Here is a 72,089-nt window from a genome sequence, read left to right on the forward strand (position 1 = left end):
AGTTACAGAGAAAGTGCACAGCAGGTAGGCAAATAAGGTGCAAGGGCCATGATGAGGTAGATTGGGAGATCAAGAGGTCATCTTTATCGTGTAAGGTCCGTTAAAGCATTGTGGAATTTGTTGTTTTGCAGCAGCAGTACAGTGCAAGACATAAAAATCACTATAAATCACAAAAATAAATAAATAAATAATGCGAAAGAAAAGGAATAACAAAGTAGTGAGTTTTTTACATCTTCTCCCCCTCCCCCATCCACTACCTTCACCCTCTCCCCTGAACTCACCTCTCCCCTGCCAGTGTGTGCTCCTCCCCCTCCCCCCACCTTCTTATTCTGGCTTCTGCCCTCTTCCTTTCCAGTCCTGATGAAGGGTCTCAGCCCGAAAAATCGACCGTTTATTTCCCTCCGTGGATGCTGCCTGACCTGCTGAGTTCATCCAGCACCTTTTGTGTATTGCTCCAGATTCTAACATCTGCAGAATTTCTTGTGTCTCTAACAAAGTACTGTTCACGGGTTCAAGGACCTTTCAGAAATCTGATGGCAGAGGGGAAGAAGCTGTTCCTGAATCATTGAGTGTGGGTCTTCAGGCTCCTGTTCCTCCTCCCCAATGGTAGTAATGAGAAGAGGGCATGTCCTGGATGGTGCAGGTCCTTAGTGAAGGATGCCACCTTCTTGAGGCACCAGCTCTTGAAGATGTCCTCGATGGCGGGGAGGGTTGTGCCTGTGATGGAGCTGGCTGAGTCTACAACCCTCTGCAGCCTCTTTCGATCCTGCGCATTGGAGCCTCCATACAAGGCAGTGATGCAACCAGTCAGAATGCTCTCCACCATACATCTATAGAAACTTGCAAGAGTCTTTGGTGATATACCAAATCTCCTCAAACTCCCAACGAAGTAGAACCACTAGCGTGCCTTCTTCATGATTGCATCAATGTGTTGGGCCCAGGATAGGTCCTCTGAGATGTTGATGCCCAGGAACTTGAAGCTGCTCACCCTTTCCATTCCTTCAATTTCCTTTATTTTCCTTTATTTCACTGTACATTTATTTTTATACTTAACTGACAACATTTTAATGCATTTATAAATAAATATTTTTACTTTATAATTGCTTCACTTATTTAGTTTTATTTAACTGTTTTCATCCAGAACTGTCTAAAGCCAGCATGGTGGTCATAGAGTTATAGAGTTGTACAGCACGGAAACAGGCCCTTCAGCCCAACTGGTCTATCCCTCAGGGCCTGTTTCTGTGCTGTATAACTCGATGACTCCATGACCACGCTGCTGACTTTGGACAGTTCCGGCTGAAAACAGTTAAATAAAATTTAAATTTAAAGTCAAAGTCAAAAGTAAAAGTCGAGTTTATTGTCATGTGCACAAGTACATGTGTGCACAGGTGCTCCATCACGGTCACAACCCTCCCCACTATCAAGGACATCTTCAAGAGGCGATGCCTCAAGATGGCGGCATCCATCACTGAGGACCCTCACTATCTGGGACATACCCTCTTCTCGTTACTACCATCAGGGAGGAGGAACAGGAGCCTGAAGACCCACACTCAATGATTCAGGAACAGCTTCATCCCCTCTGCCATTAGCTTTCTGAATGGTCCATGAACCCATGAACACCACGTCGTCATTCCTCTTTTGCACTATTTATTTATTTTTGTAACTTATAATAATTTTTATATCTTGCACTGTACTGCTGCCACAAAACAACAAATTTCACGATGTATGTCAGTGATAATAAACCTGATTCTGATTCTGATTCTGAGATGCAATGAAAAGCTTACTTGCAGAAGCATTGCAGGCACATAGCATTAGAGATACAACATTTACAAGAAAAACATAAATTAAACATAAATTCTACAAAATTGTAAAATTATTTAACTTAATTCAAATTAAATCCTTCAAATCCACTTGAAGGAAAAGTGAACACCAGCAACCTTTCCCAGACCAACCTACCCAGAAATGGGGAACTCAGTGGGTCAACTGTAATGCAACCAGTTTTATATGTAAAGAAAAAAAGTATTTCACTTCAAGCTATGCCAAGTCAAGCTTATTGTCATGTGCACAGATACGGTGAGGTACAGGTACAATGAAAAACTTTCTTGCAGCAGCATCACAGGCACGTAGATTCAGACAACACACAGAATATAAATCATACATAAATTATACAAGACAGTGAAGAGAAAGACAGTTCAAAACAAGACATTAGTGGAAAAAAAAGCACAGAGACAAGTCCATGGTCGTGCAAGAGGTGGTCAGAAGTGTTCTGTTGTTGAGGTAGGTTGAGGATGGTGCAGGTCAGTTCAAGAACCTGATGGTTGCAGGAAAGTAGCTGGTAATTGGTAATTAGCTTATTATTGTCACATGTACAAAAACACAGTGAAAAGCTTTTGTTTGCGTGCCATCCAGGGAGATCATTCCGTACATAAGTACATGTTTACCAATTTACCAATATCTTTTCACAGGAACTAAGTGCTGCTGTTTGTGAATGTCAAATTCACTCACATGCAATCCAATAACACTGACAGCTGGGGGGAAATGGGATGGGAACCTTACGGACTGTCAAAGCCATCATGCAAGAGCAGCCGGTTGCCTGTGCTGAGACAGCCCACCATTGCACTGGGTTGAAGTGCGTGGAACACTGGGCAGACTGGGGGATAGGTGTGGTGAGGGGCTCATTGGGAGGTACAGGGGTAGGCAGGCAGTGATCACAGAATAACAGAAGGTCTGGCCCATTGTCTTTTTCAAGCTTGTCTCAGTTGCTGTGGGCTAAGGGAGAGATATTTCTGCCAAAGTAAGTAGCTCACATTTTCAAGCCTCTTGGAGTTTGCAAGGCAATTATCAAACTCCATTCTACTGCTGGGTACGCAAACTTTGTCTGTCGTCAATACTATATCAACAACTTCCACTTGAAAAAGCCCTTTAAGGAAACAAAGCATCTCATAGCACTTCACAACACCACCCCACATAAGTACCATAAAAATGACACTGCCCCTTTTGCGACTTCAAGTTTAGGAAAATATCTCTCTTGAATTTAAAATAAATTTAGTCCATAATCTTTGTCAATAATGAAAAAAGGATCAGTCCATGTCCACTTATACCATTGCAATTAATTTGCTTGAAATAATAATGAGCAAAAAGTGCACAAAACTGAAATACACCAGCAATTGTGCTTTGACAAAAAACACTGTTAAGTTCTACTCCAGCTGATTTCATTAGACAAACACCCCCAGTGCAGAACTTTCACTGGTTACAATTCATCCCAAGCACCCCCTGGCAAAAATACTCAAGTGTAGGTTTTTTTTTAGCTTTTCAGTGGCTGTCACAGTGGAGGCTTGGGTCTTCAGGAGGAATGAGAGGCAGGGAGGTACAGAGAGGGGAAACTTGGGAACTCACTGCCCAAACATTTCCATTTGTTATTTTAAAAGTTTGAACAGCGAAAAATACCAACAAGCAGTCTTGGCATAACATGATTCCATCTTAGCAATGTGAAGTTGGTGAACTACTTTTCGAGGACTGATATTAGGCGGAAAATTGATCCAAATTGAAGGGTAGATTTGCACTGTTACTGTGGCGTGCTTTCTGAGTATCCTGTGTGCCTCAGGATTGGCTGGTACCAGCCAGGCATCGCTTGAGGCTACACTTTGACCCTGGGGAGACTGACATAATCGTGCTCTAACAGAATAACCGCTCGAGCATTAAAGGGATAATAAATCGAACCTCCCCAAAATCTGTCTGATGTCTCACTGTTACTCGTTTTGTTGTTTGTCTTCTCCGCTGCAGGAATCCTAACCCAAAATGAATGGTCCTTTCCACTGAGATGATTGAAGAAGGACGATAATTAGATGCAAACAGTCAACTCAAAGATATGACATTACTCAGTCTCTGAAGCACAATGGAGGAGAACAGATGACTTCTTTTTTCATAATGAATGTTAAGATTGTAATAAGGTCTGGAGAAATCTAATTTTCATGAAGGGTTTTCAAGTGAGATTGAAAGAGACTTTTATGGAAAAACAAATGAAACGCAAGGGTACTTGAATGTGTACAGGTTGAAACTCTCTAGACTGACATTCTGTGGTCTCGCAACTCCTGTTTTCCAGAATGTTTTGAATCTGTAGTACAGATTTGTACTAATTAACTCATTCTAACTAAGATCTAACTAATATCTAAAATTAACTAAGATCTGTGTTAATCTGTAACTAATTAACCAACTTGTGCAACTTCTGCAATCTCAGCTGACAGTGTTTCAGACTTACAGAAACTTCAGGCTCCTGGACCTGTGAGTGCCTATATTTAAAAAGAACAGTTGTCCTGCTCAGAGGAAGATAATCAGGGGCAATTTCTTTGGTCTGGATTTTCTGTGGTCTGCTCTAGTGAAGTCCCAAAGGTGCCAGTCTAGAGAATTTCAACCTGTATTATTATTTATGGAAGAAAATATGGCAATAAGCACTTCAACTTGGAGAATGAATTAAAGCAGAAGAGCTTGCCTATGAATGTTGGAAATCAAGGTAGGAGTAGACTATTCAACCCTTCATACCTGCTCCATCATTCCATAAAACATTGGTAAAATTCACAAAGTTGGTAAAATTGGTTTATTGTTGTCACAGGTATCGAGGTACAGTGAAAAACTTTGTTTTGCATGCCATCCATACAGATAATTTCATTACATCAGTGCATTGAGGTAGTACAAGGGAAAACAATAACAGAATGCAGAATACAGTGTTACAGTTACAGAGAAAGTGCAGCGCAGGCAGACAATAAGGTGCAAGGTCATAATGATGTAAATTGTGAGGTCTAGAGTCCATCTTATCGTACTAGGGAACCGTTTAATAGTCTTATAACAGCGGGATGGAAGCTGTTCTATTTTTACCTCAGCATCACTTACTCCACTAATCCCATATCCCTTGATTCACTTAACATTTAAAATCTATCGATCTTTGTCATGAACATACTCAGTGACTCTTGGGTAAAGAATTACAAAGATTCGTCTGAGTGAAGAAATTCCTCTTCATCACTGACTTAAGTGAGTGACTCGTTGAACTAAAACTGTGCTCCTTAGTTCTAGGTTCACTTCTGGTTCTAGAGATCCCAGCCAGGAGAAACAGCATGTCCACATCTACCCTGTCAGTTTTGAAAGAGATCACCCCTCGTTCTTCTAAACTTCAGGGAGAATAGGCCCACTCTGCTTAACCACTCCACAATGGGTAATGCCCCCTGCATCCCAAGAATCAATCAGGCAAACGTGTTGCACTCCCTCTATTGCAAGTATATCCTACCACAGGTTCAGGACAGACTTGCACGTAATATTCCAGGTACAACCAGGACCCTATGCAATTGGAATCAGTTAATAGTAACAATTAGCAATTCACAGAGTTCTGAAATATTAACTCTCTTTCTCTCTCCACAGATGCTGCCTGACCTTCTGAGTGTTTCCTGCATTCTCCATTGAGGAGGGAGAAGGGAGAATGACCAGGCTGGGTGGGGTCCTTGATTATGTTGGTTGCTCTTCTGGGACAGCAGGAAGTGTCAACAGAGTCAATGGAGGGGAGGCTGGTTTGTGTGTCGGACTGGGCTGTGTCCACAACTCTCTGCAATTTCTTGGGGTCCTGGGCAGAGCAGTTGCCGTCCCAAGCCGTGATGTGTCCAGATAGGATGCTTTCTATGGTGCATCTGTAAAAATTGGTGAGGGTTGACGGGGACATTCCAAATTTCCTTATCCTTCTGATATGAGAATCCCTTGGCAAGTCTTGAGTTGTTGATGTTTAAACATTGTTTCCTCAGAGCAAAGCAGAACCAAGCATGCGGTGGCTCAGATCAGAGTTACTCTAGATCCTGCTGATATGGGTTTGTCAATTTCCCTTTGAATTCCAATTAATTTTTGCATTACTTGAAACCTTTTATATTTGGAATAAACTACAAGGAGAGGAGGTGAAGAGCTTATATTTTTTGGGCAAGGGGCAGTGTGAGAAACCAAAATTCTCAGGGAGGTGAGCCCCCCAACATCTGAAAGATATCATGGGTGGATTCGGGGTGATGAATCGGGTGGGACCAGACCAAGACACAAACTGTTTATGGGATCCTGCTGTGCACAACTTTGTCACCACATTTCCGACATTACAATGGCAGCTACTTTTCTAAGTTGGCCTGAAGCACTTTGAGGGAGTCCCTCAAACATTGTGGCAGGTGCTATGTAGAAGTAAGGCTTTATTTCCTTCCAAACAGTTGGCCATGAAATCGCAGTGGTGGGAGTGGGAAGTTGAGTTATTACACAGCGACCAGAGGAAGAACAACTGCTCATGCTTATAGAGGGAGCTTTAATGGGGCAAAATGTTTCAAGTCATGTTCCCAAGCAACATTTGACAGTGAGCCACAAAGGAAGATATTAGGGAAGGTGGCCCATTGTTTGGAGATGTACTAAGTTTTAAGAAGCAGTTGGAAATGGATATACGGAGGAATGGAGGTTTAGGGAGAGAATTTGAATTGAAAGCACGAATGGTAGAGAGAAATGGGAGTGTTCAAGAGGCAACAAGTTTCGGATTTGAGTGCTCTATGAAGGCAGGCCTCTGTTGTGAAGCCCCTCATAGTTGTTTACATTTTTCTTACAGGGTGTAAATGTCCAGACATGTTCTGTTGGTGCAGTTCTCTCCCACAGGGATCTGGTGTGCACACAGCCCCTGATTCCTCATCAATTATGATCTCTGCTTGAGAAGATTGTGTGGGTCATGGGCTGGTGCCTGGAGAGATGTGAACCCTCAGTCAATCTGTGAAGGTTGTCTCCTTCAGTAAAGCAAAAGACGTGCATTTCTGTAGCTCCCTTCACAGCCTCCAAATGTTGCAGAGCATTTCACAGCCAATGAAACAGTGTAATGTCAGCAGTTTGTAACATATTTAGCAATACCATGTTAGTGTGTGTTCAGTAATCTCAAGAGTGGAAGTGAGTCCCTTAACATTTCACTTTTTATTAAAAAGCAGCATTTGTATCCAAGTCATGCCAGAACAAAGCAAACATATTAAAAGCATCGCAACCCAATTCATTGAACAATAGTTGATTGATGACCAGAAAGGATTAGTCAAATGCAGTGTTGAATAATTTGTATAATACCTTTATCAACACAAACAGCAAGACTGAAGTGAAACATCACACTGACTCTTTAACTTTCCATGCTCACCAATACCTAAATGACTTCCCCAAATTGTCACCATGGACTGAGAGTTCACAACCCACTTAGAGCAATAATTATTGTCATGGATTCAGGAGTGCAAGCAGTAGAGGGAACAGACTAAATATGGCAGGTGTACAAATCCCTGTTCGCCTTATAAAGGAAAATGGAAATGGACCTGGGGAGGAGGTACAGGAGCCTGAAGACCCACACTCAAGGATTTAGGAACAGCTTGTTCCCCTCTGCCATCAAGTTCTGAACGGTCCATGAACCCATGAACACTACCTCGTTATTCCTTTTTTTTGCAATATTTATTTATTTTGTATTGTATAGTAATTTTATGTCTTTGCACTGTACTGTTGTCACAAAACAACAGATTTAATGCCATATAAGTCAGTGCTAATAAACCTGATTCTGACTCTAAAAGGTCTCGACCTGAAACGTCGACTGTCTATTTCCCTCCACAGATGCTGCCTGACCCGCTGAGTTTCTCCAGCATCTTGTGTGTTGCTCCAGATTCCAGTATCTGCAGTCTCTTGTGTTTCCATATGGGCAACAATGTGCCATTGTGGCTCTGGGAAAATGTCTCTGACTGTCCACTCGATCTATGCCTCTTATCATCTTGTACACCTCTATCAAGTCACCTCTCATCCTCCTCCTCTCCAAAGAGAAAAGCCCGAGCTCACTTAACCTATGCTTATAAGACATGCTCTCCAATCCAGGCAATATCCTGGTAAATCTCCTCTGCACCCTCTCTAAAGCTTCCGCATCCTTCCTATAATGAGGCGACCAGAGCTAAACACAATACTCCAAGTGTGGTCTAACCAGAGTTCTATAGAGCTGCAACATCACCTCGCGGCTCTTGAACTCAATACCCCGACTAATAAAGGCCAGCACACCATACACCTTCTTAACAACCCTATCGACCTGTGCGGCAACCTTGAGGGATCTATGTTGCCTGGATGGATGGCTTCAGTTACAATAAGAGACTGAATAGGTTAGATCTGGTTTCCTTAGAGCAGAGGAGGCTGAGGGGGTTTCTGACATAGGTACACAAAAGTATGAGGGGCACAGATAGGGTGGATAGTGAGAAATTTTTCCCCATGAGGGAAATATCTAAAACCAGGGGGCAGAGATTTAAGGTGAGGAGCAAGAGAATTTGAGGGATCTCAGGAAGAATTTCTTTTCTCACCCTGAGGGTCGTTGCAATCTGGAATACATTAGCTGAGAAGGTGGCAGAGGCAGGTACTCTCATAATATTTAAAAAGTATCTGTAAAAGCACTTGAATCACCAAGGACAGCTTCTACCCCGCTGTTATAAGGCTATTGAACGGTCCCCTAGTACGATAAGATAGACTCTTGACCTCATAATCAACCTCATTATGACCTTGCATCTTATTGTCTGCCTGCACTGCACTTTCTCTGTAACTGGAACACTTTATTCTGCATTCTGTTATTGTTTTCCCTTGTACAACCTCGACGTACTGATGAAATTATCTGTATGGATGACATGCAAAACAATGTTTTTCACTGAACCTCAGTATATGTGGTTTGCCAAGATGCTGCCTGGATTAGAGGGCATGTGTTATGAGGAGAGGTTGGACAAACTTGGGTTGTTCTCTCTGGAATGGTGGAGGCTGAGGGGAAATCTGATGGAGGTTTATAAGATTACGAGAGGCATAGATAGAGTAGACAGTCACTATCTTTTCCGCAGGGTTGAAATGTCTAATACCAGAGGCCATGCATTTAAGGTGAGAGGGGGTAAGTTCAAAGGAGATGTGCGGGGCAAGTTTTTTTACACAGAGAGTGGTGGGTGCCTGGAATGCGCTGCCTGGGGTGGTGGTGTGGGCAGATACGATAGGGCCGTTCGAGAAGGTCTTAGATAGCTGAAGAAGCTCTGAGGCCCGCATCCATAGATCCCTCAAGGTTGTTGCACAGGTTGATAGGGTTGTTAAGAAGGCGTATGGAGTATTGGTCTTCATTAGTCGGGGTTAGGTAGATCTTAGAGCAGGATAAAATGTCAGCACAACAATGTGGGCCAAAGGGCCTGCACTGTGCTGTAATGTTCTATGTTCTATAGGCACATTAATGTGAGGGAAACAGTAGAATATGGATATTGTGTAGCCAAAAGGGATTAGTTTTGACGAGCATTTTATTACTAATGTAATTGGTTCAGCACAACATTGTGGGCCGAAGGGCCTGTTCCTGTGCTGTACTGTTCTATGTGACAACAATAAACCAATTTACCAATTGACTGATATCCAAGGCAGAGATCAATAGATATGGAGTAAGTGCACAAAAGTGATGTTGCTTAATAGAATAACCATAATCTCATTGAATGATAGACCAGGCACAAGGAAATGAAAGACCTCTTCTAGTTTTCTGTTGACGTCAGTGATTTGCCACTGGGCAACAGCCTGACAAATGTATTCCGTTGTCCAGGTGGTCCAAAGCAGAGTGGAGTGCCAGCGAGATAGTGTCTGCTGTTGACCTGTTGTGGCGATAGGTGGATTGAACCTGGTGCAGGTCCTTACTGAGGCAGGAGTTGATTTGAGCCATTACCAACCTCTCGAAGCACTTCATTACAATAAATGTAAGCGGTACCAGATGGTAGTCATTGAGACAAGTCACCTTGCTCCATCTGAGGGAGTACAAGCAGTTTCCTTCCCTCAATTTGAGAACCTTAGGTGAGAGCTTGATGATTCAAAAGTACTTTAAGGAATGTAATTAGATTAAAAACTCTCTTAAATCTTTCCAGGAATTCTTTTAACATCTCTGATTGACTTGTTAATTTATACTTTTTAAGGGTTTAGATAGGTTTATGTTTTTTTTTAATTTGCAACTTTTATTTTTAGTATGTTCTTCAAATCTCTGAATCTCTCAAAAACATGCAGGGAGTTTTGACAGCTTAGCAGGTTGGGATTTTGGGAGCAGATGTTATAAATACCTATCAGGTCAGATGGCATTTATGGAGAGAGGGAAGAGTTAACATTTAAGGTTCTTCACTTCCAATCGAAGCTTTTCCAACTGAAACATTAATCACAGATGCTGCCTGACCTGCTGAGCATTTGCACCAGGATTAAGTGATCCAGGAAAATGAAGAAATTGCAAATGCTGGAAATCCAAGATTAAAACGGAAAATGCTGGAAAAGTTCAGCACATCAGGCAGTATCGAAGGAAAGAGTTAATGCTTCAGGATGGGATCCTTCACCTTAGAGTCACAGGATCATTCAGTAATCGGCCCAACTCGTCCATGCCAACCATGGCGTCCACCAATCTAGTCCCATTTGCCTACCTTTGGCCCATAATCCCTCTAAATCCCTGCTATCCATGTACTTATCCAAATATCTTTCAAGTATTGTCCCTGCCTCAACCACAAGAAGTTGCCCCTCAGGTCCCTTTAAATCTTTCACCTCCCCTTAAAACTCTGCCCTCAGGTTTTTAGATCCCCATTCCTGGAAAAAAAGAGTATGTGCATTCACACTATCAATACCCCTCATGATTTTATACACCTCTGTACGATCACCCCTCAATTTCCTACATTCCAAGGAATAAAATCCTAGCCTGCCCAACCTCTCCCTCTAGCTCAGGCCTTCGAGTCCTGGCAGCATCCTTGTAAATCTTTTCTTCACCCTTTCCAGTGTAAAGGTGTCTTTCCTATACCAGGGCGATCAAAACTGAACACAATACTCCAAGTGCAGTCTCATCTTGTACAACTGTAACATAACATCCCAACTCCTATACTGAATGTCCTGACTGATGAAGGCCAAATGCATCCTTCACCACCCTGTCTACCGCTGTCAGTGAACTGTGTACTTCCCTTCTCTCCGACTGAACCCTTTCCCAGTTTTAACAAAGAGCTCTTGATCTGAAACATCAATTCTATTTCTCTTTCCACAAGTGCTGCCTGACCTGCTGAGTGTTTCCAGCATTTTCCCCTTTTTTTTTATTAAGACAAAATTGTAGTTCAATGATAATTAAGAAATTGTTTCATGTCTTTGACCCACACCAAAGTTAAACCTTCTAAATATCTATCACTGTTCCTGTTGCTTATTGGGCTGTTGTCACAGAATGCAAGCAACTCTGCATTGTGTGGTTTGACAGGAACACCACAGGTGCAATTACAGTAAAGAATTAAGAGACACTGTCACCTACATTGCATATATCAACTTCCCTTTTTTGGGGACAGACTTATTGATGGGATAAAACCAATTAAGAGAGACCCCTATAAACCACTGAAGCTAAAAAACAGAGAGAGAGAGAGAGAGAGAGAGAGAGAGAGAGAGAGAGAGATTCTACTTTGATAAATCACTAAGGAGCAATAGCAAATGACAGACGAGATTGTTTGGACAATTCATCAAGAGTTTTCTGACAAGAATGAAGAGATTTGGCCAACTGATGATGACAAGATATCTACACATGTGACAGCAGGAAAGGTACATATTTTATCCATGTGAATGATTACTTTTGTTTATAAAATGTGTCCTGCTCATTAAAAAAACCTACAGATATTGTAATACCACAGGAGCAAAACAAAAAGCATTCTGGACTCAATATCAAATTCTCAAACTTATGGTAACTCATTCTTTCTCTCTGTTTGTATGAGAACTAGCCTTAAACTGGCTGTGAGCATGTTGACTCAGTATGTTTGCGCAGTCTGTCTTGCTGGACATGTCCCACATCTTCACCATGTGCAACACAGACAAAAAATCTTAATGTGCTGGCAACTGACGCTATTAAGCCATTTTCCCTCATCTCATCAGAAATATTCTTCGTCATCTTATATGAGAAATATATGGGTGGAGAGCTGGCAGATGGATTTCAAATTAGAAAAGTGTGGAGTGATACACTTTGGAAGATCGAACTTGAAGGCAGAGTATAAGGTTAATGGTAGGATTCTTCGCAGTGTGGAGAAACAGAAGGATCTTGGGGTCCAAATCCACAGATTCCTCAAAGTTGCCATGCAAGTTGATAGGGTAGTTAAGACAGTGTATGGTGTGTTGTCCTTCATTAGTCAGGGGATTGAGTTAAGGACCATGAGGTAATGTTGCAGCTCTATAAAACTCTGCTTAGACCACACAGAGTATTGTGTTCAGTTCTGGTTGCGTCGTTATAGGAAAGATGTGGAAGCTTTAGAAAGGGTGCAGAGGAGACTTACCAGGAAGCTGCCTGGATTAGAGAACATATTTTATCAGGAAAGGTTGAGTGAGCTAGGGCTTTTCTCTTTGGAGTGATGCAGGATGAGAGGCGACTTGATAGCGGTGTATAAGGTTATGAGAGGCATAGATAGAGTGGACAGCCAGCACCTTTTCCGCAGGGCAGCAATGGCCAATACCCGAGGGCATCAGTTTAGGCTTAGAGAAGGAAAGTTTAGGGGAGATGTCAGTTTTTTACGCAGAGAGTGGTGGGTGCCTGGAACGAACTGCTGGGGGTGGTGGTAGAGGCTGATACAACAGGGACATTTAAGGGACTATTGAATAGGCACATAGATGTAAGAAAAATGGAGGGTTATAGACTGTGTCAGAGGGAAGGTTAGATTGAACAGGGAGTAGGTATTAATATAGTTCAGCACAACATCGTGGACCGTAGGGCCTGTACTGTGCTGTACTATTCTGTGTTCTATGTTCTATCTCATTAGAAATGTCAGAAGACAGCCAAGAAAGTTGACCAACGCCTCTACTTCTTCAGGAGGCTAAAGAAATTTGGCATGTCCCCTTTGACCCTTACCAATTTTTATCGATGCACTATAGAAAGCATCCTATCCAGATGCATCACGGCTTGGTACGGCAACTGCTCTGCCTGGGACCACAAGAAACTGCAGAGATTTGTGGACATAGCTCAGCACATCACGGAAACCAGCCTTCCCTCCATGGACTCTGTCTACACTTCCCACTGTCTCATTAAAACAGCCAACATAGTCAAAGCCCTCATGCACTCGGGACATTCTCTCTTCTCCCCCCTCCCATCAGGCAGGGTATACAAAAACCTGAAAACATCAGGCTCAAGGACAGCTTCTATCCCACTGTTATAAGACCCTTGAATGGTCCCCTAGTACAATAAGACGCACTCTCAGCTTCACAATCTACCTCACTGTGGCCTTGCACTTTATTGTCTGCCTGCACTGCACTTTCTCTGTAACTATAACACTTCATTCTGCATTCTGTTATTGTTTTCCCTTGTACTACCTCAATGTACGGTTGAAATGAAATGATCTGTATGGATGACATGCAATACGAAGGTTTTCACTGTATCTCAGCACGTGTGACAATAATAAACCAATTTACCAGTTTGCCAATAGTCCCTTTGCTTGCCCCCACCCTCTGTCCTACTGAAAACTAACTTGTATTTCTTTCTTTCCCAGTTCTAAGGAAAGGTCCCTGATCTAAAATGTTAACTGTTTCTTTCTACGCAGATGCTGCCTGACATGCTGAGTGTTTCCAACATTTTCTGTTTTTTTTATTCAGATTTACAGCTCTGTAGTTTTTTGATTTTCTTTTATATAAAAAAACAATCAACCATAGAACCATAGAACAATACAGCACAATACAGGCCCTTCGGCCCACCATGTTGTGCCGACCTTCAAACCACACCTAAGACTATCTAACCCCTTCCTCCCACATATCCCTCTATAAATTCCTCCATATGCTTATCTAACAATCTCTTGAACTTGACCAACGTATCAGCCTCCACCACCACCCCAGGTAGCGCATTCCATGCAGCAACCACTCTCTGGGTGAAAAACCTCCCTCTGATATCTCCCTTGAACTTCCCACCCATTACCTTAAAGCCATGTCCTCTTGCTTTGAGCATTGGTGCCCTGGGAAAGAGGCGCTGACTGTCCACTCTATCTATTCCTCTTAATATCTTGTATACATCTATCGTGTCTCCCCTCATCCTCCTTCTCTCCAAAGAGTAAAGCCCTAGCTCCCTTAGTCTCTCCTCATAATCCATACTCTCTAATCCAGGCAGCATCCTGGTAAATCTCCTCTGCACCCCTTCCAATGCCTCCACATCCTTCCTATAATGAGGCAACCAGAACTGGACATAGTACTCTAAGTGTGGTCTAACCAGAGTTTTGTAAAGCTGGATCATTACTTCGCGGCTCTTAAACTCGATCCCACGACTTACGAAAGCTAACATCCCATAAGCTTTCTTAACTACCCTATCCACCTGCGAGGCAACTTTCAGTGATCTGTGGATATGAACACCCAGATTGCTCTGCTCCTCCACACTACCCAGAATCCTGCCATTCACCTTGTACTCTGCCTTGGAGTTTGTCCTTCCAAAGTGTACCACCTCACACTTCTCCTGATTGAACTCCATCTGCCACTTGTCAGCCCAGCTTTGCATCCTATCAATATCCCTCTGTAAGCTCCGACAGCCCTCCACACTATCCACAACACCACCAATCTTTGTGTCATCTGCAAACTCGCTAACCCACCCTTCCACCCCCTCACCTAAGTCATTAATAAATATCACAACAAGTAGAGGTCCCAGAACCAATCCCTGTGAGACACCACTAGTCACAGCCCTCCAATCCAAATGCACTCCCTCCACCACAACCCTCTGCTTTCTACAGGCAAGCCAATTCTGAATCCACATTTCCAAGCCTCCCTGGATCCCTTAGCCTCTGACCTTCTGAAGAAGCCTACCATGCGGAATCTTATCAAACGCCTTACTAAAATCCATGTAGACCACATCCACTGCACTACCCTCATCAATCTTCCTGGTCACCTCCTCAAAGAACCCTATCAGGCTTGTGAGGCAAGATCTTCCCTTCACAAAGCCATGCTGGCTGTCCCTAATCAGTCCATGATTCTCTAAATGCTCATAGATCCTATCTCTTAGAATCCTTTCTAACAGCTTACCCACCACAGATGTAAGGCTCACTGGTCTGTAATTCCCTGGACTATCCCTACTACCTTATTTGAATAAGGGGACAACATGCGCCACCCTCCAATCCTCCGGTACCATCCCCGTGGACAACGAGGACTCAAAGATCCTTACCAGTGGTTCAACAATCTCCTCCCTCACCTCATGAAGCAGCCTGGGGAATATTCCGTCAGGTCCCGGGGACTTATCTGTCCTAATATTTTCTAACAACTCCAACACATCCTCTCTCTTGATATCTACATACTCTGGAACATTACCCTTACCAACACTGTCCTCAGCATCATCAAGACCCCTCTCCTTGGTGAATACTGAAGAGAAGTATTCATTGAGAACCTCACCCACTTCCACAGCTTCCAGGCACGTCCTCCCACCTTTGTCTTTAATCGGACCTACCTTTACTCTCGTCATCCTTCTGCTCTTCACGTACAAGAAAAAAGCCTTGGGACTCTCCTTAACCCTACTCGCCAAAACCTTTTCGTGTCCCCTTCTCGCTCTCCTCAGCCCTTTCTTAAGTTCCTTCCTTGCTACTCTATATTCCTCACGAGCCCTGTCTGATCCTTGCTGCTTACACCTTATGTGTGCTGCCTTCTTTTTCCTAACTAGTTGTTCCACTGCTCTCGTCACCCACGGTTCCTTCACCCTGCTATTCCTTCTCTGCCTCACCAGGACAAATTTATCCCCAACATCCTGCAAAAGATCCCTGAACATCAACCACATCTCCACAGTACATTTCCCTTCAAAAATGTCATCCCAATTTACACTCCCAACTTCTCACCTTATAGCCTCATGATTCACCTTTCCCCAATTAAATATCTTCCAGTCCTCTTTGCTCCTATCCCTGTCCATGATAATTCTAAAGGTTATGGAGCAATGGTCACTGTCCCCCAAAGGCTCACCCATCGATAGATCTGTCACCTGTCCCAGTTCATTACCTAAAACTAGATCTAGTATGGCATTCCCTCTAGTCGGCCTGTCAACGTACTGTGTCAGGAATCCATCCTGGACACACCTAACAAACTGCGCCCCGTCTAAACCTTTGGCACTAAGTAGGTGCCAATCAATATTTGGAAAGTTGAAGTCTCCCATTATAATAACCCTCTTATTTTCACATCTTTCTAAAAACTGCCTCCCAATTTGCTCCTCAGTATCCCTACTGCTACCAGGGGGTCTATAGAATACTCCCAGGAGGGTAACTGCTCCTTTCTTGTTCCTAACTTCCACCCATATTGACTCTAGAGAGGATCCTTCTACGTTGTCTACCCTTTCTGCAGCTGTAACAGTGTCCCTGACCAGTATTGCCACCCCTCCTCCTCTTCTCCCCCCCTCCCTATCCCTTTTAAAACACTGAAAACCAGGAATATTCAATATCCATTCCTGCCCCGATGTCAGCCATGTCTCTGTAATAGCCACAATATCATAGTCCCATGTACTTATCCAAGCTCTCAGTTCATCTCCCTTATTCCTGATGCTTCTTGCATTTAAGTAAATGCACTTTAGCCCATCCACCTTACTACTTTTATAGCCTGTACTCCTTCCTCAAAGCCTCCCTGCCTGTCAGATCTGACTTTTCCCCATCCCCTTCTTCCTCTGACCTACTCCTCCGGTTCCCTTCCCCCTCGCAATCTAGTTTAAACCCTCCTGAGCCACTCTAGCAAACCTGGCTGCAAGGATATTGGTCCCCCTCTGGTTCGGGTGTAACCCGCCCTCTCTGTACAGGTCCCACCTTCCCCAGAAGAGATCCCAATGATCCAAAAATCTAAAACCCTCCCTCCTGCACCAACTCCTCAGCCACACATTTATTTGCCATCTCCTCCTATTCCTACCTTCACTATCATGTGGCACTGGCAGCAATCCTGAGATTGCTACCCTTAGGTCCTGTTCTTCAGCCTTCTGCCTAGCTCACTAAACTCACTTTTCAGGACCTCATCCCTCTTCCTACCTATGTCGTTGGTCCCAACATGAACCACGACTTCTGGCTGTTCTCCCTCCCGCTCTAGAATCCTGTGGACCCGATCAGTGACATCCCGGACCCTGGCACCTGGGAGGCAATGTACCATCTGGGATTCATGCTCACTGCCACAGAACCTCCTATCTGTTTCCCTGACTATCGAGTCCCCTATCACTACTGCCCTCCTCTTCCTCCCTTCCCTTCTGAGCAGCAGGACTGGTCCCAGTGCCATAGACCTGGCTACTGCTGCTAGGCCCCGGCAGGTCATCTCCCTCAACAGCCTCCAAAGCAGAAAACCTGTTACTGAGGGGAGCAGCCTCCGGGGTCCTCTGCTCTATCTGCCTGTTCGTTTTCTTTTTCCTTTTCCCTCCCCTGACAGTCACCCTTCTATCTACTTCCTGGACTCCAGAAGTACCTGCTGTAAGGGGGGTGACCGTCTCCTGATGTACAGTATCTACATAACTCTCCCCCTCCTTGATGCTGCGCAGTGTTTGAAGCTGCAACTCCAGCTCATCAATTCTGAGCCAAAGTTCCTCCAGCCTCAAGCACTTACTGCAGATGTGGCCATCGTGGACCACAGCGAGGTCCACGATCTCCCACATCAAGCAGCTGCAGCACACCACCATGTTCTCCATCTGAACTAATTCTCTTTTTCTTCCCCCCTAGTTTTTCCTAATTAAAAATTTATAAACAGATAACAGGTAAAACCTTACCTTTACCTACTTACCAGCTACTCACCTGCCTTGCCCCTTTACGCCGAAGCCCCTTAAGCCAAAGCCCAACCACTCTGCTCCCTCTCACTCAGCTGTCTGCTCCGACACTGCCCGCTGGATATGGCAGTTTGCTTTTTAAACTGCCCGCGCCTTACCTGCTGACGTCACGCACCTGCGCAGTCCAGCCCCCACTATTCCCGATTAAAACTTATATAACAAGTTATAAAAAAGAACCTTATAAAAACTAAACCCTTATAATAAAAACCCTATTAAAAAAAAAGAAAAACTTATCTGCTCCGAAGTCCTGACGTCTACCGAAGCAAAACCCACTGCTGGGAACACTCTGCAGGTCAGGGCAGTATCTGAGGAAAGAGAAGCATGAGTTAATGTTTCATGTCAATGACCTTCAACAGAACTGGGAAAATTTAGAAAACAATTGTGTTCTAAGTTGCGAAGAACAGCGAGACATCAAAAGGAATGTCTATGATCAGGTGGAGAGCAGGAGAAAACAAATGAGGCAGATTGGTATCAAAGTCAGGCTAATGGCAACTCATCTGTCTGAAGCAAGTATAAGTACAGAGAGATAGCAGAAGCTCAAGAAACAGAAAGAAAAAGAACAGTGGAACTTTGAGATACAAAACATTGCAATTGAAATAAAGGTGAATGCTGGAAATACCCAACAGATCTGATAGGATCTGTGCGGAGCAAACTGATGATATATCAGAATAAGCCAGGGATTCAAAAGCAAAAGACTGCAGCTGTTGGAAATATCAAACAAAAACAGAAAATATTGGAAATACTCAGCAGGCTGAGCAGTAACTGTGCCAAGGGATACAGAACTCCTACCACACCAAAAGATGTCAATGTAACCTAACTTTTCAGTTTCTATCTATTTCGTTTGAGTACGGTTTGCTGTATTTTTGTTTTTACTTGAATATTAATTTAACTTTAGCATGTTAGAGGAGTTGTATAAATGCAACATTTTGTGGCTGTAAAGCTACAAATATTGGAAAAAAACAATCCCTACATGAAGATTAGGTATAAGTCTCACATAGAAGAATGTTTGAGTGGGTAAATGTCAGGATTATTCCAAAGAAAGGAAAATCCTGCCTTCAGTCGACTCAACAGGAATTATTTAATTAATATATTCTTTCAGATATCAAAAACCACTAATATTTATCCAGCATCATTTACACACCAGACAATCTGGTGTATAACGGGTGGACAGTCAGAGACATTTTCCCAGGGCGACAATGTCTAACACGAGGGGGGATAATGTTAAGGTGATTGGAGGAAGGTATAAGGGGGATGTCAGAGGTAAAGTTTTCACACAGAGAGTGGTGGATGCGTGGAACGCACTGCCGGCAGAGGTTGTGGAGGCAGATACATTAGGAACATTTAAGAGACTCTTAGATAGACACATGAATGATAGAGAAATGGAGGGCTATACGGGAGGGAAGGGTTAGATAAAACTTAGAGCAGGATAAAATGTCGGCACAACATTGTGGGCCGAAGGGCCTGTACTGTGCTGTAGTGTTCTATGTTCTATGTTCTAAATTATGCTTTCAGATTCCCATTTGGGAGAAGTACACCTCAGCTACCATATTTGCAAATTATGTTAGAAGACAGGATTCAGAACAGGATTAGAAAAAGAAAAAAAAGAAAAATAGGGGGCTATGTGAGAGGGAAGGGTTAGATAGAACTTAGAGCAGGATAAAATGTCGAGACAACATTGTGGGCTGAAGGACCTGTACTGTGCTGTAGTGTTCTATGTTAAAAAAAAAATCTAAATTGGTAAATTGGTTTATTATTGTCACGTGTACCAAGGTACAGTGAAAAAGTTTGTTTTGCATGCCGTTCGTACAGATCTTTCCATCTCATCAGTGCATTGAGGTAGTACAAGGAAAACAATAACAGAATGCAGAATAAAGTGTTACAGTTACAGAGAAAGTGCAGGGCAGGCAGACAATAAGGTGCAAGGGCCAGGACAAGGTAGATTATGAGGTCAAGAGTCCATCTTACTACCACCTTCCAGGTAGGAAGAGAGAATGTCTGGGGTCAGAGGGGTCTTTGATAATGCTGGCTGCTTTTCCGAGGCAGCGGGAAGTGAAGAGCTGCTGTTGCAGTGTAGAAAACACAGCACGAAGTTGATGCACAACAAATTCCCGGGCGCACCAATGTGATAAGACACATCATCTGATTTCAATGATTCTTGGTGTAGATGAATATTGTCCAAGGGAACCCCTTTGCTTTTGATTGATGGATTTTCTATATGGCTCTGGTCTAATGTTGAATCTGAAAGACAACTTAGACTGTGTGGCACCTTTTAGAGTCTGGTATGAGTTTGCCTTTGTTGCACTCCAGTCCAAAATATGCAATCCCAGGAAAGGCTGAAATGCTGAAAAAAAAGTGTTGCCTGCTTGTCTATGCTTTGCACCTTATTGTCCACCTGCGATGCACTTTCTTGTAGCTGTGACACTTTACACTGTATTCTTTATTGCTTTTACCCTGCACTACCTCAATGCGCTGTGTAATGAATTGATCTGTACAAACAGAATGCAAGACAAGTTTTTCACTGTACCTCCATGCAAGTGACAATAATAAACCAATACCAATACCAATAGAATCCATTGAAGTAAATTTACAGGCACAGTTTTCTCCCAATTACCATTCACACATCAGCATGAAAGCTCCAGGTTATTCTACCCATTCATTGCAATGCTTTCAAGAGCTTAGAAGACCTTGATGCTGATACAACATACATTAACGTCCTCCCAGTGACATAGCAGGTGGTACTGCTGCTTCACAGCTCCAATCACAGATACCAGCCTCCCCTCCATTGACTCCGCCTACACTTGCTGCTGCCTCGGGAAAGCAACCAACATCATTAAGGACTCCTCTCACCCCAGTCGTTCTCTCTTCTCCCCCTTCTCATAGGGCAGAAGATACAAAAGCTTGAGAACACATTGCAAGTTACGCCGCATTTAGAGTATTGCGTGCAATTCTGGTCATCTCACTACAGGAAGGATGTCGAAGCTTTAGAGAGGGTGCAGAGGAGGTTTATTAGGATGCTGCCTCGATTAGAGGGCATGTGCTATCAGGAGAGGCTGGACAAACTTGGGCCCTTTTCTCTAGAGCAGCGGAGGCTGAGGGGTGATCTGTTGGAAGTGTATAAAATTATGAGGGGCATAGACAGGGTGGACAAGCAATATCTTTTTCCCATTATTGAGCGATCCAATACCAGAGGGCATGCACTTAAGGTGAAAGGGGGGTAGGTTCAGAACAGACATGAGGGGTAAGTTGATTACTCAGGGATGGTGGATGCCTGGAATGCGTTGCCTGATGGGATGGTGGAGGTAAATTCATTGGGGGGCTTTTAAGAGGGGGTTGGATGGGCACATGAATGAGAGGAAAATGGAGGGATATGGGCGTTCTGTTGATAGGAGGGATTAACTATGTCAGCACAACATTGTTGGCCGAAGGGCCTTTTCTGTGCTGTACACTTTCTATGTTCTATGTTCTTAACACGAACCACCAGACTGAAGGACAGCTTCTATCCCACTGTTATCAGACTCTTGAATGGACCTCTTATACAGTAAAAGATGAACTCTTGATCTCCCAATCTACCTTATTGTGGACCTTGCACTTTATCTGTTTACCTGCACTGCACTTTCTCTGTAACTGTAACACTATATTCTGCATTCTGTTTTCTTCTTACTACCTTGATGTACTGATGTATGGAATGATCTGTCTGGATGGCACACAAACCAAAGTTTTTCACTGTATCTCGGTACACGTGACAGTAATAAGCCAATACCCCCAATACCCACCCGGGTTCAATTCTAACCACCGGTCTATGTAGAATTTCTATGTTCTTCCTGTGACTGCGTGGCTTTCCCCTGGGTGCTCCGGTTTCCTCCCACATCCCAAAGATGTGCAGGTTTGTAGGTTAATTAATTATTGTAAATTGGGGTGGCTGATTGGAGAATCAGTAATTAGTTCATATTTTGTCCCCACATCCTCATCAACTCCCCCATGAATCTACCACTCATCTACACACCAGCCCGTGTTTCTGTAATGATACTGGAACAGAGAACACAGAACAGTACAGCACAGTACAGCACAGCCCTTCGTCCCACAATGTTGCGTCAAACTAATTAAACCAGTGATTAAACGCCTAACTAAACTAATCCCTTCTGCCTATACAATGTCCATATCCCTCACATCCATGTGCCTATCTAAGATCCTCTTAAACGCCTCTATCGTATCTGCCTCCACCACCACACCTGGCAGCCTGTTCCAGCCATCCACCTCTCTCTGTGTAAAAAACATCCCCCGCACATCTCCTTTGAATTTACCCCCTCTCACCTTAAATGCATGCCCACTAGTATTAGACATTTACACCCTGGGAAAAAGATACCAGCTGTTTAATCTGTCTATGCCTCTTATAACCTTGCGAACTATCAGGTCTCCCCTCAGCACCTGCCACTCCAGAGGAAACAATCCTAGTTTGTACAACCTCTCCTTATAGCATGTGCAGGCAGCATCCTGGTGAACTTCTTCTGCAACACTGATAAGGTCCAAGGCATGTGAAATTTACAGAAATGTATAAGATTGTCACATTAATCTTATACTTTTCTGTAAAGTTTTCTTCAAACTCGTGTTAATAAAGTGTGTAGATTGCAGCAAATTTTGAACTCAGAGAGCATGGATTGTTATGACATTGCAGCAGACATAATTCCCATATATTCTAATCCTCACATCATTACATTTTAATAGAATATTGAACAGAAGTGTTCCATTTAATGCAATGCTCTGTGTAATGGTAAAGAGCTATGTAGAGCCTGTCCGCTGGAAGCTATCCATTGGTTACAGAATGATCATCAGAATTCACTGAATTCTGAGGGAAGATTTATTCACAGAAGGATTTTCCAGAACTTATGGAGACACTGAGAGAGTGCCTCATTTAGTTGAAACAATTTGTGTTCAAACTCAGTGCCAACTTCCTCTGACATCAAGAATCTGTTGCTGCAGTTACAAAGAACAAAGGAGAGTACAGCACAGAAACAGGCCCTTCGGCCCGCGATGTCTGTTCCAACCATGATCCTGAATTAAACTAAATCTCTTCTGCCTGCACATGATCTATATCCCTCCATTCTCTGCACATTCATGCACCTATCTGAAATCTTCTTAAACGCCACTATCGTATCTGCTTCCACCCCCACCCCTGGCAGCCTGTTCCAGGCACCCACCACTCTCTATGTAAAAAAATGGCCTTGTGTATCTCATTTTAACTTTCCCCCTCTCACCTTAAATTCATGTCCTCTAGTATTTGACATTTCTACCCTGGAAAAATGATGCTGGCTGTCTACCCTATCTATGCCTTTCATAATTTTATAAACTTCTGTCAGCCTCAAACACTTCAGAGAAAACAACTCAAGTTTGTCCAACCTCTCCTTCTAGCTCATACCCTCTAATCCAGGCAGCATCCTGGTGAACCTCTTCTGCGCCCTGTCCAAAGCCTCCACATCCTTCCTGTAATGGACGATGTGAAGGGCAGGCATGGTAGTATAGCAGTTAGCATAACTTTATTACAGCGCCAGCGACCCGGATTCAATTCCAGCCGCTGTCTGTAAAGAGTTTGTACGTTCTCCCCGTGTCTGCATGGATTTCCTCTGGGTGCTCCGGTTTCCTCCCACATTCCAAAGACATAGGGGTTAGGAAGTTGTGGACGTGCCATGTTGGCGCCGGAAGCGTGGCAACACTTGCGGGCTGCCCCAGAACACTCTACGCAAAGATGCATTTCACTGTGTGTTTCGATGCACATGTGACTAATAAAGGTCTTAATCTAATCTTAATCTAATGGGGCGATCAGAACTGCACACAGAGAGAAAATCAGGGATTGCAAACAGCATCCAATACTTTCACAGGCTTGTTAGCATTGGGCCCGAAAGATGATTTTCGTCCAAAAAATTTCTTTTCAAATAATATACTTTCTTCACATAATATGCAGTTATATAATTGTCTTCATTATTACTTTACTGAGCATATAGAGTAATAGAGTCCTAGAGAAGTACAGCACACTTCTTTGACCCACCAAGTCCGCACTGACATCAACCACCCAATTTTACTCTAATCCCAACCTGTCCTATTCTCCCCACTTTCCCATCAACCCTCCCCACATTCTACCATTCACATGCACACTCGGGCAATTTACAGTAGCCAATTAACTCAACAACCCGCAACGTCTTTGCAATGTGGGAGGAAACTGGAGCACCCAGAGGAATCTAATGCAATATCAGGTAGAACATGCAAACTCCACACAGTCAACACCAGAGGTCAGGATTGAATCCGAGTCCCTGGAGCTGTGAGTCAGCAGCTCTATTAGCTGCCTCATTTGGTTACAATATTTATAATATGTGCTCAAAGGGTTTGATGAGGAAGTTTGCGAAGTACCTTGATTTTCGCTCGATGCTCAAGGAAAGTGCAAAACTGGGGCAATGAATTTATCACAACCAAGTACACAAACTTAATCTCATTGCAGTTACGTTTCCATGGCACATCAATAGTCCTTAGAAGAAAATATTACATTTGGACCCTTTTTTTATTCTACGTTTCCCTGCAAAACATGTAAAACATCTGGCAGCAATCTTCAGAGTCCAGGTGACAGACTGCAGGAGGCCAGATGAAGGGCCTTGACCCGAAATGTTGACTGTCCATTTCCCTCCACAGATGCTGCCTGACCCGCTGAGTTCCCCAGCATTTTGTGTGTTGCAACAGGCTGCAGGAGGCTTAAGTTCCCTCCACTGCCAGTTAACACATCGCAAGTTTAATTATTGAAGCTGTTTTCACTTTTGCATTAACATCTCAATAAAAAATGGAAATGCAGCAACGGTACAGCAGAAGAGTAGATGCAGAATTATACGAACATTGACTGCAGACTCATAACAAACTTCTGTCCATTGCTTTCTACTCAATCAACAGAGAACTTCACCCACCCCTTAACTTTGTGTTGTGTTGTGGCTCTGCAGATATTCAGTGGTGTAACCCAGACAAGGGCTAAATCTCTGCTTTCCATACCACAATGACCATAGCCATGCAGGCATTAATGCTGCAAGTGTAAGATTACTGTGATCAAATTACTTGTTTTTCCAATGGGCCCTTCATTTCCAACTGATGATAAAACTCCCTTAGGGAGTCCCTTGAGGTTAAAGGCGTTATATTAATGCAGTATCTGTTATTCCAGCTGTTCTCTATAGCTCTTTGGAGCACCATCTGCATTAAAATATGGAAAGTCTGCAAAAGTACATTAAATGGAATTTACACGATCATTGATTCATCTGAAGCATTTCCAAAGAGACTTTATCCAAATCAGGGTTGCAAATAATTTCACGTAACACATGAGGCAAAGGAATCCTTCCTGCCTCCTGGCATCCCTGCGCATGATCTCAATGCCACGACAGAGGGTATTTTGTGCAGAGGGCAGAGGGCATTGGGGTTAATGAAGCTCAGGGATCACTACTGGATCTGCTCCTGTTTCGGGGTAGTGTTCAGAGGAAAAACAATCTCAACATTGACTGCAGGGTTTGAAAAACAATGGAAAGGTCTGAAGAAGATTCAGAAAGGCGTGGAAGTTTAATCGCATAGATCGACACGTGGTGAATGTGACATAATGTGAGTGAATGTAAGGTAACACATTCTAGAAGGAAAACAAGGAATTTTTTTGAATGTATTAGACAAAATAAAAGACCCATGGATTGAGAAGAATTGTTCCCTAAAAGGTCAGGTAGAGTAGCTAATCAGAAAAAAAGAGCAGTTACGTTTTAATAAAATATGCATGAAACAACAATAAATAGCATGTAGAGAAATATTGGTTAGGCCACAGTCTGAATACTGCTTTGGGTAGGGAGAAATAAATTGGGCATTAAAACTATAAATATCATTCAGTGTAGGTCACACCAATAAAAGCAGGGATCAGAAACCATAGAGTCACACAGCACGGAAACAGGCCCTTCTGCCCAACCGGTCCATGCTGACCAAGATTCCCAACTAAGCTCATCCCATTTGCCCGCATTTGGCCCATATCCCTCTTACCGTGTTACCGTGCTGTATAAATAAAGTTTTTTTTTAGTTTTTAAAACTTTCCTCTCCAGATACCTGTCCAAGTACCCTTTAAATGTTACTAATTTACCTGCCTCAATCACTTCCCCCAGCAGCTTGTTCCATAAACTGACCACTCACTAGGTGAAAAATTTACCCTCAGGTTCCTTTTAAATCTGTCGCCTCTCATCTTAAACCTACGCCCTCTAGTATGGTATGGAAAGACAGATTATTTCTACACAAAAAGGGAAGACTATTAGGCAATTTAGTAGGGTTATTATTTTAGATTTGAAGTTCACAGACTCTGGTGAAAATTCATCCTTTAGGAATAAGTACTCCAGGTGTGATATTGTTGCAGCTGGATTTTGCTCTCTGTGAACAAGATTTGGCCACATGGAAGTCAATGGAACTGAAATTTGGATATGGAGAACAACACACATGTTGTGTTTTGTACATGTGACTGAGATTTCACTTCTATCACATAGAATCATTAAGGAAGGGATAATATATTCCACTTGGATGATTGAAAATTTAAATTGTAACTCAGCGAGCAAGGAGAGCGCAGAGCAATTTCTTTCCACAAATTATGATTGGTACATGAAAATAATTGAGGCAGAGACCTTGCATGTTTTGAATAATTGGAAAAGCATTTGAAACAGAGAGAGATTAACAGAGAATATATTAGTGTCTGCCCTTCAACATTGACTGATAGGGCACATAATGTGAAAGACTGGATGTTTCGGAGAGGTGAGGGTGATTCTGTGTGGAAACTTGCATATCCTCACTAGCCACCGTAAATGTTCATGTCCAAAATCTCTGCATTTGCGTATGACCATGGAAGTCCCAAACTTGCTAGTGGGGTGACTGTTACTGTCATTTCAGCTACACTCTTCTGCCAGCTCCCTATGGAGCTCAGAAGCAATGTAAGGATCATAGTCAGTACTGCACCTACACTGGGGAATCTAATCGCACAACTTGTGGCAATATAAATGCAAACTCTTGCTTTATGTTTACAAATGTGGTGTGTGGCTTCACTTGGAGCCCCAAAAACTTCCGTGAATGTGAATTAATAACTTACTACAAGAGTGTCCAAATGGAAACCCTAAATGTCCCTCTAACTCACAAAATGGGCTCACCTCTGACAAGGAAGGTTGAGCAGGTTGGACCTATACTTACTGACTATTGAAGAATGAGAGGTGACTTTATTGAAACACATTAGCTTCTGAGGGGGCTTGACAGGGTGGATGCCGAGAAGAAGTTTCCCTTCGTAAGGATATCTAGAACTCGGGGGCATGGTTTCAGAAAATGTGATCGCCAATTTTAGACAAAGGTGGGGTAAGTTTTCCTCTTTCAGGGGGTCGTGACTGGTTGGAACTCTCTACCCTAGAGAGCTGTGGAGGCCAAGCCATTGAATATGTTCAAGGAGGAGACTGACAGACATTTGAACTATAAGAGGGTTAAGGGGAACGGGGAGAGCATGGGGAAGTGGCGTTGTGGCCGTAATCGGATTAGCCATTACTGCAATGGTGGAAAAGCCTTGGGAAGCTGATTTGCCTCTTCCTGCTCCTATGGCAGATACATTAGGTACATTTAAGAGACTCTTAGACACATGAATGATAGAGAAATGGAGGGCTATGTGGGAGTTAAGGGTTAGATAGATCTTAGAGCAGGATAAAATGTCGGCTCAACATTGTGGGCCGAAGGGCCTGCACTGTGCTGTAGTGTTCTATGTTCTATGTTCTATAAGGCAGGGGTGCACTCAGCTAGCCAAGGGAAGGAAATGAGGTCGAGGGGACCAAAAACCGAAAGTCCAGTGTTGCTGGTGAGGTTCAATCTTGTTGGAGATAGTCATTGCTTGACGCCCATCCAGAACAAACATGACCTGTCACTTACCAGCCTATGCCTTAATGTTGTCAAAGTCTTGTAGCATGCAAGTGTGGACTGCTTCATTATCTGAGGAGAAGCTTAAAGTGGGACTCTATCCATTGTAGTTCAGATGCCCAGGCAATGTGACATGCTTCAAATGGGGTCTTTGAAATTAGCCGGGGGGGAATTAAATCAGGGATGAGGTCAACTCTAACTGAGGTCAACTCTAACCCTAACTGCTGAGATATAGAACCAGGTGAGAGGTGTCCATTGGTGCAAATATTATTTCCATTATACCAAAAACTAGGAGAAATGGCAGAAGACTTATAAAGAATATCTGTAAGATAAACTCCCTTGATCATCCCCCTTAAATCAATTTTGGTTCAGTCACACTCCATTTCTCAGTTTAGTGGGTAAAATAGACCATTTGTCTTTTTAATTTTTTTAATTTCAGGTTCTCTGGTTAGTTCTAAGAGGTGGCGAACACAGTAATTTTAGGATTGGTCAAAATTTACAACACCAGTTTAGTCATAGCAAGAAATAAGTAGGTTCTATCTTTGGGTAGGGAGGTGTAATTGTACACAACCTCTTTGATGCATGCAGTATATTTAGAGCAAATAGAAATAATGCATGTCAGTTCACTAAAAACACTATCAGAGTTCATTTATTTTAAAGAACAGTTAATTGGATATATCTATGCATTGATCACAATCTCTCTCCCACTCGCATATCTATATACATACGTGTAACTTTTTGTAACCATGTTTCTATCTGTTTGCATCTCTCTGCATATATATTGGAAACCACAGCAAATCTTTCCACCGTTCTCACATCACAATACACTTATCTTGCAAATTAACAACGTAACACAGCATCTGTGCGATAAATAAATTATTACCTACTTATACTGAGAGAGAAACACTAATAATTCATTGCTCAACCAATATAACACAGTTCAACTGACTTCATAGATCAATGAGTATCGGTGTTTCCAGTCCTAAAGTAATTCAGCTCTCCAGATAATAACATTTCTTCATTGCACATTTATAGACAGTTCATTTTCTTCACAGTACATGTGTTTTGCTGGTAATGGCTGCATTTGCTTCCCATCCCTAATTGCCCTCGAGAAGGTGGTAGTGAGATGCCTTCTGGAACTGCTGCATTCTCTCTGGTGAAGGTGCTCCCGCAGTGCCTTTGGGAGGGAGTTCCAAGATTTAAACCTGGCCACAATGAAGGACCAGCGATATATTCCCAAGTCAGGGCATTGTGTGACTCGGAGGGGAATCTGCAGGCAGTGGTGTTTTCATGCATCTGCAGGAGATAGAGGTTGTGGGTTCAGGAGGTGCTGTTGGAGTAGCCTAGGTAAGATAAGATTTATTTATTAGTCACATGTACATCGAAGCACACAGTGAAATGCATCTTTTGCCTAGAGTGTTCTGGGGGCAGCCCGCAAGTGTCGCCAAGCTTCAAGTGCCAACATAGCATGCCCACAACTTCCTAACCCATACGTCTTTGGAATGTGGGAGGAAACCGGAGCACCCAGAGGAAACCCACGCAGATATGGGGAGAACGTACAAACTCCTTACAGACAGTGGCTGGAATTGAACCTGGGTCACTGGCACCGTAATAGCGTTACTCTAACCGCTACACTACCGCGCCTGCCTGCCCGTGTTAGGCAAATAACTGCAGTGCACCTTGTGGATGATGCACATTGCAGCTACTGTGCACTAGTGCTGGAGGGACTTAACGTTTAGGGTGGTTAATCAAGCAGGCTGCTCTGTCCTGGATGGTGTCAAGCTTCAGAAGTTTCATTGGAATTGTACTCATCCAGATAAGTGGAGAGTAATGAGTAATTCTATCTGAGCATGGTGAATGGCTAAAGTTCTCGGAATGAATTTTGTTGATTTGCAAAATAACTTGGAGTTAATGACAGGAGCATGAGGCACAGAATAAAATGCTGAAGTCGCTGGAATCCCAAAACAAAAAGCAGCAAAATCCTCAGCAAGCCAAGCAGCATCTGTCAACCAGGGAACAGAGATGTCACTTCAGGTGCAGACACTATTTCAAGATAGAAAACTAAGTTATAGCAAGGCGAATAAGAAAGTGGGGGACATCGAAAAACAGGGAAGTAAGAAATCCGGCCAAATGAAAAAAAATGGGGAACAATGGATACCTCGACAGATGTAACAATCTCATTGGCTGCGGTGTGTTTTGGGACATCCTGAAAGGGAAGCAAAAGTGCTCCTGAAGTATATTATTTTCCACTGTGGGTTCCTTTACCCATTCAGGTAACCATCCGTTGTAACTTCAGAGAGACGTGGGACTTGTGTTGTAAGGGGAGGAGGGACAAAGAGAGATTGGGCTGGTCCACATTCCCAATGCTCCCCCTTTCTCCATGGAAGTATAATCGGGATGGTTCAGCTTTTAAAATGATGTGAATCCTGCCTTGTGATATCTTAAATAGAACATAGAACATTACAGCACGGTACAGGCCCTTTGGCCTACAAGGTTGTGCCGACATTTTATCCTGCTCTAATGTCTATCTAACACTTCCCTCCCATATAGCTCCCCATTTCTCTATCATTCATGTGTCTAAGAGTCTCTTAAATGTCCCTAATGTATCTGCCCCCACAACCTCTGCTGGCAGTGCGTTCCACACACCCACCACTCTCTGTGTAAAAAACTTACCCCTGACATCCCCCTTATATCTTCCTCCATTCATCTTAAAATTATGCCCCCTTGTGTTAGCCATTGTCGCTGTGGGAAAAAGTCTCTGACTGTCCACTCGATTTATGCCTCTTATCATCTTGTACACCTCTATCAATTCACCTCTCAATGCCGACCAGAATTGAATCCTCAGAGTCCTTGTTCTTTGTAATTACAGGTTGTCCCTGGGTTAGGAACACCTGACTTATGAACATCCCTACATACAAACGAGCTCCCATAATATTAATAAATTCAGAAGTCCAACGTACATACACACGATCGTTCCTACAAATAACAGAACTAGTTTCCTCTCCACTTTTAATAATTGTTCTTACTTATCAGTCTGATGTGCGCTTGCTGCAATTCATTACAATGCTGTGGAGATATACTTACCATATCGGGTGATTTTTGTGTACTTACTGACTTATGGACATAATCGACTTTTAGATGCCTGCAGAAACGGAACCTGTTTGTTACCCCGGGACAGCCTGTACACAGGAGGGCAGCCAATGCTGCGAGTGGATAAGGTAAATCAAATTAAAATATCTGGATAGGTAAAGTACAGAATGCTCTCAGCAGCACCAGCCAATAAAGCTCTAAAAGCTCCCATTGTTTTTAATTGCTTTTGAGAGCTGAACTTTGACCTTTTATCTGCTGCATAATCAATCTTTTCGACTTGTTAAAATGCCCACTTTTGTTTTTTTTTATCTGTTAAATGGACAATAATGTTTTTTCATAAGCTAGTGTTTCCTCCATACAAGAAGTTTGGCTTCGAGCTATAGTGCTACTGTATTTAATAAATTGAGCACTTTGAGCATTATTTAATGTGAACAGTGTGTATTTAAGCAAAGTGGTTCTGGGTTTTTGAAGGGGGAAGTCTAAATTGCAATAAGAATCACCAGTAGAGGTCAGTCTACCAACTAAAGGCAAAATGAATTAAATTAGCTGATGGAGCACAGTGTATTTTAATGCCCTCCACTTGTTCGATAGAAAGAACACCATAATCAACTAAATTTCAAAGGTAACTTTACTATATCCACAACAAAACACGAAACCAAAAACTAAATTGGAGATTGCAATCAAAATCAAAGTCAAAATCGAGTTTACTGTCATATGCACAAGTACAGCTCTTACTGTACAGATGGTGGACAGCTTCAAGTTCCTTGGCATCCATATCACCAGGAACCTCTCCTGGTTCCTCCACACTGATGCGGTGATCAAGAAAGCACGTCAGCATAGAAAACATGTACTTTCTTAGGCATCAGACAAGATACAGCTTGTCCATGAGGATTCTCTCGAATTTCTACGGATGCGCTATAGAAGGTATCCTGACAGGTTGCATCTCAGCCTGGTATGGCAAATGCTCTGCTCTAGATCGATTGAACCTGCAGAAGGTGGTCAACATTGCCCACTCCGTCACAGGGTCCTCACTTCCTTTAATCCAGTCCATCTTCACCGTGCGTTGCATCAGGATGTCTGCACCCTGGCCATTCCCTTTTCTCTCTTCTACCTTCTGGGAGAAGATACAGGAGCTTGAAAGCCCAGATGATCAGAATCAGGAACAGCTTCTTCCCCACTTCTGTCGGACTTCTGAACCAACCATCCTTCCTGGTGGTGCTGCCAAATTATTAATTCTCCCTCTCTCAGTTATTCCGTCATTGTCACTATAGCATTTTTTTGCACTACTTCACGTTGCACTAAAATACCTTACACCATTCTGTTGTTTTGTGCTCGTCACTGTATTTATTTTTGTATTTATTATTACCATGTACTCTGTTCAAGTTCCTAGGAGTGAACATCACCAGTAGCATCCTGGTCAAACCGCGTAGATGTCAAGGCCAAGAAAGCTCACCAGTGCCTCTACTTCCTCAGGAGGCTAAAGAAATTTGGCATGTCCCCTTTGACACTCACCAACTTTTATCGATGCACCATAGAAAGCATCCTATCTGGATGCATCACAGCTTGGTACAGCAACTGCTCTGCCCAGGATGGCAAAAAACTGCAGAGAGTTGTGGACACAGCTCAGCACATCATGGAAACCAGCCTCCCCTCCATGGACTCTGTCTACACTTCTCACTGCATTGGTGAAGCAGCCAGCTTAATCAAAGACCCCACCCGCCTGGGTCATTCTCTCTTCTCTCCTCTCCCATCAGGCAGAAGCTACAGGAGCCTGAGGGCACGTACCACCAGGCTCAAGGACAGCTTCTATCCCACTGTGATAAGACTATTGAATGGTTCCCTTTTACAATGAGATGGACTCTTGACCTCACAATCTACCTTGTTATGACCTTGCAGCTTATTGTCTACCTGCAATGCACTTTCCTGTAGCTGTGACACTTTACTCTGTACTATTGTTTTTACCTGTCCTACCTCAATGCACTCTGTACTAACTCAATGTAACTGTACTGCGTATTGAATTGATTTGTACGAATGGTATACAAGACAAGTTTTTCGCTGTACCTCGGTACAGGTGACAATAATAAACCAATACCAATACCAGTACTCTGTGAGCTTCACATGAGCAAGGAATTTCATTGCATCCTGTTGTATGTGACAATAAGCTAACCTGAATCTGAATCTGGCTGGCAGGATTATTCAATGCTGGCATTAATGTTGTATTTAATGTGTCACATCCTACTTTTGTCTTCCCACATCCATCTATCAGGCATGCAATCATGAGATAGCCTCAGCAAGATCATCGAACATATGGTCTGCCTTTCACCAAAGTCTAAGGTCTTGGTATTGCAACATAACTCCATGACACCCACATCAACACTTGACAAGTCAGCTTGGGCACGGGGGTAGATGATGGTTCAAGGAGGTCCATCTCTCCTTTGTCCTCACAATAAGTTGCTCATTCATCTCATGATGGTTCTGCTTACCCCACTGTTGCTCTCTCCATGTTACTGCAGTGCCTGGTGAGGATGGTCCACAATCCACAGAGAAGAGGAAGAATTGGACAGGCTTGGTTTGTATCCACTGGAGTTAGAAGAGTAAATGGGCGCTTGACTAAAACATTCAATGTCCTGAGGGGACCTGACAACCATGGACATGTTGGATCCGGTTATTTTCGAATCTGCAGGTTCTTTCAGGAGTCCAAGGATGCATTGAAAACAACTTGGTGCTTCACAAGGTTTTATTGGAAAAGTTTAAAACAAAGAAACAGTCACAGAGCACATGGCACGAACTTTACTACTAGGAGATGAGTCGAGACAAAGGAACTAAAATGAGCTAGGGGGAAGGGGAAGAGAGCAAGAGAAGCAAGGGGGAGATTAACAAAAAAATGACACCTTTTACAGCTGAGATAAGAGGTACTCCATAGCTAACAATAGTCCAATCAGAAAACCTATTAGATACCTGTGGCAAAACCAACCAATGATAAAACACGCATTCACCTGATGGACAAACCAATAAGCTAAGAGGCGGTTATACCTTGTGCAGCCACTTGAGGTGTATTAAACACTTTACATGTTAAAAAACTACTGAAAACGGTCGAATCCAACAGACATGAAGAGGAGAGTTCCTCGTTGTAGAGCTATTTAAAAATAAAGGGTCACGCACTTGAGAGAGAGATGAGGAGAAATATGTTTTCTGAGAGTTGTGTGACTCATCCAAAGGGCGAGAATGGAAGCAGAATCTTTGAATATTTTTAAGGCAGGGTTAGATGGGCAAGGGGTGAAAGGTTACTGTGGGCATTTGGGAATGCAGCATTGAGGTTACAATCAGGTTACCAGTGATCTTATTGAATGGGGGAGCAGGTTTGAGGGGGCTGAATGGCCTACACCTGATTTATAAAGTCATATGGAGCAATAGATGTCTATCTATCTATTTATTTATTTACTTATTAGTCACATGTACATCGAAACACACAGTGAAATGCGTCCTTTTGCGTTACTGAGAATGTTCTGGGGGCAGCCCGCAATTGTCGCCACGCTTCCGGCGCCAACATAGCATGCGCACAAATTCCTAACCTGTATGTCTTTGGAATGTGGGAGGAAACCGGAGCACCCGGAGGAAACCCACGCAGACACGGGGAGAACGTACAAACTCCTTACAGACAGCAGCCGGAATTGAACCCGGGTCGCTGGCACTGTAATAGCCTTACGCTAACTGCTACACGACTTCACCGCCCAACAACAAACTGCTGGAGGAGCCCAACAGGTCGAGCAGCATCTGTGGAGGCAAAGGGATGGTCGACGTTTCTGGTGGAGACCCTGTGTCAGGACTGAGAGTGTAGAGGGAAGATAGCTGGTATAAAGAGGTGAGAGGGAGGGGTGAGGCAGGGGCTGGTAAGCAATTGGTGGATCCAGGTGAGGAGGGGATGATTGGCTGATGGATCCAGATGGGGGAGGGAAGGGCGGAGTTAACGACAGATGCCGGGATGTGATTGGTGGAGGCAACAAAGGCCTGCAGGTGATGGAAGATGATGAGTGGTATCAGACAAAGGAGGGATGGTGGGCAAATGGGAACAGTCAGGATCGGGGACGATGAGAGGAGGGATGGGTGATTGGCGGATGGAACCATGTAGGGGAGGGGAAAGAAACTGGGTTTACAGGGGGCTTGAGCAGGGGTGGGGGGAAGAAGTGGGGGGGGGGTGACGGGACCTGGGTAGATCAGAAGGAGGGATAGAGGGGACGCAGGTTACCTGAAACGGGTGAAATCAATGTTGATGCCATTGGGTTGTAGACTATGAGGTGCCGTTCCACTAGTTTGTGCTTGGCCTCAGCTTGGCAGTGGAGGAGGCCGAGGACAGACAGGTCGGTGTGGGGATGCAGAGGGGAATTAAAATGGCTTGCAACCAGGAGTAAAAGACTTCAGATTCCAAAATCTGCATATTCTCTTGTGACTTCATAAATTCACATGTGGTACATCATCTCCGCTTTCTTACAAAGGAATAAAAAGCCTCCATTGAACAAGAGACAACCATTCTGTTCCGCCAGTCAGTAAGATCAGCAATAGGGATGTGCCCGCTTCTCGTTACCACCATCGGCGAGGAGGTACAGGAGCCTGAAGACCTACACTCAATGATTCAGGAACAGCTTCTTCCCCTCCGCCATCAGATTTCTGAACGGTCCATGAACCCATGAACACTACCTCGTTATTCCTTCTTTTTGCACTATTTATTTATCTTTGTAACTTATAGTAATTTTATGCCTTTTCACCGTACTGCTGCTGCAAAATAACAAATTTCACGTCATATGTCAGTGATAATAAATCTGATTCTGATTCGTTGAATTGTGATCTAATCCCAGACATCCAACTCCTTGAATGCCTCAGGTTTACAAGAAACAATCGCTGACTTAAAACTACCAATTGGCCCGGCAGCAGTTGCTGCTTGGAGCAGGAAGCTGAGCACAGGGAAACTATCCACATGAACCATATTTGTTTTCATATTTGCATGTGATAACTTGTTTACAATTATACAGAAAGCATTGTGTTCGCCACTCTCTGTATAATTACTGCAGGTGGCACACATTGCTGAATATAACGTGTGCTTCCCCACAATGAGAAGCCACTCCTGCTCAGGTATAATGTAGTACAGTTAGAAACAAAGTCTTTGTAAAATTCACCAGAAAAACTGAAAAGGCACCAATTTCCCCTTTGATAGACATATTTACAAAGATTGGAATAAATTTGTATTTATGTGGTTCCCTTTGTTATCTCAAGAGGGCCCAAAGAACTTTGCAGATAATGCAGTGCAGTTATTGTATCACAGGAAACACTGCAACTAATTTGTGCACAGCAAGATCCCACAGAGACCAATGCGACAATAACCAAATTATCTGCATTTAGTGAATGAATGTTGATCGTAAAATTTTGAAATAGTGCTGTTGAAGCTTTTGCATCCTCCTCAGAGATCAGAGGGAGTGGCCTCAGTCATGTAGAGTCACAGAGAGTAATACAGCATGGAAACAGACCCTTCAGCCCAGATTGTCCATGCCCACCAAGATGCCCATTGAAGCTACTCCCCTTTGTCCCTCTAAAACTTTCCTATTCATGTACCTGTCCAAGAGTCTTTTAAACATTCTTATTGTACTGACCTCAACCACTTCCTCTGGCAGCTCGATCCATCTTTGGACCACCCTCTGTGTGAAGAAGTTGTCCCTCTGGTCCCTTTTAAATCTTTCCCCTCTCACCTTCAGCCTATGCCCTCTAGTCTTTGATTGCCTTTCCCTGGGAAAAAGACTGTGTGCATTTATCCTATCTGTGCCCCTCATAGTTTTATACACCTCCATAAGGTCACCCCTCAGTCTCCTACGCTCAAAGGAATAAAGTCCTAGCCTGTCCAATCTCTCCCTATACCTCAGGCCCTTGAGTCCTGGCACTCCTTTTTGCACTCTTTCCAGCTTAATGGTTTCTTTCCTATAACAGGGTGACCACAATTGTACACAATACTCTAATGTAGTGGTCAGTGCCAGCGACCCGGGGTCAATTCTGGCCACCGTCTGTAAGGAGTTTGTATGTTTTCCCCGTGTCTGCATCGGTTTCTTCTGGGTGCTCCGGTTCCCTCCCACATTCCAAAGGCGTAGGGGTTAGGAAGTTGTGGGCATGCTATGTTGGCACTGGAAGTGTGGTGACACTTGCGGGCTGCCCCCAGAACACTCTACACAAAAGATGCATTTCACTGTGTGTTTCGATGTACATGTGACTAATAAAGAAATCTTGTATCTTATCTTATGTGCAGCCTGACCAACATCTTGCACAACTGAAACATACTCAATGCCCTGACCGATGAAGGTCAATGTGCCAAACACCTTCTTCATCACCCTGTGACGCCACTTTCAGGGAACTATGTACTTATACTCCTAGGTCTCTCTTTTCCATGTTAAATCCAAAAAGCTGTCACCCACACAGTAGTGAGATTAGCTTGGTTTTGAACTGGTAGGACATTTTCTATCATTTCACGCTACTTAGACTGAAACACTTGTTGTGTGCTGGCCTGTTTGTGATTAAAGTCAAAGTCAAGTTTATTGCCATATGCACAAGTACATGTGTGCACAGATGCAATGAAAAACTTGCAACAGCATCGCAGGTACTCAATATTCACAAGAAAAACATAAATTATTCATAAATCATGCAAAAATTGTACAAGAAAGAACACAATTAGTACCAAAAAAATCAAAAACCATTGGTCAAAGTGGTCATAGTGTTGCTATGCTGAGGTAGTGATTAGGGTTGTGCTGGTTGGTTCAAGAACTGAATGGTTGAAGGGAAGTAGCTGTTCCTGAACCTGGTGGTGTGGGACTTCAGGCTTCTGTACCTCCTGCCTGATGGTAGCTGCGAGAAGATGGCATGGCCCGGATGGTGGGGATCTTTGATGATGGAAGTTGCCTTCCTGAGGCAGCGCCTCCTGTAGATAATCCCGATGGTGGGGAGGGATGTGCCTTGATGTATTGGGCTGAGTCCACTATTCCCTGAAGCTATTATGATTATGAACAATTAGAGTAAACAGAGAGGTAATGCTTGCCTCAATTACTTTCACACATCAATGTAAAAGGCTCATCTAACTTTAGCAGCGCACTGCAACACTCTGAAGGAATTGGAACACCATAATGCCACTCCTGTTGTGTCCTCAAGCTAACGTATCCATTCTTCCACAGACTAAAGCATCAATGTCAAGGGCACTGTTTATTTCCACCTGCACGCGCAACCCCCCCCCCCCCCCCACCCCTGCCAACCCCATGATTTCCCTGAACTCAGGGTCTGCTTGATGTCAGTTAAGAGTCAACCCCAATGCTCAACACCAGATGAGGTTTCATGACAATCAAAACAAAAACCTGAAATGAAAGAGAAAATGTTGGAAACACTCAGCAGGTCAGTTTATTGTTCAAGTTTATTGTCATGAGCCTCCATACCCAGGGTATAAGTGCCATAAACATTAGCTTTCTGCAGCAGCAGCACTGTACATTACAAATATGATACACATAAGTTACATAAACTTAAGTTATCTATAATTTATACATAACTTACATGACAGAATAAACAAGAAGTAACATAACGACGTTACTGCAAGTTGAGGGAAATATAGTTCGAGGTAGAATTAGGGTCTTTCAGGTCAATTCAAGAACCTGATGTCAGCAGGAAAGGAGCTGTTGTTAAACCTTGAGGTGCGGGTCTTCAGGCTTCTGTACCTCCTGCCTCATGGCAGCATCGAGAAGAGGGCACGGCCAGGATGGTGGGGGTCCCTGGTGGTGGATGTCGCCTTCCTGAGACATCACTTATTGTAGATGTCCTCGACGGGCGGAGGGGAAGGGGGGATGTGGGAGAGCTGTACCCATGAGGGAACTGGCTGAGTCCGATCATTCTCTGTGGCCTCTTGCGTTCCTGTGCATTGGAGTTCCCACACCAGGCTGTGAATCAACCAGTTTCTACTGTTAGCGTAACGCTTTACAGCGCCAGTGACGCAGGTTCAATTCCGGCTGCTGTCTGTAAGGAGTTTGTACATTCTCCCCGTGTCTGCGTGGGTTTCCTCCGGCTGCTCCGGTTTCCTCCCACATTCCAAAGACATACGGGCTAGGAGGTTGTGGGCATGCTATGTTGACGCCGGAAGCGTGGCGACACTTGTGGGCTGCCCCCAGAATGCTCTACGCAAAAAAGCTGCATTTCACTGTGTGTTTCGATGTACATGTGACTGATAAAGATATCTGATCTGATCTGATCTGATCTGATCTGTAGAAGTTTGTCAGAGTTTTCTCTGACATGCCAAATCTCCTTAAACTTCTAAGAAAGTAGAGATGCTGGCACGCCTTTTTCATCTATGTGCTGAGCCCAGGATAGATCCTCCGAGATGGTGACACCCAGGAACTTAAAGCTTCTCACCCTTTCTACTGCAGACCCCTCAATGAAGACCGGTGTGTGCTTGACTGACTTCCCTTTCCTAAAGTCCACAATCAGTTCCTTGATTTTGCTGACACATAATTACCACACCAATCAATCAGCCGACCTCTCTGTGGAAGAGAAACAGAATTAATGTTTAGGTCCAAGACCCTTCTGACAACTCTCTCTACAGATGCTGACTGACCTGCTGAGAGTTTCCAACATTCTTATTTCCGATTTTATGACCATGATCACCACTTCTAATTCTAGCTCTTTCTTCCAAACGTATTTAATTAACTGAATTGTAACGGCCCATCTTCCATGGCTGGAGTTGCAGGTATAGCCGATATCCACCATCCATCATGTCCTCTGCCCTCCTTTACTTGTCACACAGAGGACAGAAGATAAGATAAGATTTCTTTATTAGTCACATGTACATTGAAACACACAGTGAAATGCATCTTTTGTGTAGAGTGTTCTGGGGGCAGCCCGCAAGTGTTGCCGCGCTTCCGGTGCCAACATAGCGTGCCCACAACTTCCTAACCCGTACGTCTTTGGAATGTGGGAGGAAATCGGAACACCCGGAGGAAACCCATGCAGTCACGGGGAGAACGTACAAACTCCTTACTGACAACAGCCAGAATTGAACCCAGTTTTGCTGGCACTGTAAAGCGTTACCCTAATTGCTACACTACCGTGCCTGCCCTGCAAGACATGTCTCTGTCTTGGCCTTACTGTGGCTGTCAGACAATGATCTGTACAAGAATGTAAAGGTTTGCACTGTTTTGTAATTGTATATCATTTGTCTTTTATTATGAACGAAGTTTATTTTGAATTTTAAAAAATTTTCCCCTGCTGATAGCCAGTGTTAATGAAAGGACATCTTCCACACAGCCTGGCAAACTAATCTGTGCAGCCTTTTAAATGGTTACACTCTGACATATTTATTAAAGAAACTTATTGTCAGTGGCGACGACACTTGCAATGTACAGAACAATAGACAGTTGGAGTCAGCAAACAGGCTGTAATTCACTCAATGAGTATATTGGTATTGGTTTATAGGTGACATCATGAACCACATCATAAGCCATAGACTTGCAGTCAGAGTATCACCACACTCAAATGAGTCGATTGCTCATTCCTTGACACTGTTGTTTATTATGTAAACTGTAGGTTCAATAAAATGAAAACGACTCCAGTGACAATAAACATCACTGCACTGAATGAGAACAGGGACTTGTACGTGTAATGATACAAGAAACTGCAGAGAGTTGTGGACACAACCCAGTCCATCACACAAACCAGCCTCCCCTCTATTGACTCTGTCTACACTTCTCGTTGGCTCAGGAAAGCAGCCAACATAATCAAGTACTCCTCCCACCCCGGACATTCTCTCTTGTCCCCTCTCCCATCGGGCAGAAGATATGAAAGTTTAAGAGCACGTACCACCAGGCTCAAGGACAGCTTCTATCCCGCTGTTATCAGACTCTTGAAAGGACCTCTCATACGCTGAAAACTGAACTCTTAATCTCCCAATCTACCTCGTCATGGTCCTTGCACCTTATTGTCTGCCTGCACTGCACTTCCTCTGTAACTGTAACACTATATTCTGCATTCCTTTTAACTACCTCGATGTACTTATGCATGGAGTGATCTCTCTGTATGGCATGCAAACAAAAACTTTTCACTGTACCTCATGTGGCAATTATAAACCAATAATTCCAATAAAAGGAATTTGCCCATTTGCCTCCCGGTCTCCGTGCCTACATGAGATCTGAACCAGCGGAGTATCTGTGAATGTACACAAGGGAAGACTGGTGCCTTCCTCTACAATCCATGAGTCCCTCCACCCCAAATAAACCAGCAAGTCTTGGATGGGCTCACACAGTGGCGCAGCTGGTAGAGCCACTGCCTCACAGCGCCAGTGACCCGGGTTCGATCCTGACCTCCGGCGCTGTCCATGTGGAGTTTACATGTTCTCCCCTGACTGCATGGATTTCCTCCCTGTGCTCCGGATACCTTCCACATCCCAGAGGTGTGCTGGTTGATAGGTTAATTGGTCACTGTAAATAGCCCCTGGGTACGTTGAGGGATAGAATCAGTGGGGAGCTGATGGAAAGGGGGGAGGCAGAATAAAATGGGATTAGTGTACGTGGATGGTTGATTGTCAGTGCAGACCCCCTGGGTCAAAGGGCCTGTTTCCATGTTGTATGGTTCTAACGCAGACTAGGTGACCTCATCTATATTGGTGAGACCAAACACAGACTAGGTGACCATTTTTCAGAACACCTGCGCTCCGTCTGTAACCACGAACCTGCATCTCCCCGTTGCCAGTCACTTCAACTCCCCCTCCCACACTGTCACTGATATGTCAGTCCTCGGCCTCCTCCACTGCCAGGAGAATTCGAAGCGCAAACCGGAGGAACAGCGCCTCATTTTCCGTCTTGGAACCTTGCAGCCTAACAGCATGAATATTGAATTCTCCTACTTTAGGTAATCCCCACCCCCCTTCCCCAAAAACCCCACCACCAAGCTTCTTCTCTTCTTCACTTCCCTAGTCTCTTTTCTTCTACCTTTTTTTCCCTTTTTCTCCTCACCTGTGACCCATCGCCCGGTGGATCTGCTCTCCCCTCCTCCCCCGCACCTGCCCATCACCATCTCTTACCTGCACCTACTATCACCACCCTGTGCCCACCCCGCCTCCCCTCTTTTGTCCACCTATCACTGCTCTGCTTTTCCCTCCTATATATCGGGCTTCCCCTTTTCCTATCTTCAGTCCTGAAGAAGGGTCCTGACCCGAAACGTTGACCGCCTGCTTTTCTCCACGGATGCTGCCTGGCCTGCTGAGTTCCTCCAGCAGCATCGTGTTTTTCGTCCAGATTCCAGAACCTGCAGTGCTTTGTTTCTCTTGTATGGTTCTGTGATTCATGGTGCACGCTTGCAAGTGTGAGATTTACCTCAGTCCAAACTCTGGCACTTTTCGTTCTGTTTCTCTCTCTATAAAAAGATCAGCTTGATATTCTTGTGTCCTGTTAGTAACCCTCACTGCACATTTAATCCAGCCATGACAACTTTCTCCTTAATCAGAACTGATGTCACCTTAATCAGTAGGAGTCAGTTTTATGCACCATTGCTGTGAAGATGTTGGACTTAACTTCACCTTTTTTTTCTTCTGGATTTGATATTGTTTGTTAAAATGTGTGGTTCGCGGTCATATAATCACACAGTGAGCCACATTGAATAGTGACCCAGGTTCATTTGCCCGTCTGTGCCACTGTTGGTTAAAGTCAAAGTGCAGTTTATTGTCATATGCACAGTACATGTGTGCACAGGTGCAATGAAAAACTTATTGCAGCAGCATCACAGGCACATAGTATTAGATACGCAACATTCACAAGAAAAATATGAATTAACAACACAAATTATGTAAAATTATACAAGAAAGAACTCAATTTGAACAAAAAAAACAAAGTCCATTGTAGTGCAAAGTAGTCAAAGTGGTCACAGTGTTGCTATACTGAGGTAGTGATTAGGGTTGTGCTGGTTGGTTCAAGAACCGATGGTTAAAGGGAAGTAGCTGTTCCTGAACCTGGTGGTGTGGGACTTCAGGCTTCTATACCTCCTGCCCGATGGTAGATTGTGATGAGGTTCTGCAAGTGGAAACTCCACTGTCTCTCTGGATTGATGGGGTCAATGGTTTTTGGGAGGTCCATTGAGTATAGACCTAACCAGATCAACCTTTCCCCATTAGATAATACCCTTATTGCTGCTGAACCTTCTCTGAACTGCCCTCATTATAACTATATCCATCCTTAAACAAGACATTTGTATAGTCTCACCCATGTCCTGTAGAGATGTACCAAGACTTTGTTACATTCAATAAAGACCAACTTTCCATTTGCTGTATCTGCACACCAACTCTCTGTGTTTCATGCAGGGTAACCCTCAGATCTCTCTGCACCATAGCAACCTGTAGCCTTCAGCTACATCAAACAGAGCTCGTTCACTCATCAATGCAGGCTTTATGATAGGCTTCACACCGGGGACAATTACCGTTCCAGTATCAGGAGGTATATCTGAGAATACAATGACCTCACTGCATGTGGAGGTAGAAATGATCTGCTGGCCAAAGGCCGATCTTAGCATCAGGCAATGCAACTATAAAGTGCATTTAGTTCCGTGCAAACTCCTGTGGCTGGCTGCAGGAAGTAAGGTCGACAACCGAGAAAAGAATGAAATGTGATTACAGTCCCTGATAATAACACAGACTGCCAGAGATGATTGTCAAATGCTTTTACATATGAATGAAACTCTGCTTCCATCTCTCACCTGAGCTCAGTCCCAATGTCTAATTAATAGCAAACATATAACGTAATCAAATGTGACAGTGTGGTTCAGCCAGTACAGAAATAAAATTATCCAGTTTCATTTCTGGAAAAGAAATGAATGAAACAGTCCCTGTGATGAAAATAGGAAAGCAAGTTAAAAAAAGCATAAACACTTTTGTGCAGAAACACATCGATCTTTGTTGAACATTCATTGAATTAATAATGAGAGCAAGTCTGTAGCCTGGTATGAAATTAGAGGGACATGGCTGGAATTTCCAGTGAGTTTCAGAGCCCTGGATTGATTGATTAGACTGTTGATCTTTCTTCTGTCTCTCTCTCTCCTCCTTTAAGATGCTCCTCAAAACCTGGCAGTCTGATTAAGTTTTGAGTCACCTAAGTGGCTCAGATTGATTTTTTAGTTTGAAATATTTCTGAGAAGGTTTTTGTAACATTCTTGATATATTGAAAGCTCGATATAAATGGTTACTCCAGACCCACTGACGTGGTTCACCCTTGGTACAGTGCAATATTGCAATAAAACACAATTTAGGAACTGATTTAGTACAGCATGCAAAGTGCATTATGGGCTTCCCCATCTAACTCTGCCTTTATCTTGGTCACATTTATGACATTTCTTCAAATCGTGATTACATGTGGTTTTACCTCCAAATCACCTGTTTTCTCTGTCTCTCTCTCTCTCTCCCCCCATCTCTGTCTCTCTCTCCCTGTGTCTCTCGCTCACCATCTCTCTGTCTGTCTCTGTCTGTCTCTCTCTCTTTCCCCCTCTCTCTCACTCTCCCTTTCTCACTATCACCCTCTCTCTCTCCCCTTCTCGCTCTCAATTCTCCATCACTTTCTCACTCTCTCTCACTCATGCTCCCTCCTACTCACTTTCTGTCTGTCTGTCTCTCTCTCTAGTTCTCACTCACTCTCCCTCTCTCTCTCACTCACTCACATTGCCTCTCTCTCACTGACTCACTATCTTTCTCTCACTACCTCTCTCAAATTCCCTTTCTCACTCACTCATTTATTTTCCCTCTCTCTCTCTCGCTCGCTCTCTCTCTCAAACTCCCTTTCTCTCTCTCACACACTTATTTTCCCTCTTTCTCTCTCTCTCTCTCTCTGTCACACACACTCACTCTCTCCCCTCCCCTCTCTGTCTCTCGCGGCCCATTGGAATCAAGGATGCCTTGTTCGGAAGTCAACATGGGACTTACAAACTCTGCTACTGGTGGAGCAGGAGATGACTGACAGGGCAGGCAGGTGCCAGAGTAAAACTGGAAATACTCAGCAGGTCAGGCAGCATCTGTGGAAAGGAAAATGGCATTAATGTTTCAGATCCATGACCTTTCTTCTGATGCTGCCAGACCTGCTGAGTATCGTCTGTCCTGGCTTCAGATTTCCAGCATGTGCACTTATTTGCTTTTTTCAAGTAATTTGTGGAGTGGTGTGCAAATGGGCTGGGCTTTCATCTCCTCCTGAGACTTTCCCTGAAGGACTTCAGTGCCACCCAAAACACTCCTCCATCTTGAGTGATCTTGGAGCAGGAATTCTGGAGAGATGGTGGAGATGTTGCATTTTTTAAGGGAGACTTTGAGAAAATTGTTACCTCTGCTCACCTGTTCTGCAAGTGGACTTTGAGGACTTAGTGGAGATATTTGTAGATGCTTTGAGATGCTTGCTGTGAGTATGTAGCCACACCAGTTTCAGATTAGTTTATTGTCATATACACCAGGAAACAATGAAATTCCTCACTTGCGTGCAGCTCACAGAGTACATAGTGATAATAAATACAGCAATAAATACAGTGATGTGCACAGAACAACAGAACAGTGCAAAGTAGTGCAATGCCATCAGTGATCCCTGTAATAGGTTTCTTTTAAAGTCAAAGTCGAATTTATTGTCCTATGCACAGTGCGTGTAAGCAGTGTATGCATGTGTGTGCACAGGTGTAATGAAAAACTTACTTGCAGCAGCATCACAGGCACATAACATCAGATAAGCAGCACTCACGAGAAAAACATAATTTATACATTAACTTTACAAGAAAGAACACAATTAGAACAAAACAAAACAAAGTCCATTTTATCGCAGAGTGATCAAAGTGGTCACAGTGTTGTTATAATGAGGTAGTGATTAGGATTCTGCCGGTTGGTTCAAGAACCGAATGGTTGAAGGGAAGTAGCTGTTCTTGAACTTGGTGGTGTGGGATCACTTCTCTACCTCCTGCAAGAAGATGGCATGGCCCGGATGGTTGGGATCTTTGATGATGGATGTTGCCTTCCTGAGGCAGCGCCTCCTGTAGACACCACCGATGGTGGGGAGGAACACGCCCGTGATGTATTGGGCTGAGTCCATCACTCTCTGCATCTTCTTGTGTTACTGTGCATTCGAATTGCCGTCCCAGACCGTGATGCAACCAGTCAGGACACTTTCAACTGACAAGGTGTAGACATCTGACAATGCTGACATTTATTGTCCATCCCCAATTACCCCCAAACTGAACGGCTTGCTGGGTCGTTTGTGAAGACAGTTCAGGTTCAATCACCTCAATGTGTATGGAGTCACATATGGACCAGACTGTTTCTTATACTTCTGAAATTCAGTCCCACCTAAATCCTGTTGATACAACACAAATGTATTTTAAGAGGTATATGGCATAACCTCTGCTGGAGGGCACATTTAACCAAGAACAAATTTGTATTGGTATTGGTATTGGTTTGTTATTGTCACTTGTACGGAAGTACAGTGAAAAACTTGTCTTGCATACTGATCGTACAGGTCAATTCATTACACAATGCAGCTACATTGAGTCAGTACAGAGTGCATTGAGGTAGTGCAGGTGAAAACAATAACAGTACAGAGTAAAGTGTCACAGCTACAGAGAAAGTGCAATGCAGGTAGACAATAAGGTGCAAGGTCATAACAAGGTAGATTGTGAGGTCAAGAGTCCATCTCATCGTATAAGGGAACCATTCATATCATAGTGGGATAGAAGCTGTCCTTGAGCCTGGTGGTATGTGCCCTCAGGCTCCTGTATCTTCTGTCTGATGGGAGAGGGGAGAAGAGAGAATGACCCAGGTGGGTGGGGTCTTTGATTATGCTGGCTGCTTCACCAAGGCAGAGAGAAGTATAGACAGAGTCCAGGGAGGGGAGGTTGGTTTCCATGATGTGCTGGGCTGTGTCCACAACTCTCTGCAGTCCTGGGCAGAGCAGTTGCCGTATCAAGCCATGATACATCCAGATAGGATGCTTCCTATGGTGCATTGATAAAAGTTGGTGAGTGTCAAAGGGGACAAACTAAATTTCTTTAGCCTCCTGAGGAAGTAGAGGCACTGGTGAGCTTTCTTGGGCATGTCAACGTGTTCCTTGACTGATAGATGTCATTATTGTTCCAACAGGAGGCATTCACTGTTCAAACCTTCAGCCAAGCACCAGTATCACCATGCCCAGAAGGGTGACATCAGACTCCCCTTTCCAAACCCTGACACTGCAATACCCCTGGTGAGTGGTAGAATCTGGGGGCAGTTGATGAGAACATGAGGGGAATAAAAAATGAGACTAATCTATGATTAGTGTAAATGGGTGATTCAAGTTCAAATTCAAGTTACTTTATTGCCATTCCCCCACATGCTGTAAAATGCATGGAGGAACGAAATGTCGCTTCCCCCAGACTCACACAACAGAGGACATACATAGAAAAGAGGACATACAATAAACGCAGACAGAAAAATTGTGAAAGCACAAATAATACAAAATGTGGTATATACAGGATACAAAATTAGTGCAAGGTTAGTGCAAAACCAAGTAGGAGAAGAAAATACAGAACTCAGTATGGTCAGTGTGGACTCGATGGGCCGAAGGGCCTGTTTCCCTGCTGTATCTCTCTTTGACTCAGATCAGCCATGTTCTTATTGAATGGAGGAGCAGGTAAGAGGGGCTGAATGGACTACTGCTTCCCTTTCTTCTACTCCAGCACTCCCAGAGTGTGACCGAAAGACTTGCCCATGAAGTCCATCCACCCAGAGTAAGTCTCGAGTTTCCCCCTTTCCCAGTTCTTTGGCCTGAAACGTTAACTCTGCTTCTCCTCCCACAGATGCTGCCCGACCCGCCGAGCATTTCCAGCGGTTCATAAATTCTGTTTCAGATTTCCGGCGTCTGTAGAGTTTCATAAATCGGATTGGGTTTGTTCTTGGTGCCACGTCTGGGTTTGCATTCCAGTTAGGAGCCTCAGCTCGAGAAGGAGAGAGGCACAGATGCTTCCGAATGTTGGCCACAGAGAGAGGAAACAGCTGAACCAACTGTCATAGCAACCAGTGGTCCATTTGTGGCTTATTCAAAACTTCTTCACTGATGCATAAAGGACTGCCTGTCAACACACATGCTCTACAGAATGCTTTGCCTTTATGTTAATTCCATCCAGACTTTGCACAAAACCATTTGGTTTGAAGCAATGTTGGGCAGCACAGACACATAACTTGTAGAGCTGCTCCCTCACAGCTCCAGTGACCCAGGTCAATCCTGACCTCAGGTACTGTCTGTGTGGAGTTTGCATGTTCTCCCTGTGACTGCATCGGTTTCACCTGGGTGCTCCGGTTTCCTCCCACATCCCAACCATGCAGGTTGGTGGGTTAATTGGCTGCTGTAAGTTGCTGCTAGTGTGTAGGTGAGTGGTAATATCTGGGGCATTTGATAGGAATATGGGGAGAATAAAATGGGATTAGTGTAGGATTAGTGTAACTGAGCACTTGTTGGTCAACACATATTTAGAACATAGAACAGCACAGAACAGGCTCTTCGGCCCACAATGTTGTGCCGACATAGCTTATCCCTTCTACCTACAGATTGCCCATATCCCTCCATTTTCCTCTCATTCATGTGCCCATCCAAGCCCCTCTTAAAAGCCCCCAATAAATTTGCCTCCACCACCCTATCAGGCAACGCATTCCAGGCATCCACCACTCCCTGAGTAAAAAAAACGTACCCCTCAAGTCTGTTCTGATCCTACCCCCCTCACCTTAAATGTATACCCTCTGATATTGGATCACTCAATAATGGGAAAAAGATATTGCTTGTCCACCCTATCTATGCCCCTCATAATTTTATACACCTCCAACAGATCACCCCTCAGCCTCTGCCACTCCAGAGAAAAGAGCCCAGGTGTGTCCACCCTCTCCAGTTTGTTGGGCCAAAGGTCCTGTTTCTGTGATGTATGACTCTATGACTGTTTTTCCCAAGGTAGGGGAGTCAAAAACTAGAGGGCATAGGTTTAGGATGAGAGGGGAACAGTTTAAAGGGATTCTGAGGAGCAAGCTTCCCACACAGATCGTGGTGGGTACATGGAACGAGCTGCCAGAGGAAGTCGTAGAAGCCATACAATTACAACATTTAAAAGACATTTTGGCAGCTACCTGGATAGAAGTTTGGAGAGATATGGGCCAAACACAGGTTGCAGTTGGACAAGACATTGGTGAGACTATTGTGTTCAGTTTTGTGAGACTGTGATTGTTTTATAGGGAGAGGTTGGGCAGGCTGAGACTTTATTCCTTGGAGCATAGGAGTCTGAGGGGTGATCTGATCGAGGTGTATAAAATCATGAGGGGCATAGATAGGGTGAATGCACACAATCTTTCTCCCCAGGGTTGGAGAGTCAAGAACGAGAGGACATAGGTTTAAGATTAAAGGGGAAACACTTAAAAAGGACCTGAGGGGCAACTTTTTGACATTGAAGGTGGTCCATATAGGGAATGAGCTTCCAGAGGAAGTGGTTGAGGCAGGTACAGTAACAGCATTTAAAAGACATTTGGACAAAAACATGGATAGGGAAGGTTGAAAGGGATATGAGTCAAATGTGGGCAAATGGGAGTAGTTTAGATGGGCATCTTGGTTGGCATTGTCTGGTTGGGCTCAAGGGCCTGTTTCTGTGCAGTATAATTCCATGAAATATTTTCAATGCAATGGGGATAAGAGTTTGGGACAGTGGTTTATCTGGACAGTTCTTTCAAAGACCCAGTCCAAACATTTGTGCAGAAAGGTCTCCTTGTGTTCTTGGGCAGTAGTTGGATGGTGGTGCATAATCGATGACCCAGTCTCGGGCTGACTCTGAACAGGGACAGGAACCTGGAGCAACCATCTCATTCCTCATCCATTGTCACTTCAGGAGCAAGCAGCTGAATAAAAACAGAGGGAAAGAAGCTGGCCTTTTTTGGTGTGTGTGTGTGTGTGTGTGTGTGTGTGTGTGTGTGTGTGTGTGTGTGTGTGTGTGTGTGTGTGTGTGTGTGTGTGTGTGTGTGTGTGTGTGTGGTCACCATAGCATAATTTCCCAATATTCTTTTCCATTGTAATCATTGGCCCATATTTTCCCATGAAGTTCCAAAATGGAGCAGCCAACATTTGCCTTGGTATCACGAAAATTGTGTGGACAATGGTCCTTTCCCGATTGTAATCCATTTTGGAATCTTTGTAGGACCCATATATTGACATTCCCCAGCAGTTATACTGGGAAGTCTGGTCACTGAAACCACTGGAATATCTGGGGAAGCTGGTCAGTGAAATCGCTGGCACATCTGGGGAATCTGGTTACTGAAACCACTGGCCAGATGAAAATTCTGGTCACTAAAACCACTGAAACAGCTGGGGAATTTGGTCACTGAAACCACTGGGAAGAAGAGGTATATTAAAGGCAATTTACTGTTTTTGAATTAGTTCAGTTAATCAATTGTTTTTAAATCCCTTTTTTGTTTTATTTTCAGTTGCAAAATAAAAGGCATTTGGACAGGTACATGGACAGGAAAGGGAAAGAGGGATATGGGCCAAACGCAGGCAAATAGGACAAGCTCAGGTAGGCATCTTGGCCAGCATGGACGAGTTGGACCGAAGGGCCTGTCTCCATACTATATCACTCTATGACTCTGTATGTTTAGGGTTAAGGTGGAGAGATTTAAGAGGGGATCTGAAGGGGACCTCATTCACCCAGAGAGTGGTGAGTACCTGGAACACACTGCCTGAGTGGTGGAAACAGAGTCACTGACAGCACTTAAGATGAGCACTTGAATGAGCACAGAGGAAACGATGGGCCAAACGGTGGGAAATTGGATTAATACCTCAACCTTCCTGTTTATATCAGAACTGCCCAGTTCTGCTGTTAGGTTAGCTTGCTGTAATATCAACTCAGTTTTTATCTCTCCACAGACACTGATCGATCTGCGTGACATTTCCAACATCCTCCTTTTGGTGTCATCTCTGACCTACATTTTACCCTTCCTGTCTGTCTGTGTTTGTTTTCTCTCTCAAACTGCCCTCATTAGTCCACGAGACAGCCAGCTCCATAAACACTGGGGTCATCTGGGCATCCCCAGCCGCCACCCTTCCAGATATTCCCCTTGTCCCATTCACTTCTCTTCCATCCTCAATGCAATTTAAAACATCCTTCCCAGTTCTGACGAAGGATCTTGGATCTGAAATATTAACTCTTCTTTCTCTTTCCTCAGATGCTTCCCCAACTGCTGAGTGTTTTCAGCATTTTCTGTTTTATTTTATTTAGGATTCCCAGCATCTGCATTTTGTTGATTTTCATTGCATAGAAGCATCCCATGCAAGAACTATTGACACCTCAACTGCCTCTAACTTGTTAGGAATTGCCACACTGACTTTAAAATCCTCCAGAACATCAGGGCATAATTAAAGTCACACAGCAAATTATTGACACTCTGTTTAAAGAAAATACTGTCAACATTTTAACTAAAGCTGGCATAGATAGAGAGGACTCCCAGCTTCTTTTTCCCAGGGCAGTAATGACCAACACTAGAGGACATCCATTTAAGGTGAACGGAGGAAAGTTTAGGGGAGATATCAGAGGTTGTTTTTTTACACAGAGAGTGGCGGGTGCCTGGAATGCACTGCGGAGGGTGGTGGTAGCGGCTGGTACAACAGGGACATTTAAAAGACACTTAAACAGGCACACAGATGTAAGAAAAATTGAGGATTATGGACTGTGTAGGAGGGAAGGGTTAGATCAATCATGGAGGAAGTTTAGATAGGTCAGCACAACATTGTGGGCCGAAGGGCCTGTATTGTGCTGTACTGTTCTATGTTCTATATGTTCTAAAGTGGTCGCAGAACATTTTTCCCTTACACTTTAAATGGCAGGTCTTTCTCTATCAGGGCTCACTATTTGTCCAAGTTATTTTTATATATTTATTTGTTCCCTGATTGAAGACATTTCTGGCAATACTGACACCTATTATCCATCCCTAATTGGCCTCTGAACACAAGAGGCACTTGAGAGTCAAATGCAATGACAGGTCAGGAGTTAGATATTGTTTAGACCAAGAAAGTACAAGAGATTTCCTTCCATGAAGGACGTTAGTTAAATTAAACTCTCCCTAATGACCCTTATGTTCTGAAAGGTGAGTAACTTCAACATTGGGAAGTATTTTACAAAACAATGTTCCTTTAAAGTCCCTTAAAAGGATACTTCAGAATGTGAGCACCCAGCATCACCCCTGCTACAGAGCCACATTCTGTCATTATACTGTAGACAAACAACTGTGGTCACCATTCTATCTAAACCCCATTACATCTTTACATGGTGCAGGAGAAACACTGGCAATTTCAGTAATAGTTACTTTTTTGTGATAGTCACCCATCTTGGTAACCAGACCAACGTTCACTAGAATATTTTTATTAATAGAATATTGGAGTATTTTTACAAATATTAGAATATTTTTACAAAAGTGTTGCAGAATAAAAATAATCTAAATGTGCTCCCTTAAGACAAAAATATTTGCTGTATGGTTTACTTTAAAGAATGAAATCATTTTTTTTTCTTTACAAATCTGGAGTCCTATCTTTAAAGAGAGAGCAAGGATTTTTCTCAGTACGGAAACTCTCAGTTAAGCATTGTTGAAGTACGTCAAATGTTTAATGAATTTGTCTAGGATCTGAGACCACCTGTATTTAAGTTGTACAAATATAATGATTGTCTAAGACAATCTAGATTTAAGTTCTGTACCAGCCCAAATGTTATTTTTCTGTAACTGCCCGAGAATCTGGATGATAAAATCATTTCAATTTTCCTGCTCCACAAGGTGGCAACAAAGTTGACTCTTAACTACAAGGCTCGATTGGGTGGGGCGAGATATGACTTACAAAACAACTTCTTCCCAGGGTAGCTTTTTACCTTTCTCATTATCTACTATTCCTGTTTAAGATGTGCGTGTTTAAGCTGTCACAGTCTGATCTCAAACCCAGGTAAAAATTTACATTTAATTTCAGCCAAATGAATAACTCTGGAATTATAAACCTCATATCAGTCAGAGGCCGTGAATCTGCGACTTGAGCCTGGCTGGTCCATGAATACACTGAAGGAGAGGATTGCTGTTGTCCTCACCCAGTCTGGTCGATATGTGACTCCAGGCCACAGTAATATGCTGATCTTTAACTGAAAGAGTCCAACAAGCCACTCAGTTAATGAGATGGGCATTGATTGCTGGTCCTGCCAGTGTGACAACATGTTGTCAATGAATAAATAAACTGATAAATGAAACCACTCTCTTCACCTGCAGAGAAGGTTGAGTGCACCTGCTCTGAAATCCATCCACTAACCCTTGAATTATATAGAACAGAGAACAGTACAGCACAGGAACAGGCCCTTCGGCCCACAACGTTGTGCCGAACTAATTAAACTAGTAATTAAACCCGGATAAATATGAGGTGTTACACCTTGGTAGGACTGATGTCAAGAGAGAGCACACTCTTAAGGGCAAGACCCTTAGCAGTCTTGAAGAGCAAAGAGACGTTGGGGTGCAAGTTCATGACTCATTGAAAGTGGCTACACAGGTAGACAGGGTGGTTAAGAAGGCTTATGGAATGCTTGCATTTATTAATCGAGGTATTGAGTACAGGAGTCAAGAAGTTATGATGCATCTCTATAGAACTCTGGTTAGGCCACATTTAGAGTATTGTGTGCAATTCTGGTCACCTCACTATAGGAAGGATGTCGAGGTTTTAGAGAGGGTGCAGAGGAGGTTTACAGGGATGCTGCCTGGATTAGAGGGCATGTGCTATCAGGAGAGGCTGGACAAACTTGGGCTCTTTTCTCTGGAGAAGCAGAGGCTGAGGGGCGATCTGTTGGAGGTGTATAAAATTATGAAGAGCATAGATAGGGTGGACAAGCAATATCTTTCTCCCATTATTGAGCAATCCAATGCCAGAGGGCATGCATTTAAGGTGAGAGGGGGTAGGTTCAGAAGAAACGTTTTTTACTGAGAGAGTGGTGGATGCCTGGAATGCGTTGCCTGATAGGGTGGTGGAGGCAAATTCATTGGGGGCTTTCAAGAAGGGCTTGGATGGGCACATGAGTGAAAGGAAAATGGAGGGATATGGACATTCTGTAGGTAGGAGGGAATAGCTATGTCAGCACAACATTGTGGGCAGAAGGGCCTGTTCTGTGCTGTACTGTTGTATGTTCTAAATACCTAACTAAACTAATCCCTTCTGCCTACACAATGTCCATATCCCTCCATTCTCTACACACCCATGTGCCTGTCTAAGAGCCTCTAAAACACCTCTATTGTATCTGCCTCCAGCACCACTCCTGGAAGCACATTCTAGGCACCCACCACTCTCTGTGTAAATACTTGCCCTGCACATCTCCTTTGAACTTACTCCCTCTCACCTTAAATGCATTCCCTCTAGTAATAGACATTTCCACCCTGGGAAAAAGATACCGGCTGTCTATCCTATCTATGCCTCTCATAATCTTATAAACATCTATCAGGTCTCCCCTCAGCCTCCACCTGTCCAGAGGAAACAACCCACGTTTGTCCAACCTCTCCTTATGGTACATGCCTTCTAATCCAGGCAGCATCCTGAGGCAGAATTCCTCAGTAATTGGTGTTACTCTCTATTTGGGGATCTGACAGGTATGTTTTTTACACAGTGAGTGTTGATGTCAGGAACATGTTACTGGAGGAGGTGGTGGCATCAGATACAATTATTATGGTTAAGAGGCATTTTTATAGGTACTTACAGTAAATAGACAAGGCATAGTAGGATACGGACCTCATGCAGGCAAATAGGATTAGCCTGGCTGGGGTTAAGAGGTGGTACAGATGAGGTGGGCTGAAGGACCCATTCCTTTGCCATACAACTCTGTGACTCCATGACTCCACAACAGCTCGAGAAGTAAACTGATTGTGAAAGGGAGCTTTCAAAATGTTCAGAGGAACACCTTTTTTTTATTGTAATGTAGTTCGTTGATGTTATGCTGAGATAATATTTATGGTAGAAAGATGAGGATGCAGGAGATGTGTTTTACAATCACACAATCAGTAGGGAGCTCAGCATGGTAAATGACTATACTACTCACAATGATGACCTGAGTTTAATGCACTAGGCCTGAAATTATACCTTAAGGGTGTTTGTGTACACTATCCAAAATTGTACCTTTTTCAATTTAGTTTAAACTAAATGTGGTAATGCATTTGCAAAAAAAAATGAAAGATTCAAATAATTAAAGTTTGTACTCTTGTCATAGAAATGTAATTTTGCTATGGCTGAACGTGAGATATGAGCACCATAAATTTTACATTCACTTACTTCTGAGATTTTAATCAATCCTCCATTAGTGGAGACACAGGAGACTGCAGATGCTGAAATTTGGAGCAGAAACAAACTGCTGGAGGAATTTAATGGATCAGGCAGCATCTGTGGACGCAGAGGGGTAGTCAATGATTTAGGGTCTCATCGACTATCCCTTTGCATCCACAGATGCTGCTTGATCTGCTGAGTTCCTCCAGTAGTTTGTTCTTTGACCCCCCCACCGGTGGCTTTGTCTTCAGCTGCCAAGCCTCTGGGGATCTGAAATCCACGCACCCCCCCTCCAACCCACCGTCTCTCTCTTTCCTCCTTTAAAATGCTCTTTAAAACTGTTTTGAAAAACGCTTTAGATCACCTGTCCTAATATCTCATTTTGTGCCTCATTCTCAAAAATATGCATTGACAGAACTCAGAGTAAGCACCTCTATCTAGTTTGTTGTGTTGAAATGCCTCCTAAACGAATGTTACAGTAAACTGGGGCTAGGAGCAATGATAATAAGGATGGATTGGACAGAATGTGTGGGTCAGATGTAATTTGATTGAGGTGCTTGTCCTGAAACAGTATGAATATAAAGAATATCAGTTTTCAGAAAGGACAAATATGCTCCTGAAATGGATATTATCACCTATCATATTTCATTGTCATTTGCAAATCCTACTTTAGATTGCTAGTTTAATAAATATCAGCATAAAGTCAGGAGAAATCCAAAACTTGCCTATCAAAAGATTTATTTTAGTATTTAACTGAGGTTTAAAATTTCAATGAAGTTCCTGGGATAAGTCACTTGCAATTATACCTCCAGGCATCCCACTGAACAATTGAATTATTTACTAATTCGAAGCACTGCAGCATTTAACTGCAATGGTCTCAGTGGCAATGTTGATGACAGGGCATTAATTCAACAAAAGGAAGAGGGTAGCTCAGATAAGTGTGAGACCCCCTAGAGGGTGAGACTGGTGAATTAATAACAGGAAACAAGGAAATGGCAGATAATTAAATCAATACTTTGCATCAGTCTTAACAGTGCAAAATCCCAAAGATTTCTGATGGGCTGCTTTCAAATACTAGGGAAGAACTTATCACTATTATGGGGGACAGGGTATTGGAAACTTTGGTAAATTGGTTTATTATTGTCACATGTGCTGAGGTACAGTGAAAAATTTTGCTTTGCATGCCATCCCTACAGATCATGTCATCATGTGAATATGTCGAGGTAGTACAGGGGAAAACAGTAACAGGAGGCAGAATAAAGTGTGTTACGGACTCAGTGAAAGTCCCTTTAAGACAGAGAGTGTGTGTGTATGTGTGTGTGGGGTGTGCTTACGTCAATAGAAGATAAAGGACGTAATGACGTTGTTGAAGAAGTAAGAAGAAGAAGAAGGAGAGAGAGAGAGAAGGGAGAGAGACACCAGCCTGCTTGTTTTCTCTATCGATGGATGAGAAACAATAACTGTGCTTGCCACTGAAATCCATGTATGGAAGTTGGAAGTAATCCGGTGGAGTTCACTTTGTTGCTGACCTGTAGAAGGAAACAGGTATTTGTGTGTGGACGACCACGGTTCGGATGCTTTTCGGGGTGAGGAAGTCACTACCGAGTAAACACTGAAGTGTCGTTTGGGTTCCATCGTGGAACATTTGGATTTCGTATGTACTCTCTCTATGTTTTTCTACATCTACATCTTATCTTCAGACAACGGTGGTTGTTGAAGAAGCCCTTGCTCATGTTTCACCTTATGGCTTGCGGAACTGAACTTTAAGAACCATTCAGGAACTGGGAGTTTTGGACTTTGTCACACACACACACGAAGAGTTTAGTTTTGGGGTTAACGTTCGAGGTTTAACATTCTTGAATTCTAACATACTAACATTTTTTTTTAACTTTTATTTTACGTATTATCATAAGTAGTGATTAATAAAATAGTTTTTAACACTGAATCATGCTCAGTGTGTTTCTTTTGTTGCTGGTTTGTGACAAGTGTTACAGTTACAGAGAAAGTGCAGTGCAGGCAGACAATAAGGTGCAAGGTCATAACGAGGTAGATTGTGAGGTCAAGAGTTCGTCTTATCATACAAGGGGACCGTTCAATGGTCTTATAACAGCAGGATAGAAGCTGTCTTTGAAACTGGTGGTACGCGCTTTCAGGCTTTTGTATCTACTGACCGATGGGAGGGGGGAGAAGAGAGAATGTCCGGACTGGCTGGGGTCTTTGATTATGTTGGCAGAGAGAAGTGGGATCAAAGACAGGCCAGTCCATCTTCACTGTGCTTTGCTTCAGGAGGGCTAACAGGGATGCCTGCTACCATGGCCATTCCTCTTCCTCTCTTCTTTCTGGGAGAAGATACAGGAGGTTGAAAGTCCAGACATCCAGACTCAAGAACAGCTTCTTCCCCACTGCTGTCAGACTTCTGAACCAATCATCTCTTACACATCCCCTTCCCAGTGGGGCTGCCATTTTCTCAGACTCTTAGCTCTCCCCCTCTCGGTTATTCCATTATTGTCACTTCAGCATTTCTTTCTGCACTGTTTCAGATTGCACTGCAATCTTTGCACCATTCTGTTGCTTTGCACTCATTGCTGTATTTATTGTTGAATTTATTTATTATGACCATGTGCACTGTTTACTCTGTGAGCTTCACGCGAGCAAGGAATTTCATTGCACCCTGGTATATGTGACAACAAACTAATCTGACTCAGTCACCAGGTCCCAATGGCCTGCACCCATGAGTTTTAAAGGAAATGGCTGCAGAGAGAGTGGCTGAGGTTCTGAGATCTGTGCAACAAACTGGTTTGTTCTTTGAAGGAACCAGGATGGACTCAATGGGGTGAATGGCCTCCTTTTATGCTGTATCCTGTAAGTTTTCAATGATTTCAGGCCCATGAAATGGAAATGTAAAATAGCCAGAAAAAATTCACATCTCTTTAAGGTTCACCTCCTCTTTAAGCTTCCCTCCCATCTCAGACAGCCAGCTGCAGACAAAATTCATGTAAAGAGTTGCCTGTGCTCATGAGAAGTGAAACAGACCCAAGAAGGTCATGGTTGGCCAGTCTTCCTCTAATCCAGCTGACGAACAATAGCATTCTGCACACCCCTGCCCATCATTACACTGTGATATCAATGGCCAGGTATAATAAGCAAACAAAATGAAACCAGTCCAAACACCCATCGTCCAAAATCTGAACACCAAGCGAGGCTCCACAAGAGATATGGAACGATGTATATAAATCCAATAAATAAATGCAATAAATAACTGTTAATTATAACATTTTATGGAATTTGATATTATTTATTTACTTGCAAACTATAGCATCGCAAGAACAAAGACAATATTTAGACTAAGCATAAATAAGATCTATAGTCAGAATTTATTGGTAAGTCACGTATTGCTAGGTCCGAAGGAATTCATAGAACATAGAATACTACAGCACAGTACAGGCCCTTCGGCCCACAATGTTGTTCCGACATTTTATCCTGCTCTAAGATCTATCTAACCCTTCCCTTCCACACAGCCCCCTATTTAGCTATCATACATGTATCATTCAGACTGGAGATTTTCCTCCATATAAACTTCTCCACTCAAGATGCTGAGTTCAATCCACTCATGATTTCTGAATAGTTATTGATAAGGACTTCTTCTTCTTTAACTGTTTCTCGGAGTCCAGGTTGACTTGCTACCACTCCTGTTTCGTGGGTTCTGTGACGGTTGACGAGGCCAGTGTGGGATCTGAAGACTCTGCCATGTAGGGTGGGCAGGTGGGTGAGTAGTGTTGCAATTGGTGCACCCCATCCATATGTGCATGCTCCCATCGCAGTTCTCAGAACCTTTCCTCGATGCTCCTCCATTTCGATCGATCACAGACCAGTTCTCGAAAGGTCAGGGAGGACGTTGCTGTTTTTTAAGGAGGCTTTGAGAACATCCATGCAACATTTTATATATCCCCTGAGTAATCTCCTGCTATGTCTGTTTCAGGTGTCTGGTGTCGGGTGGTCTGCCCATTGGAACATGATCCAAGCCTCGAATAGAACAGGAATTGAGCCTGGGGACATTGGTCATGTGTGTTTCATTCTCTTGACTGTGGATGTGGTTCCATCAGTTACTCCTTGACATGAGTTCCAATGCAAGGATTTTACTGGAATTCCCTCTGAACAGAGGCTCATGGAGAACACTGGCAGAGCCCTTCCTTGGAAATTGGTGGAAAGCCAGTTGGTGTAAGGAACAAAATGAATGGGTCAAATCCTCTATTGATGTACCATTCTTCCTTATCAGTCTAACTATACTCCCCCATTTACAGCACAGGTTACTCACTGACATTAATTTACAATGGGAGGAACTTCAATTTAGCTAATGAAAATATACCCTGGAGATTGAAGGAACTCAGGAGGTAGTGAATTTTCTTGTTGTCATCTTCCAACATTGTCGATTCTAGGACCGTTTCCCGCAGGTTATAAGTAACAAGTGTAACACTACAATTTGAAAAAGAAAGCTGGGGAAGAGAAAAAAGAGAAGTATAGACCAGTTACCCTTACATTTGAATTTGCAGATTAATTGGTCACTGTAAATTGCCCCTAATGTGTACATGACGGATAAAATCTTTTTCTTTCCTTTTCCAAAGGAGGTTTATTCAGTGATTACAGCATCACTGTTACATACCAGCAACAAAAGAAACACACCAAGTCATGTATAAGTGTTAAAACTATTTTATTAATAACTACTTATGATAATAAGAAAAATAAAAGTAAAAATGTTAGAATGTTAGAAGTAAAAATGTTAGAATCAAACATTAACCCCAAAAACTCTAAACTCAAAGTGTGTGTGTGGCAAATTCCCAAACTCCAAGTCCAGGAATAGTTCTCAAAGTTCAGTTCAGCAAGCCGTAAGGTGAAGCGTGAGCAAAGGCTTCTTCAACAACCACCGTTGACTGAAGACAAAATGTAGAGAGAAAATAGAGAGTAATTACAAAATCCAAATGTTCCACGATGGAACCCATATGACACCTCAGTGTCTACTTAGCAGTAACTACTTCATTGCTTTGTTCCGAAGTATCTGCCACACCGAAAAGCATCCGAGATGTGGCCGTCCACACAAATACCTGTTTCCTTCTACAGGTTAACAACAAAGTGGACTCCACCGGATTATTCCAAAAATCCATACGTGGATTATAGTGACAGACACAGTTATTGTTTTCCATCCATCGATACAGAGACGAGCAGGCAGGTGTCTCTCTCCCTCTCTCCCTCCCTCTCTCCAACTGACTGCTCCAAAAACGTCATCACGTCCTGTTGTTGTCGTAATCACAACACACACACACACACACACACACACACACACACACACACACACACACACACACACACACACACACACACACACACACACTGCTGTACTGTCTTAAAGGGACATTCACCAACAGTAACTTAACCCGTAACAATCACATTATTACAATACTACAGTATGGGCAGGCACGGTAATGAGGTGGTTGGCATAACGCTATTACAGCGCCAGCGACCTGGGTTCAATTCTAGCCACTGTCTGTAAGGAGTTTGTACGTTCTTCATGTGTCTGCGTGGGTTTCCTCCAGGTGCTCTGGTTTCCTCCCACATTCCAAGACGTACGGGTTAGGAAGTTGTGGGCATGCTATGTTGGCGCCGGAAGCGTGGCGACACTTGCGGGCTGCCCCCAGAACACTCTACACAAAAGATGCATTTCACTGTGTGTTTCGATGTACATGTGACTAATAAAGTTATCTTATCTTATCTCTTATCTTATTCCACAATTCACACAGTTTCAAATGATAATGCAATCATCTCTGTCCAGAACACATCGGTCCTGGAAATCTCCCAATGTACGGTGGATACCTCATGCTCCTTTTCTGGGACACACGGGCAAGCGGTAAAACCTTGGGGGCAGTTGACGGGATTGCGGGAAGATAGGATGGGGTTGGTGTGGGATAAGTGTAAATGGGTGCTTGGTGGTCGGCACAGACTCGGTGGGCCAAAGGGCCAGTTTCCATGCTGTCCGACGATGACTCTGTGACTCTATACCATCAGAAGCAGGGAAAAGCTGGAATGTTACTAAAGAAGTGGTAACAGGACACTTAGAAAATAATTGTAGGGTTGGGCAGAGTTAACATGGATTAATGAAAGAGAAAATCATGTCTGACAAATCTGTAAGAGCCTCACTGAGGTTGCAACTTCCTTAATAGAGAAGGGAGAACCAAGGACTTGGTGCACTTGGATCTTCAGATGGTCTTCAATAAGGTCCCACACAAGAAGGCATTTAGGTTTGGAGGCAATATACTGTCGCGGATTATGGATTGGTAAATGAACAGAAGCCAAAGTGTAGGAATAATGATCCTTTTGGGGGGATGACACAGCTCTGTTTGACTCCAGCCTGCACTGATGTTGGACGTGAGGTGGACCTGGTGATCTTCATTCCTGAAGTCAAGTACAAGAAGAGACATCAGAATGGTGGGGACAGCACATTAACGCACCGTGAAGGGCCAATGCTTCACAGCAGCAGAGACCTGGGTTCAATCCTGACCTCCAGTGAGGACACCAGAAGGCCATAAGATATAGGGAGCAGAAATAGGCCATTCGGCCCATCGAGTCTACTCCGTCATTCGATCATGGGTGATATTTCTTTTCAACCCCATTCTCCTGCCTTCTCCCCGTTACCCTTAAACCCCTTTACCAGTCAAGAACCTGTCAATCTCTGCCTTAAATACACCCAATGACTTGGCCTCCACAGCCCTCCGTGGCAACGAATTCCACAGATTCACCACCCTCTGGCTGAAGAAATTTCTACTCATCTCAAAGGGACATCCCTTTATTCTGAGGCTGTGCCCTCGGATCCTAGACTCTCCCACTGATGGAAACATCCTCTCCGCGTCCACTCTATCCAGGCCTTTCAGTATCCAGTAGGTTTCAGTGAGATCCCCCCTCATCCTTCTGAAGTCCATCAAGTACAGGCTCAGAGACAGCAAACGCTCCTCATACATCAAGTCTTTCAATCCCAGGACCATTCTTGTGAACCTCCTTCGGACGCTCTCCAGGGCCAGCACATCCTTCCTTAGATATGGGACCCAAAGTTGCTCACAATATTCCAAATGCAGATTGACCAATGCATTGTAAAGCCTCAGCAGTACATCCTTGCTTTTATCTTCTAGTCCTCTCAAAATGAATGCTAATATACCACCACACTCAAGGACAGCTTCTATCCCACTGTTATCAGCCTCTTGAACGGACCTCCCTTGATGTATGAGGAGCGCTTGGTGTCTCTGGGCCTGTAATCGATGGAGTTCAGAATTCATACGCTAAATGTTCAAAGCAGACCTCTGGTGAAAACACCATAAGATCATAAGACATAGGAGCAGAATTAGACCATTCGGCCCATCGAGTCTGCTAAGTGATAAAATCATGGCTGATTTTTCTTTACAACCCCGTCCTCTCGCCTTCTCCCTGTAACTATTAACCCCCTTACCAATCAAGAACCTATCAATCTCTGCCTTAAATACACCCGATGACTTGGCCTCCATAGCCCTCTGTGGCAATGAATTCCACAGATTCACCACCCTCTGGCTGAGTTTGTGCATTCTCCCTGTGTCTGCCTGGGTTTCCTCTGGGTACTCTGGTTTCCTCCGACGTTCCAAAGACGTACAGGTTAGGAAGTTGTGGGCATGCTATGTTGGCACCGGTAACATGGCGACATTTGCGGGCTGCCCCCAGAACACTCTACGCAAAAGATGCATTTCACTTGTGTGTTTTGATGTACATGTGACTAATAAAGAAATCTTATCTTATCTTAAGAAACTCCTCCTCATCTCAGTGTTAAAGACACATCCCTTTATTCTGAGGCTGTGCCTGGATGGATTTCCCCTGGATGCTGTAGTTAACCTTCCACATCCCAAAGATGTGCGGGTTGGTAGGTTAATTGGCTGCTGTAAATTGCCCCTATGTGTTGGTGAGAGGTACAATCTGGGGGCAGTTGATGAGAATGTGTGGTGAATGAAAACTGGAATTCACGTCGGATTGATGGACCAGCACAGATTCAGTGGGCTGAAGGGGCCGTTTCTGTACTTTATCTCTCTGTGAATCTTTGAGTTTTTTTGCGGGGTCCTTGAGGTATAAAGCAGATTCACCAGGATGTTGCCTGGGAAGGAATGTCTCTGTCATGAGGAGAGTCTGGGTTTGTCCTGCTTAGAACTGTGAAGGATGAGGGAGGGACATGATTAACATCGAACATAGAACAGTACAGCACAAGAACAGGCTCTTCAGCCCACGATATCTATGCTAACCACGACGCCAAATTAAACTAAATCTCTTCTGCCTGCACATGATTCACGTCCCTCCATTCTCTGCATATTCATGTGCCTAACAACCTCTTGAATGCCACTGTTGAATTATAAAAGGTTATGAGGGGCACAGATAAAACAGATAGAAATCTTTCTCCTCAGCAGAGATATCTATGAACAGAGGACATGGGTTTAGGTAGGGGGCCGATTTAGGGATTTGAGGAAGAATTCTTTCACCCAGAGGTTGGCTGAAAGCTGGAATGCACTGCCTGAGAGGATGGTGGAGGCAGAAACACAAAATTTAAGGATGTTGCCTGGATTGGAGGACTTTAGTTATGGAGAGAGACTGGACAGGCTAGGCCTGTTTTCCCTGGAACGAAGGAGGCTGAGGAGTGACCTGATAATATATAAGGCTATGAGAGGAATAGATAGGATAGATAGTCAACATCTCTTTCCCATGGTAGGGGTATCAAAAACAAGAGGGCACAGGTTTAAGGTGAGAGGTGGGAGATTTAAAGGAAATCTCAGGGGAAAGTTTTTCACACAGAGAGTGGGTGATATCTGGAACGTGCTGCCAGAGGAGGTGGCGGAATCACAGTCACTATGTTTAGGAGACATTTAGGCTGGCACTTAAATAAGATATCTTTATTAGTCACATGTACATCGAAACACACAGTGAAATAGATACAGTATAGGAGGGTATGGACCTAATGCAGGCAAATAGAACTAGTGTAGATAGGTAAAAAGGTCAAGTGCTCTAAAGGGCTTCTTTCTTTGCTGTGTGAGTCTATGACTCTAAGTATTTAGTTGAGTTCTTGAAACACTACGGCATGGAAGGCCAAAGGCTAAGTGCTTGGAAGTGAAATGAGATAGGTATTTGATGACTAGCATGGATACAGTGGACCGAAGGGCCTGTTACTGTGTTTTGTGAGTCTATGACGATGAGGCTTTCTCTTATCCCACAGGGGGAGGCACCAAGATGTTGGATTAAGTCATTCTTGACAGCAAAAGCCACCTCATGGACACAGAACATAGAACAGTACAGCACAATACATGCCCTTTGGCCCACCATGTTGTGCCAACCTTTAAACCATGCCTAAGACTATCTGACCCCTTCCTCCCACATATCCCTCTATTTCAAATTCCTCCATATGCTTATCTAGTAATCCCTTGAATTTGACCAATGTACCTGCCTCCACCACGCATTCCATGCCCCAACCACTCTCTAGGTAAAAAACCTCCCTCTGATATTTCCTTGGAACTTCCCACTCATTACTTTAAAGCCATGTCCTCTTGTATTGAGCTTTGGTGCCCTGGGAAAGAGGCGCTGGCTGTCAACTCTATCTATTCCTCTTAATATTTTGTATACTCTCATGTCTCCCCTCAGCCTCCTTTTCTCCAAAGAGAAAAGCCCGAGCTCCCTTAAGATGGCACTCCTCTTCCAGTTGGTTCTTCTAGAAGATGTCCCAACCACCTAGTCCTTTGACGCGGCTATCTCCTGCCCTTCGTGTCTTACCCAGGGTGATGATATTGATGTCAGAGCATCTTTCCTCAACAAATAATGAATGATTAATAGCTAATCACTGAGGTCTACTTTCTCTGTAATGGAAAATCGCTGGTTTCTGTGAAATTTTTTTCTTTTTTTTGTGGTGCTGAAGGCATTCATTACAAAAGAGAAAACAGCAATATGCGTTCCTGAAGTCAACTTATTTAGATACAACCATTACACAATTATGCAAAGCAGTGGTTTAAAAAGGGGGTTGCTTAGCAACAGCAGGGTCTCTGATGAATTGGCCTTATTTTGCATGTATCTTTAAATTTTCTTCCTGAACAGCCACACACATATAAAAAGAGATACCAAAACGTCTTCCTCTTCCCAGTCCACACTCCAACTATTAACAGAACAAACCTAATGGAAGTTCAAAAAATGTAATTGAACCATTCCTGCTAACTTTCTGCATTGTCAAAAGCAGTTTCCTATCCAGGTCCATTAATTTCACTACCGTTAAGGCAGTTGTGATAAAGAGAGCGCACCGAAGATTATTCACTGTCTCATTATGTTGGTTGCTCGACAGATACTCATCATTTCAGGACCTGAATTCAGCACACTGCATTCTTTGGTGTGCAGAATCATACGCACCCTCAAAGATCGGCAAACAGCAACCAAAAATTTGAATGTTGCGCAATTAAAAGCATTTCTGAAAGTTTTTTATTTGGTGGAAGTCAGCATGTTAGCTAAATGTTTGACTGCTTCCTGAGTGAACTCCACTACAACAACCCTCCTCTTCTGTTCTTTGTTATCAGCCCAGTGTACTTACGTAAATATAGTCCAATAAGCGGTATTTTGAATGACAAAGATCTGCCAATGGTTTATAAAATGGACAGAGGGTCCATGCTGAGACAGAACAACATGCTACTTCCTTGTGACAAGCACTTGATTGACTCTCTGTTTCCCGTCTGCATAGAGACAACCTTGTCCTGATTCCACCCCCAACTCACACAGTCCTTCCTTCCAGCACTCCCTGCTTTGTGCAATTTAATGACTCCAGTTACTCAGAGATTACTTGCTTAATTATTTTTCCATTTCCATTAATATTGGAACAGAGACACTAAAGTGGCCTTGAATGAATTTAAGGCATTGTTTTCCGATTGTGAACTGACTGGAATAATGTTTTTTTTGCTCCTTTCCCGGTGCGTACGCCTCTCCTGATAAGGGTCCATCCTATCTGCAGTGGAGACACTGAAGGGGCAACACACAAAGGAGCTGGAGGAACTCAGTGAGTCAGGCAGCATCTATAAAGGGAAATGAACAGTCGGCATTTCAGGTCAAGACCCTTAATCAGGGACTGGTTTCTTGATGCTTGCGGGACCTTTTCACAGACCAGTTATGAGACAGCAATCTAACTGTGGGACTGGAGACTTGGTGATCAGTAAATACGGTGTGCTACTATGACAATCCAGTAGCTCCATTTTCATTATTGTTCATCCAACTTTCTGATTCCAGATATATTTAATTAATTGAATTTAAATTCTCCAGCTGTCAAGGTGAGGTTTGAACTCACATATCTACTTCCTTAGCCCAGGTTTTTTGGATTGAGAGGAAGGATTATACCAACACATATAGTTTCTCCTGGAGGCTGCTTAAATCTTGGTAATTTGGTAAATTGGTTTATTATTGTCACATGTACCGAGGTACAGTGAAAAATGTTGCTTTGCACGCCATCCATACAGATCATTTCATTACATCAGTGCATTGAGGTAGTACAAAGGAAAACAATAACAGAATGCAGAATAAAGTGTTACAGTTACAGAGAAAGTGCAGTGCAGGCAGACAATAAGGTGCAAGGCCATACCGAGATTGTAAGGTCAAGAGTCCATCTCGGGGACCATCCAATAGTCTTATAACAGTGGACTAGACTCTGTCCTTGAGCCTGGTGCTATGTGCTTTCAGGCTTTTGTATCTTCTCCCCAGTGAGAGGGGGTAGAAGAGAGAATGTCAGGGGTGGGTTGGTCTTTGATTATGTTGGCTGCTCTACTCTCTATACACACATGACTGTGTGGCTAAGCACAGCTCCAATGCCATCTGCAAATTTGCCGACAACACCACTGTTGTTGAACGAATCACAGGTCCTGATAAGTCAGTTTACTGATGCGAGATAGGACACCTGGCTGAGCAGTGCCACGGCAACAACTTCTTGCTCAACGTCAGTAAAACTAAAGAGCTGATTGCGGGCTTCAGGAAGGGGAAGGAGGGCGAACATGCGCCGGTATACATTGGGGGATCGGCGGTGGAGAGAGTCAGCAGCTTTAAATTCCTGCAAGTTAATATATATCGGATGACCTGTCCTGAGCCCAGCAATAGATGCAATCACAAGGGAGGCGTGCCAGCGTCTTCACTTTCTTAGGAGGTTAAGGAGGTTCAACATGTCACTGACAAACTTCGACAGATATGCTGTTGAAAGTATCGTGACTGGTTGCACCAGGGTCTGGTATGGCAATTCGAATGCACAGGAATGTAAGAAGCTGCAGGGAGTAGTGGGCTCAGTCCAATACATCACGGGCACATCCCTCCCCACCATCGGTAGTATCCACATGAGGCGCTGCCTCAAGGAGGCAACACCCATCAACAAAGATCCCCACCATCTGGGCCATGCCATCGTCTCACAGCTATGATCGGGCAGGAGGTACAGAAGCCTGAACTCCCACACCACCAGGTTCAAGAACAGCTACTTCCCTTCAACCTTTCAGTTCTTGAACCAACCGGCACAACCCTAATCACTACCTCAGTATAGCAACTCTGTGACCACTTTGATCACTTTGTATTAAAATGGACTTTGATTTTTTTGTTCTAATTGCATTCTTTCTTATAAATATTGTGTATACTTTATGTTTAATTTATGTTTTTCTTGTGAATTCAACTTGCATGATGCTATGTGCCTGTGATGCTGCTGCAAGTAAGTTTTCCATTGCACCTGTGCATATGCGTACTTGTGCAGATGACAATAAACTCGACTTTGAATTTTTACCAAAGAAGTGAGAAGTGTAGACAGAGACCATGGAGGGGAGGCTGGTTTCTGTGATGGACTGAGCTGTGTCCACAACTCTCTGCAGTTTCTTGCAGTCCCAGACAGAGCAGTTGCCGTACCAAGCCGGGATGCATCCGAATAGAATCTTGTGACTCTATGGGTGTAAGTTGTCCTAACTGGTCCAATTTCATATCTGAATTTGCTTGACAAGGAAACAGAAACACTTGCCACAGGAATTATAGAAAATACCAGAACCATACAGTAGGTCAGGCAGCATCTGTGGAGAATTAACATTCCATTTCTGGTGCAGGGTCAACACCCTAAAACATTCGCTCTGTTTTTCCCTCCACCGGTGCTGCCTGATCTAATAAGAGTTTCTTGCATTTTATTTCAGATTTTCAGCATCTGTGGAGGGAGTACACCACTTGTTACCAGGTAGATTGGGAAATCAAGAGTTCATCTTTTAGCAGATGAGAGGTACATTCAAGAGTCTGATAACAGCGGGATAGAAACTGTCCTTGAGCCTGGTGGTACGTGCTTTCAGGCTTTTGTATCTTCTGCCCGATGGGAGGGGGGATAAGAGAGAATGACAAGGGAGATGGGAGGGGTCCTTCATTATGTTGGCTCCTTTCCCAAGGCAGTGGAAAGTGTAGGTGGAGTCAATGGAGGGGAGGCTGGTTTTCGTGATGGACTGAGCTGTGTTTACAACTCTCTGCAATTCCTTGCTCTCTTGGTCGGTGTAAAGCTGGGAGGCAGGATGGGAAGTGTATCCATCCCTCTGGTCAATACATTACAGAAGGCTACGACTGATTGCTGAGCATCAGGTCAGATACACAGCCAGACAGTGCTGACACATGCACTTCAGCTGATCGGTGCTCCCTATTGGTACTACCAGCTAAAAGTTGACAGAATCCACGCATTAACCCATCCCTTCGCTGAAGTCCCTCAGGGAAGATAATCTTGTATCCTTGGTCAGTCTGGCCTGACCATGGCCTCAGACCCGGCAGTGAGGCTGAGTGTTCTCTGAAATGGTCTAACGAGATGTTCCCTTTTATTGGGAATGGACAATATCCCCACCTGTACAATAATATGATAACTGCAGACTACGTCTCGGCCAATATATCCAGTTAAGTTATAAACACATCACATTTAAGGAAGGAAATAAAAGGCACAATAAAGTTTAGCAACTTCATTCAGAGATCGTTCAAAATGCTCACACAACATTTTGAAGTGCAGTCAGAGACAGAGAAATATCTTGAATGAGTAAGCCATAAAATACCATGGCCACAAGAGCAGATTGGAAGCTGTATATTCTGCGGCACGTAATTCATTTCCTGATACTCCAAAACAGTTCCACAATCCACAAGGCACAAGTCAGGAGAATGGAGGAATACTCTCCACTTGCCTGGATGAACACCACTTCAATGACTCTCAAGGACAAAGCAACCTGTTCCATTGGCACTCATCCACCACCTTAAGTGTTCAGTCCTTCCATCACCGACACACAGTAGCTGCAGTGTGTACCATCTACAAAGTGTCTTGCAGAAACCCTGCCAACATCTCCCAGACTAGCAACCTCCACCACCAGGAAGGACAAGGGCAGCAAATGCGTGAGAACACAACCACCTACAAGTTCCCCTCCGAGATGCACATCACCCTGACGTGGATATATGTCCCTCGTCTTTCTTCACCACTGGGACTAAGTCTTAGATTCCCTGCTCAACGGCACCGAGGAGCTACCTTCAACAGAAGGACCTCAGCGGTTCAAGGAGGTGACTCGTATTCCCCTCCTCAAAGGCAATTAGGGATGCGCAATGAATGCTGGCCTTGCCAATCCACATCCTGTAAATGAATGAATTAAAAAAAGCATTCAGGAGGTATTCAGTACACATCAATCTTGCTTAAACAACAAAGGGAAATTTGTAGTTTTGTTTGCAGCGTTTTCAAGAGAGGAACGCAGACAACGGACTTGAGATATCTCACAGCTTATAGCACGCTGTGGGACTCAAACAGGCTGACATGCTACAATATCACAACAGAAGGGTATTTGGAATTCTCACCCCATTGTTGGTAGATTGGTATTGGTATTGGAGAATTTCAAGTGAACTGTTAAAGAATGAAGCCAGTAGACTAATATTTCCAACTCAGTCTCAACGTTTCCCATGGATTTAATGAACACAGTATTTCCTTGTATCAAACAGAGAAAGTAAACATCTGCAGGTATCCAGAAAACAAGGTCCTGTAGTCTTCCATCCTTTGGCAATTCAGGCACTTGTTTCAATACTTCTTAAATGTTGTTGGCATCTCCTCCTCCACCATCCACTGAGGCAGTATATTGCAGCCTCAAATCGTTCTCCAGCTCCCTCCTGTCCTTCTGCGCACCCCAACCCCCAATACATCGACATACAATCAAACTGAAACTGTGTACAGTGTCAATTAGCCGTGCTGACTCCTGCATGCTAAAGTACATTTCACACTTTAATTAATCACCTCTACAAATAACATTATATCCTAATGCATCTATCTTTGTTTACACATTAATGTTAGCAAGAAATATTATCATTGAAGTCATAAAACTATTAAAACTTTGAAGAATAAAGTAGGGCAAAGCAGATTATTTATTTAACAAAAATCAGCTACAAGGAATGTTGTATCAACAATGGTTGCATTTGGGATCCATTTAGTGAACTATTTGGGGATTTAAATGAAATGTCAGTTGCTGTAATGATATATTGAATGTGATTCATCAGTAAGATAACAAGTTTCTGTGAGACATTAATGATTGCAGCATCAATGTTTGTTTTCTTAATGCAGTGATATGAAAAGGTTCAGAGCACAGCGTATGGATCAAATGTCTACACCCCATCATATCATGAGTATATCAACTCACTGAATGGCAACACAATTGATTATTCAATTTTCCGCCTATTAAAAATTCTAGACCAATTTAATAATTGATTACACTCAGTCAACCAATACACCTCTAATTATTTACAGATTAAATAGGTGCATCAGATATCCTTAAATGTCTTCAAAGAGATCTACAACATAGCATAAATTGTCGTTTAATTATTGTCCCCGACAGTGTTTTCCTGAGTGTTGTACCAGCTATCGTCAGAGCAATTAGATTACATTTGAAAAGCTGCACATTTAAATTATATCTACAGTATTCTGTGTTTATACAGGTTTGAATTAAATTTCACAGTGTCATTCTGTACATACAGCCAAGAACATTGCAATTTTCTTTCACAGATCAATACAAATAACAGTTAAGCTGTTGCCAGCACACTGGAGTGTTGCCAAGGTCTAAAGCTTATGATAAATGTCAAGTTGAAGGAGGAATCAAAAGACTTTTTAACGCAGGGGTACCATTGAAACATATGAAAACTTAACAGCATTTTTACTCTTGCTGGTGGGCCAGAAAATGGTGGGAAGTGCTGGAAGTTCTTTTTTGAAGAGCCATCATTTCTCCGTGCACATACCACATTCGGGATTTTTGCATTAACATGCAAGCTTCGAATTTGCTGGCCTCTCCTCGCTTGGATCTCCCTACTGGTGCTCCTCAAGGATGCTGAGCTCCACGTGGTTCACAAGCTTGTTGCAATTCCCCAGCAGTTATCCTGCTGAATTCGTCAGTGAGCCAACATCATTGGACCTGGTTTGTAGCTGCGAATCCCTTCATTTTCAATGGAGAGAAATGGCTGTGAGAGTCAAAGATCAGTTAATTTTCAATTTTTTTTAATTAATTAGGCATATGGCATGCTTGCCGTTATTAGTGGAGGCATTGAGTTAAAGAGTCAGTAAATTATGTTGCAGCTTAATAAAACTCCGGTTAGGCCACATCTGGATTATTTCATTCAATTCTGGTTGCCCCATTATAGGAAGGATGCAAAGGGTTTGGAAACGGTGCAGGAGAGGTTTAACAGGATGCTCTAGAGGGCACGTGCTATAAGGAGAGATTGGAGTGGCGGAGGCTGAGGGAGACCTGAGAGAAGTTTTTTAAGATTATGAGAGGCATAGATAGAGTATCTTTATTCCAGAGTCAAAGTGACTAATGCTAGAGGGCGTGCATTTAAGGTGAGAGGGGATAAGTTCAAAGGAGACGTGCAGGGTACGTGTTTTACACAGAGAACGGTGG

General features: G+C 43.5%; 1 long non-coding RNA gene across 1 annotated transcript; it reads left to right on the top strand.

The window, feature by feature from the left end:
* Nucleotides 1-4,295: 4,295 nt before the first annotated feature.
* LOC127580480 (uncharacterized) lies at nucleotides 4,296-32,890 on the top strand. Its single transcript, XR_007957827.1, has 3 exons — nucleotides 4,296-4,510; nucleotides 30,836-30,915; nucleotides 32,171-32,890. It is a non-coding gene; the product is annotated as an uncharacterized LOC127580480 (long non-coding RNA).
* The last annotated feature ends 39,199 nt before the right edge of the window (nucleotides 32,891-72,089 follow it).

Source organism: Pristis pectinata, chromosome 19, assembly GCF_009764475.1.
Source record: "Pristis pectinata isolate sPriPec2 chromosome 19, sPriPec2.1.pri, whole genome shotgun sequence".
Taxonomy (NCBI): Eukaryota; Metazoa; Chordata; class Chondrichthyes; order Rhinopristiformes; family Pristidae; genus Pristis; species Pristis pectinata.